Source organism: Pongo pygmaeus, chromosome 13 (genome assembly GCF_028885625.2).
Source record: "Pongo pygmaeus isolate AG05252 chromosome 13, NHGRI_mPonPyg2-v2.0_pri, whole genome shotgun sequence".
In the NCBI taxonomy this organism is placed as follows: Eukaryota; Metazoa; Chordata; class Mammalia; order Primates; family Hominidae; genus Pongo; species Pongo pygmaeus.
This window is the reverse complement of record NC_072386.2, coordinates 913,934-967,219: the sequence shown is the minus strand read 5'-3', so window position 1 is coordinate 967,219 and position 53,286 is coordinate 913,934. Positions and strand designations below refer to the sequence as shown.

The following is a 53,286-nucleotide window of genomic DNA, read 5'->3' as shown; positions in this document are numbered from 1 at the left end:
ATTATCTGAATTCAAATCCCAGCTCAGGCTCTTACCACCTGGGTGACCTAAAGATAAACCACCTATGCTGTGTGACTCTTTGCTTATCTTTAAGATGAGAATGGTGGCACCCAACCCAGCCTCAAAGGGCTCTTGTGAGGATTAAATATGTTAATTCATATCAAACGCTTAGAATGAACAGCACTCAATGTTTAAATACTATCTTTATTACTCATGCCCAAGTACTCCCTCATCCATTTCTGCATTTATTGAACAAATATCAGGGCATCTTCGAGCAGAATTTGCTAATGAATGAAGGAAATATCGTCTCCCTGGGAAGAAAGGATGATAAGTACTACTCAGGTGACACTCCGCTGCCAAGTGCCAAAGGGTCGTTCCCTCCTTCTCCCTGCAGCCTTTTTCAAGAAGTCAAGGCTAAAGAAGGAAAGGAAGATGGAAGAAATCAGAACTCCTGCATAAATTACAGTGGACTGCCCAGACAGCCAGGAGTGATCCTCTCCTAAAGAAAAATCACTCAGTGATCAGAAAAGGGCCAGGGATACTCTCCAGCTGGAGCTCTGACTCCATCCTGGGTTCACAGAAGCTTTCAGGGAACTCAGTCCTTCTCAGAAAATTAAAAAGTGCTAAAAACTAGAGGTCCATCTTCTACCACTTGTCAGGCTCTGTTCCAAGTCTTTTTATTTAACTCTCAAAAGAACTCCATTAGATAGATACTAGCACCATTTTAAAGAAAAAGAAACATAGGCAGAGAGATTAAGATATTCGCCTTTTATTATACTGCTAGGAAATCGCAGAGCTGGCTGATGGTCAGGGGAAAGGGTTGGGGGAGTACAGAACCCAGGAGATCCCCAGTCCCTGCGATGTAGGATCCTGGACCCCTGGCTCTAAGTGGGTATGCGCTAGCTGCCCCACGCTGGAGAAGGCTAATTCAAAGAAAACAAATCCCACCTTTCGCCGCAAGTGGATTCTCCTCCCCTAGAGCTACTTCCCAGTTGCTACTGGCCCCCAGTAAAATGAACATCAGTATGGACGGAAGGAGCAGGACGCAGAGCGGGGAGGGTCGTCTTTCTGGGAGGAAAGAAGGCCATGGCCTAGCGTATCTTGGGCGGAAGTGGCTCTGCCTACGGAGACCTCCTGGACTACGCTTCCCAGAATTCCCGACGGGATCAGGGAGACGGCCTCAGCCTCCTAGAGCAGAAGTTACCCGACTACACGGGGCTCCCAAACTACACTTCCCAGAATTCCTAGGAAAACTCTCCACTTCTCTGCCTGCCTAGGACGCAAGTTCCTGGTTCCAAGCTGAGAGTCTGGATGATATTTCACATGTGCTGGTCCCAAAGGAATTCCTTAACTCCCCCTTCCTGGAAACGAAATGCTTCCAAAGACAGAGAGCTCCTATATATACTTCTCTGTTTTCCCCAGAGGACCGTGCATGAAAGGCGCCTTTCCTGGCGCGTGTGTCTCTGACCCTCTGGATCTTCTGGACAGTTCCCAGAATTTCTTGCAGGGCAGCACTTCCCCTTAAGTCGTCTCTTTCTCGTTTGGATAGTCAGTATTTGTATAGTCACTATTCTCTTTTGGTTAGCCCTCTAATTTTATACTGCTAGTCCAGCTCTACTGCCTTCTCCTTAGAGTTTGAATTTATTTTTCTTCAAACGCTACACAAACCCAAATAAACTCAACCAAAGCGGACTTTACCTACCTTCCTACCTACCAAGAAAATATCCCATAAAGGAGAGAACGGAGAAGCTTGCAATACAGGAAGAAAAAAAAAAGAATTACAGAATGGAAGCGATGTGTGTGCTAAAAACGCAGGCACTTAAAGGAAATTGGGCTGATTTGTACTGGACACCGAATTTGAGGAATACAGGATCTCAACCTTTCTTTGACTGGATTGCTTTTTTATTCCATTTTGGTGTGGACGCGTCTGAAACTGATAGTGCTGCTGCTACCTACCATAATGTGTTTGTTGCAAGACCCACAAGAACGTGGATGCCAAGAATCCACAAAAAAACAGATGCAACCATTGATGAGGCCATAAGCAGAAACAGCAAGTGGTTCCCACGATTTCTGTGCTTTGATAAGGCAAATAGTAGGGATGTACTGATACAGACAAAATGTTATTATTATGGGAAGGGATAAGTCCCTTGTAAAACCTTGAAATTTTTTTCTTCTTTGAGAAAAATCTATCACCTATTTTCACCCTGCTCTTGATATAGCAAATATTGTACGTTGTCTTATGGAGGATGATTCAGGGAGGACGGTGAATGGGTTGACTCAATCCAGAAAAGGAAGAGGAAAATAAAAAGACATAACGACCAATCTGTGAAAATGCTCAGTGGCTTAAGACACTATTAAGAGATGAGACTATTTGATTCTTTATTTAACTCCTTTCCAAGGAAATGTTTTTGAAAATCCATACGGTTTACATATTAAAGAGGATCAATCTGATAATAGGTGATTTTTTTGATAAAATGGAAGGAAAATTTGAAAATAAAAGTGACAGAATAATACTTTGTATACTTCCACTTCCAGTAATAATAAAATGAGTGATTTGGAACAAACATCTAGCAGAGGAAAGGTGAGCAAACTTTTTAAATGTCAAAAGGCAACAAACGACAAGATAATGGAGAAATGGTGGGCCAAAATTCAGAAACGGTTGGGAGAGTCATGCATTTGGGGCTACTTTTCTCCTGGGGATTCTGGTCTAGTCTAGGATCTGAAAAGCCTAGAAGATCTGCAGCGCTTTTGACACCTATATGAAGCTGGGGGAACAAAAGATTCTAGCAAAAACTAAAATGCACATCTTTTCAAGCGCATATAAGATTTGTACAAATGAGTAAAATGATATGGGATTTCAAAATACTGAAATACTATGTTTTCGAATACAGTGAAATTTGGCTAGAAATCAATAAAAATACAACTAAATGATTCATGTGTGCATTTAATAAATATTGTCTCATCTCCAAACCCACCATTCTTCACTCTGCTTCATGGGGCTGGAATGGGGGAATCTGCAGGCAATCTTTCCCGACCTCCACACCCCCAATCTGGTTCTGTGTTTGGCAACTATTAGCTGAATAGTATAGGGGTGGTGGGGGCAGGGAGATATACTATATCCTGTGCCTGCCAGCCAGCAGTACTTTTTCTTGTAGCAACTGCCTAATTTTCAGTTTTTCTAACACTTAAATACCTATTTCATCATGGCCCTTTATAAACATTATTAAACAACTTCCCAAAGACTGATCCTTAGATGTCTAAGTCCTAAAACTGCAGGTCCCTGTTTTTGAGCTCAGAGACAGCAGAACTAGCTGAACACTGGCCTCTCCTTAGAGGTCTGAGTTTCAGGTGAGCATGACCTTCCTCCAACCTTCTAAGTTTTAGTAATTCCTGTCTCTTTACTTTGTTTCCTCAGACCTCAGTTGGTAGCTGCTTGCTGCAGTTGCTACTTCCTGCAGTTGTTACTTCCATCATATATTAGAGTTTTTTTTTTTTTTTTGACAGGGTGTCGCTCAGTTCCCCGGGCTGAAGTGCAGTGGTGCCATCTCAGCTCACTGTAAACCCCTGCATCTCGGCTCCAAGCAATTCTCCTGCCTCAGCCTCCCGAGTAGCTGGGATTACAGACATACACCACCACGCCCAACTATTTTTTGTATTATCAGTAGAGATGAGATTTCGCCATGTTGGCCAGGCTGGTCTTGAACTCCTGACCTCGTGATCCACCCACCTCAGCCTCCCAAAGTGCTGGGATTACAGGCATGAGACACTGCATCTGGCCTAGAGTTCTTTTTCTGCTCTTTCAGAAATCTGGCTACCAACTCTACAATATGCTAATTTTTCTTTTCAAATAATTGGTAAGGTTTCTATTTTCTCAGTGGACCCTAAATTATAAACTTGTTTGGAAATTAATCAAACTACTTTTAAGTAATCCATAGATAAAAAGTATGGCATTGAAATCTGGTGTCATCAGTGAATTCTACCAAATATTTAAAGAAGAAACCATGTTAGTCTCAAAATTATTCCTGAGAATAACAAAATAGGAAGCACTTTCCAAATAACTTTATGAGGCCACTATAATAACACTGACAAAACTTGTGAGAGGCTTCATTAGAATAGAAAATGACATGTCTGGCTGGGAACAGTGGCTCATGCCTGTAATCCCAGCACTTTGGGGGGCTAAGGCGAGCAGATCATAAGATCAGGAGATTCAGACCATTCTGGCTAACACAGTGAAACCCCGTTTCTACTAAAAATACAAAAAAAAAAAAAAGCCAGATGTGGAGGCATGCGCCTGTATTCCCAGCTACTTGGGAGGCTGAGGCAGTTGAACCTGGGAGTTGGAGATTGCAGTGAGCTGAGATCGTGCCACTGCACTCCAGCCTGGGTGACAGAGTGAGACTCCTTCTCAAGAAAAAAAAAAGAAAAGAAAATAGAAAGAAAAAGAAAATGACAGGTCCATCTCGTCATAAATATACTTTCAAAAATCCTAAACAAAATGTTGCCAACGATATATAAAAGGGTAACCCATCATGACCTAGGTATCAGAAACAGAAAAAGAAAGTTTACTTAATCACCCATTTGTCATAAGAAAATTTAGGCAACTAAGCAATAGTAAAGATCTACAAAAATGGCAACAAATATCAAAAGGAATAGTGAAATATTGAAAACATTTCCTCTACGATGGGGAACAAAATAATGATGTCCACTCCAACCATTTCTACTAAATACCACATTTGCTCCTTTATCCTGCAATCTTGCAAACTAATCTAATTAATTTTAATATTATATGTGTAGATCTTTTGAATTTTATATGCATGCTCATGTTGACTTCAGATCTGCAACAAATGTGGCACTGCAGCCCCATGGGAACAGGGCAAATATTCAATATATGTTCCTGTTAAATTGAGTATTGTGAAATAAAACTGAAATTGACCTATATCTCCCACTATATGCAACAATCTAAGGCTGGTGGATTGTAGAACCTAATTTGAAAAGCATTTCTTATGACACTTAAATCTACTCAGTGTATAAATCCATAATAAATGTGTACCAAAATACACATATAAGAATGTTCATAGCAGGATCATTCATCACAATGACATGCTGAGAATACTCCAGATGTCTATCGATGATAGTATGGATAAATATTTTTTGTTACTTACACAAGGTAAGAGCAAGGACATTGAACAAACTTTAGCTGTACATGCAATACCATGATGACTCAAATAAATATGTTGAGCAAAATAACTAGACAAACCCAGTAGATGCAGAGTGATTCCACTTGTACGAAGTTCATTAGACATGCAAAATTCATCAGTAGGATGATTTTGGACACTTAAATAGTAAAAATATAAAGAAAAGCAGGGGAACCTTAAATCTTAGGGTAGTGGTTTCTTTTCATGGGGAAGAAAGCATCATGATGCTGTGAGAGTGGGGTGTTTGCAATTCTACCATGCTCCATTTTTGGTTGTGGGTGGTGATTATACAGCTGTTCATTTTATGTTCATACTTTCACATGTGTATTTATGATTTGGACACTTTTCTGAATGTAAGTGATATTTCAATCCGTAAAAATCAATGATATATGACCAACAAACTGTGGTACATCAATACAATAGAGTATTATTCAGCCATAAAAAGAAATGAGATATGAAGTTATGAAAACACATAGAATAACCTTAAATTCATATTGTTAATGGAAAGAAGCCAGTCTGTCAAAGCTACATACTGTAATTCAACTATATGATAATCTGGAAAAGGCAAAACTAAAGGTCAGTAAAGTGATCAGTGGTTGTTAGAGGTTCAGGGAGATTAATTGGTAGAGCACAGGGTATTTTTAAGCAGTGACACTATTCTGTATGATATGGTATGGTGGATAAAGGACGTTATGCTTTGTCATAACCCATGGAATGTACAACACAAAGAGTAAGCCCTAATGTCAACCACAGACTTTAGTTAATAATAATGTATCGATATTGGTTCATTAGTTGTAACAAATATGGCACAAACATGCAAGATGCAAACAATAGGAGAAACTGGGCAGGGGAAAGGAGAGTATACAGGAAATATTAATACTTTCTTTGCAATTTTTTCTGTAACCCTAAAACAGCTCTTAAAATAAAGTCTATTTTAAAAAATCAATGATATATTTCAAAGGAAACTGAATATATGGCATAGAACTTTATTCAGAACTTAGAGGGAAGGGCTAAAAATAATAAGGAACTCTAAAATGAATATGAACATATTGATCAGGTGTATCTTATAAGCTAATGAGAAAAAATAAGGGGATTAGCGAAAGAAGCAGATTGTAATAAATAAATCATTAAGAGAGAATAAACAATTTATCCAAATGGGCAAAATCGCATATTGGAAGGAGGAGAAGAAGATGGAGGAGACGTGGGTGGAAGGCCAGGGTGTGTAGGAGGAGAAGTAGGAGGAGGAAGAGTAAGAGAAAAAGGAGGAAGAGACTCCTAGAGATGCACTTGTAGACACTGAGAAATTTTTTTAATGGTAAGGCCGAAGACTGAAGAATTGAGTCAATTTCAAAGGAATGAAAAAATAAGCTTTTCATTTTAATTATTGTCTGCAACATTAAAAGCAGTAATAAAATATAAAAATAATCTATAGGATTTTGAGATGAAAAGATTGATCCTTCTATGGTCAGAGAATGTTTTGTTCATGTCTACTATTACTGGCATACAAGATTCAGTTGCAAATCACTTCTAAATTCTTTCTAGAAAATATTCTTCAAGACATATTACAGGCCTTTGGCAACAACACACATAAAGCTTCCACAGACCATCTCCCTAGTTTATTTACATAGAAATAATGAATAAAATGTGAACATAAAAATATTTATTTGAATAGGGGAATATTTGAGGGCATACATATTAAAAAGAAAAAAACAAATTTATTATTTATTTGTTCCATTATATCCCCCACTACCCACTCTCATTTTCTCTCCTGTAGAATCAGTAGCCAGGTCGATCTGTTTTATGTGTGCCTGTTGTTGGTATGTCTTTTTAGCAAAATGTGTGGAATTTTGGATGCATATATATGTCTTGTGTTATAAAACTGTTAAAATTTGTCACTCAAAACAATGTTTTTCTCAATATTTTACGAAAAAATATTTTTTTGAAACAGGGTGTTACCTTGTCACCTAGGCTAGAGTGCAATGGCATGACCACAGTTCACTGCAGCCTTGACCACCTGGGCTCAAGCCATCTTCCCACCTCAGCCTCCAAAGTAGCTGGGAATATAGGTGTGCCCAACCACACCTGTCTATTTTTTTTTTTTTTTTTTTTTGCTAAGATAGGGTCCCACTATGTTGCCCACGCTAGTCTCAAACTCCTGGCCTCAAGTGATCCTCCCACCTTGGCCTCCAAATTTGCTGGCATTATAGGCAGGAGCCACTGTACTTAGCTCTGAAATTTTATGACATAAAGAAGAGTTGGAAGAATTATACAGTAGTCAACCATATACTCTCAGCTTAGATGCTAAAATTAGCAACATTTATGTCTTAGTCATCCATCTACCTATCTTACTTATTACTTATCCATCAGAACATTAGAATTACCAGACAGATTCCCTCATGACACTTACCAGTCAGTCTCTAACCCCTTCCCCCAGTGGCAACCACTGTTCCACTTTTTCACCATAAATTTTACTAATTTTAGAATATGAAATATATGGAACCATATGGTAAGAACTCTTCTGCATTACAATTCTTTGAATAGAGTGTTTTTCTGATCCATCCATGTTGATGCACATATCAGTCATTTGATCCTTTTTATTACTGAGCGATGTTCTATTGCATGAATATATGTCTTTGGAAAATTGCTTACATTTTAATTGTCTAAATATTTTTATGAATAAAGATCCTGCAGCATACTTATAAAAGTCTTTTTGTGGGCATATGCTTTCTTTTCTCTGGAATAAATATCTATGATTAGAATTGCTTCATGTGTTTAACTGCTTAAGAAAACACCAGATAATCTCCCAAAAGATTAATTTTACACTGTCTTCCAAAATATATGCAATTTCTGATTGTTTTGAATCCTAATAAGCATTTGCTGTTGTTAGTATTTCTTTTATGAGACGGAGTTTCACTCTTGTCATGCAGGCTATAGGGCAGTGGCGTGATCTTGACTCACTGCAACCTCTGCCTACTGGGTTCAAACGATCCTCCTGCCTCAGCCTCCTGAGTAGCTGGGATTACAGGCACCTGACACCATGCCTGGCTAATTTTTGTATTTTTAGTAGAGATAGGGTTTCTCCATGTTGGCCAGGCTGGTCTCGAACTCCTGATCTTGGATAATCCGCCCACCTTGGCCTCCCAAAATACTGGGATTATAATTGTCAGCCACCGCGCCTGGCCTATTATCAGTATTCTTAATATCTGCCATTCTGGTGGTTGTGTAGTTGTGTCTCTCTGCAGTTTTCATTTGCTTTTTCCTGATGAGCAATAATGTGACACTTCTTCACGGGCTATATTAACAATTTGTATGTCTTCCTTTGTAAAGTAACTGTTCAAATTTTGCCCATTATAATTGAGATGCTGGGCTCTTTAATATTGTATTGTACAAGTCTTTATATATTCTGGGTGTCAGTCAGTCTGAAATTTGGGCAGAGTTTAATGTAGAATAAGGGGCAATTCTTTGCTTGACATCCTTTTCCTAGGATTTCTTCCCTCTCTTTCCAGGTCCTGTGGTCACCTCAATCTCTGTCATCTAGATCTTCATGCCAGTGGATACTACAGAAGCATCCACAGATTCAATGAAACAGGGATCAAAAATATTCAGAAAAAAATACAAATTAGCAACACAACAATAAAAATAACACAAATAAAAATGCAATACATTATGACAACTATATGAAAAGGTTACATGAGAATATTAAGGCCATTTTACATAACAGACTTGAGCTTCCACAGATTTTGATTTCCATAAGGGTCCCTGAATCAATTCCCTGCCAATACCTAGGGACTACTGTATTCAGGATTTTTTCACCTAGTTCATGAAGGATATTAATCGGTAGTTTTCTTTCCTAATAATTTCTTTGTCTTGTTTGGTATTATCAGATTAATGCTGGCCTCATGAGACAAGCTGGGGGTGGGTGGGTGTTCCCTTCTCTTTTTGCTTCTGGGTTTATATAAAATTCACATCTTTACTGTTTAAATGTTGGAATTCAGCAATGAAGTAATCTCAATATTGGTTTTTTTATTGCTGTTGTTGGAAGGCTTTATCTATTAAATCAGTTTTGAAATATATATCAGGCCAGACAGGTGCAGTGTCTCTAGCCTGTAATCCCAGCACTTTGGGAGGCCAAGGTGGGCAGAGCACTTGAGCCCAGGAGTTCAAGACCAGCCCAGGCAACATGGTAAAAACCCATCTCTACAAAAGAGAAAAAATTAACTGCGCGTATATATATATGTGTGTGTGTAAAAATTGTATGTACACACACACATACATACATGCAACTATCTAGGTTATCCGTTCTTTCTGAGTGAACTTTGGTAATTTGTGCCTTTCGAGTAATATTCCATGTCATGTAAATTGATGAATTTATGGACAAAGAGTTGTTTGTAATGTTCCCTTATAATCCTTTTAATATCTGCGAAATCTGTAATAATGTTCCCTCCCTCCTGATTTTTGTTTTCTTTTTTTTCCCTGTGGGTGAGTCAGTTGAAAGGTTTATAACCTATATTGAACTTCTCAAAGAATAAGGTTATGATTGTGTTGATTTTTAAAGGTTTTTTTTCTGTTTCCAATTTCATTGACTTATGTAGCTGCCACAAAACTTCACTCTATCCTCTCCAGGACCCAGTACCTAGCTGGGCTCAAGAATTAAATTAACATAACACAGATTAACAGGAGAACAGGAGGCAAAATTATTTAATACAAGTTTTACATGTGACCAGAGCCTTCATTACAAAATGAAGCTCCAAAGAAACAGTCAGTTATGTATACACTGTAGTGAACAAAGAATAGTAAGTGGTTAAGAAGCAATTAGGCCGGGCCTGGTGACTCACACTTGTAATCCCAGCACTTTGGGAGACAGAGGCAGGAGGATAGCCTGTAGCCAGGAGTTTGAGACCATCCTGGGCAACACAGTAAGACTGCATCTCTACAAAATAAAAATAAATTAATTTTTTTTAAAGAAGCAACTAAATCATGTGGAAAGGCTTGAAAGAAGTTATTTTAAGGTTGTCTGTACAGAATTCTTTTGGGCTTGACTTCTCATTTTGAGGAAAAGTATATTGCTCCTTTTTTCCAGTATAAGGAGTGGATCTTCTTTCCTCCTTCCCACCCTCCCTCCTTCCTTCCTACCTTTTCCCACAGATGTGGTAGCAGAATGTGCTAATTAGTAAATATTTTCTGCCCTGAGAAGAGAGATGACACGGCAAGAAGAAGGATGCTAAGTCATACTCAGTTAAGGTTCTGCTTCTAGGAGCTGAAGAGTCATTCTTTCCTCATTCATGTGACCATCTGCAAGAAATCAGAACTGTGTCTCCCTCCTGCATGAATCACAGAGGACATCCCAATAAAATAGCCTGGAGTGATTCCCGCCCTACCCCCGCACCCCCATCCCCACCACCACTTTTTTAAAAGGGAATCCAGGAATCATCCTGCTTCCTATACGGATCAGAAAAAAGGGACAAAATAGCACTGCAGGTGGAACTCTGATCCCTTCCCAGGCTCACAGAAGCTTTCAGGTAACTGGGGCTTCTTGGGAAATTAAAAAAAATTAATAAAATGAACCACACTTACCACCTTTTACTTGTGACTATCTCATTTAATTCTCCACTGAACTGCATCAGTTTGATACTTCTATTCCCCTCATGTTACATAAAAGGAATGCCAGGCACATACAGTTTGAATTACTTCCCAATTTCACACCCCTAGAAGATGGCAGAACTTCCTGGTCAGTCCTGGAGTAGGAAGAGAGCGCACAAAATGCAAGAGATCCTCAACCCACCAAGACCAAATGCTGCAAACTCGAAAAAGGCTCACTCACCTGGGGCCCAACCCCATCTTCCACTGCTAGCTGCAGATGCTCTTCTTGAAGACAAGGAGGGCCACCTCCAGGCTAAACAAAACATTGCTGTCTCAGACCTCACTCAACTTCCTGAAAGAAATGATGACAACACTTTCATGAAGCAGAAGTGACTGTAGTTACCCACAATTCCTTGATTATAACCTCAGAATTCCCAATGAGATAATCGTCACAGCCACGCCCTCCAGTAGAGGAAGCCCGGCCGCCTACACAGAGCTCGAAGGTTACTGCTCCCAGAATCCTTGCAAAGAATTGGCAATGTTGTTGCCTTTCTCTGGCGGAAGGCTGGCTACTACCCTTTGAATTTGGAATGTATGTCATACAGTTCTAGAGCAGAATGCAAAGTCAGCACTGTCCTCTTTGAACCAAAATGTCTCCAAAAACAGGATTCTAATTTTTACTTAATATTTCCCCCAGAAGCCCAATCATTAAAGCTACCTTTCCTGGACAAAAGTGTTTTTGACGCCGTGAATCCTTTGGACCAGTTTCCAGAATCCTCTTCAGGTAGCGCTTCTCACCAGCGTTTCCCTTTTTATTTTGGATAACCGGGTTCAGTCCGAATCATTCTATCTCACTGGTCAAGCTCAGCATTCCTTTCCCTTATTCTCATTTTTATTCTTTCACATGTGACAAAACAAATGTATTTGAACGCCCCTCCCACCCTGTCCCCCACCCATTTCCTTTTAGTAGAGAATGTAGTTTGAAATGAAAAGGAGGCATAAATTATAAAAGGGAAGATATGTGTGAGCTAGAAATGCAGAAGTTAGAAACTGGGCAAGAATGTAAGGAACACAAGATCTCAAACCTACTTTGACTGGATTTTCTACTTTAATCCATGTGTGTTGGATGCATCTAGAACTCTTGGCGGTGTTATCTGATATCAGCTATTCATTCCATGATACAATAACCCACAAGAAGGTCATGCAAAGTTTATTAAAGTATAAAGCAGAAGCAGCAAAAGCTTTTGGGTGTTCCCTGAGTTTAATTGTTCATTGTAAAAAGTGGCTCATGAGGCGAATGAAAGGAGGTGTGTTCACGTGGAAGAATTATTATAATATGAAAAGAGATAAATATATAAAAATTTAAAATTTCTTTTTGTTCAAGTTCAAATATAACATCACCCACTTCCACCCTATTCTTATTATCATAAATACAATAATAACTGTATTTCATTCAAGTGAGTCGATTGAGAGTTGGACGCAAATCCAGAAAATCCAACAAATAAAAATACCCGAAGGTTCTGCTTACCACTTTTCTTCTGGACCAGAACTAAACATTTTCATACCTTTATGTTATGAAAAATTTCAAACATTGATAGAAGTAAAGAGTGAAGTATTCCATCACCTCGTCACCCAGATTCAGCAATTTTCAACATCTGCCACACTTCCTTTATCTATCAATATTGTCTTTCTCCCCTTTTTGCTATTGTAATTTTAAAACAAAGTCATGACATTGTATTATTTTCCCCCTAAACACTCCCATGCATACTTCAAAGAATTACATTTTGTAATATAACAAAAATACAACTATCACACTGAAGAAAGTTTATAATTCCTTAATATTATTTTATACCGTACAAAACAAAACTTCAAAATTTCCATTCATCTCAAAAATACCCATTCTTTTCATGTGATTGTTTTCTCTCTTGAGTCTCTTTCAATCTGGAAGAGTATCTCCCCTTTGATCCTCTTTAAATCCATGCTTTTGGCCTGTAGAAGACATCAGGTCAGTTGTCAAGTAAGATGTCCCACATTCTGGATTTTTAAAAATGTTTCATTATGCTGCCAGTTAACATTTTCTTGAATATCTCCTGTGGCTCTGGTAAACTACAATTTAGATTTAGAGAGCAGACGAGATTAAGGTTCATCGTTTTCGGCAAGAACACTTCCCCATAGGTAGGTTTATTCTGGCCTTGTTCAGTAGCATCACCTTCTCCTTAGTGCAGAATACAGCACATTCTTCAATATTACTGTTTCCTACAGCACCTAAGATACTACACCTCAATCATGCACACAAATGTCCGTTACAAGAAGAACAAGGTTCAAAGACTTTGAGGGAAAAGGTGAAGATTTTAAGAATCAAAATTTTTTCTCTTCCAATTGCTAATCTCATCCTATCAAGCATCCATAGTCTTGCAAACTGTGAAACAAAAATAAATCTCAGAACCCCCAAGTCACTAAGCCAGAGGGAAAAGTCAAGCTGGGAACTGTGTCAGGCAAACCTCCCATTTTATTACTTAATAAGAAAGCTATAAAGAAGAAAAAGCTACATATCTCCTTCACCAATTGTCAACAAGGAAATTCCTTGTGGGCCTGAACATCTTTATCCAAAAGTATTTCTGTTGAATTTCACCCTGGTAATGTAAATTGATAGCTTATATTCACAGGTGTGGGACAAAGGACAGACAGAACTCAAAGTCATTCCTCTGTTCACCTGAAACAAATGCATATCTGATTGCTTCTTCTTCCCTATTGTTTCTGTAATAATGCATATTCACTAAGCAAAATTAAGACCTAAGTCACTATTCGTCTACCCTCCTCTCACGTGTGAGTTTTGTATTCAGTAAAAGGCTAATCAGAGCCTCAAAATAATGCCACTGTTTGTCTCTTATGTACCTATGATGTAGAAGCTCCCACTCCCATTCCAGATTGTCCTGCCTTTCTAGACTTAAGCAATGTATAACTTGCACATACTGTTTGATGCCTGATTTCTCCTAAAATATATAAAATCAAGCTGTGCCCTGACCACTTTTGGCACATGTCGTCAGGACCTCCTAAGGCTGTGTCACAGGTGCGTACTTAAACTTGGCAAACTAAATGTTCTAAATTGATTGAGATCTGTCTCACATACTTTAGAGTTCACAAAAGTATGCTTTAGTGAACACTCATGTCCATTTGTTCTTGATCTTTAAATGAGTGTTACCATAATATAAATTCCATGAATGGGGACCCTTGAATCTAAGAGTATGCATAGTGCATAGAGTCATATTACCAACCTTATCCCCAAACAAGTGATCTGATTGACTGAGCCAATAGCATTTGGGAACCTCTTCCCCAAAAATAGATGCTATGAATTGAAATATTCCCTTGCATGGCATGTTAAAAATACTTCTACCATTGCACATACCGACTTATCAAAGTTATCCGATCTCTGTACCTATAAAGCAATGCTTCCCAGCCAAGGTCACATACACTGAGAAAGTGTCTCACAAATAACTTTTAAGTAATAAGTGATACCAAATCTGATGTTATTTAAAAACAAAAACAGAGGCAAGTCAATATTCCTCACATAATAACATCACCGGTGCCTGAACTGAAGTTTGCTGTCTAGAGTAGGAGACCAAAAGATGATTTTAAAGCTGCTGGGCCAGGTAATATATTTAATCTGTAGCCTTTGGGACATATGCTATTGACTGGCAAACAGAGCATCCATTCATAATCCCTTTGACCCTGCACGTCTCTTCTATAAAATCATGGGGGAAAATCAAAACACTTTCTTAATGTTCCTTAAGTCTACAGTTGTCATGGGACAATATTTTGAAAAATTAGATGTAAGTGTAAGTCTTCTGTTTATACTAGAAAGAAGAGAAAAGATTTGGTTGGTATTGAGGATATGAGATGAATAAGGGACATTGAAAATGCAATAGGATCAATGAATTGTAGAAATTGATAAAGTCAATATCACAGTAAACCATAGGAAGATCTGGCAAGAGAACATGTAGAGCAGAGTGTAGTGCCTTAAATGGAGACTATGGAGGGATTGCAGCTATTGCTAATTTAAGACCTATGGTATGACCATGGAAATGAGTACTCCAAGTAGGATAGACAAAAAAGATGACCAGAGGCATGGAAGTCAGCATATATCTCTTAAATTGTAAAACATTTCATATATACATAAAACTATGAGAATAATTTTTAAACACATCCCAGATGCCCAGGTTTAACAAGTGCACATTCACTCAATAGAATACAACACAGTCATTAAAGATGAACTTTATGAAGAATGTGGGAAACAGCAAAATTAACTTTGATATATTACTAACTGAAATACTAATTTAAAATTTACACATTATTTATTAAAAAGCAAATATCTACATAAGTATAAAATAAAGCAAAATGAAAATGTTTACATGAGGGTGGTGCTAGTAGGATTATAGTAAGTCTTAACTTAGTTCTGAAATTACTTGTAATGAGGTCCTGACACTTAAAAAAAAGTAAATAAAGTTCCAGACACTTTTAAAAAGTCACATTTATTGAAGTGCAGTGTACATACATTATAAAGTCTACTATTGTTAAGTATATAGTTCAATGAGTTTTAACAAATATGTACAGACAGGTAACTACCAACACAATCAAGTTACAGAATATTTCCAACGCCTCAAAAGCTTCCCTAGGAAGCGGCAATCCTGATTGGTGGGTCCAACACAAGGGCTACGGGAGTACAGGACCCAAGAAACCATCAAACCCAATGATGCAAGACCCTGCCTCATTCCCCAACCCGGGACTCAGGAACCTCCCCTAACACTAGAAAGCTCTGCTGAGTCAAGGGAAACGCAAACACTTGCAATCCTAATCCCCCACCGGCTGCCACTTTTCCTCCTCAAGACAGAGTGCCTTCACCATCTTTGGTCCCTCACCCAGGCTGAGGAGGCGCAGAAACCTCGCTGGGGCTCAAGTCTCGCATGCAGCATGATGGCCGCAACTTTTCCTGTGGCGGAAGTTCCTGCAACTCACTTCCCAGAGTCCGGAGTCACATGAGAGGTCCACACCCTGTACTCCCGAAGGGGAAGTGTTGTCGACTATATGAAACGTCTGACCCACACTTCCCAGAATGTTTAAGCGGAACGACGACAAGGACTCCACCAGCCTGGGCAAAAATACTTCCGACTACAGTTCCCAGAATACCCAGCACGCTAGTGCTTCTGACTTCCTACAGCTCATTCTGTTGGTTAAGTGCGTTCAAACTGAAGGTCACTTCTGTATCGCGATTAGCGCTTGGGCTTCTTATTTTTGTATTTTTTTTCCTCAAGAAAAAAAGAGTATGTGAAAATATAAAGAAAATATAACTATTTGGGGATAAAAGCGAAGGTTTTAGTATGAAAAGAAACACACTTTAGTGGAAAAGTGATAAGTATGAGAAAAAACAAGATTCTAAAAGGGAGTTGGGCTGTCCGCTAGACATAACCTTAAGGAATATGGAATCTCAGACGTGGTTTAACTCTATTACCTCTTTATATGTGCCTGTAGTCATCTAGACTTCTGCTTATGCTATCTGGCATGGATAATTTATTTCAAGATGCCAAGAATCCACAATGAATTCCGAGGACAAATCAGTCTTGAAATCAAGCACAGAAAGAGCAAGTTGTATCTGAAAAATGAAGGAAGCTGTACTGGCAGGAAATTTAGAAAATATGATATGGAAAATGGCTCCTGTCTTGAAATTTTTTGCGTTAAAATCAAGCTTGGAATTGGCTATTCCTCTGTTGCCTGTTGACCTCATATATTTAACATGAACATATCTTTTCTACAAATCTGTTTAAGCCGTGTGAATTTATTGTTATTCAGGAAGAGGTGGGTAGGTCGAGATGGGAGATGGACTCCAGATAACTATAACAACTCAACCTACAGGAAGTATGTACTTACCACTTTCCTTCTGGGCAGGAAAAAAATTTTTTTAATGAAACTTTCGATATAACACAAAAAGGCAGAGCTTGCAGTGAGCTGAGATCGCGCCACTGCACTTCAGCCTGGGCGACAGAGGAGACGCCATCTCAAAAACAAAAAAGAAAAAGAAAAAAAAGAAAATGATAACATGAAACACCAAATGCGCCTACCCTAAATTCAACATTTCCCAACATTTTTCCATACAGGCAATATCTATGACTATTGAATATTGTTACTGAAATATTTTAAAGCAGGTCCCTGGCCTTGTCCCTTCCCAATACTATCTGTATCACTTAAAAATAATGATGTTTTAACATAACCACAAAATTGTTACCTTATGAAATAAAATTAGCAATTCTTAATATTATCTAAAATGCATCCCCATTTAAATCCTGTTTTTTTGGGGAAAAAATACTTTTACAGCTGATTTATTCCAGTCATTATCCAAATATTTTGATCCATTTTATTTGATTTTTATCTCACCGGGAAGTCATTTACTCTGAAACTATGCCCCCACCCCGACCCTCCCACACACAGCACCACCACCACCATTTTTTATTTCCTTGAACTGTTGGTGAAATAAAAATGTCAAATTAGGTGTATAAATTCTGGATTTGTCTAAAGGTATCCCCATATTTTCTCCTTTGCTCTTTTAAATGTTCTGTAAAGTAGAAATTTGATGTAAGGCTAGATTAAATACAAGTTATTGGTTTTTGCAATACTTCATAGAATGGACTGGAAATATTGGAAACAGAAACCATATTCTCTTCAACTAAAGTCAACACAAATCCTCAGCAAGTTTCTCTCTGAAGAGAAAGACAAAAATAAATAACAGCAAATATGCAAAAAGAGACAGATTAAAATATGGAAACCATCATAACAAATCAGATTCTAGACTGAGTACAATGGCTCATACCCGTAATCTCCAGCACTTTGGGAGGCTGAGGTGGGAGGATTGCTTGAGCCAAGGAGTTTGAGACCAGCCTGGGCAATACTGTGAGACCATGTCTCTGCAAAAAATCCATTAAGGTAAGCTAGGTATTTGAGACCACTTTTATCTCAAAAAAAGTTTGAGGTGGAATTTGCCAATTCCTTAAGGTAAAAACCTGAGAAGCTGATAGTTGTATTCTAGGACCTGCCAAAGATGGGGTGGATAACCATGGTTTAAAAAATCACTGGGGTGCAGTGGCTCACGCCTGTAATCCCAGAACTTTGGGAGGCCAAGTTGGGCAGATCACGAGGTCAGAAGATTGAGACCATGCTGGCTAACAGGGTGAAACCCTGTCTGTACTAAAAATACAAAAATTAGCCGGTTGTGTTGGCACACACCTGTAGTCCCAGCTACTCAGGAGGCTGGGGCAGGAGAATCACTTGAACCTGGGAAGCAGAGGTTGCAGTGAGCTGAGATCGTACTACTGCACTCCAGACTGGGCTACAGAGGGAGACTCCATCTCAAAAAAAAAAAAAAAAAAAATCACTTGGGTTTTGTGTATGGAACACCAAAGGACTGCATCCTAGGAGCAAAGTTGAATGGGAAGTAGGCTCAACCTGGCAGGTATTCAAATCCAAATCCAAGTCAACTCAATCCCTGACCCAGTAATGCTTGTAAACCTGGCAGAAATAAATAAAATCCTCTATAGAGATCCTAAGCATCCAATTATTTTTTTAACTTTTTATTTTAAAATAATCACAGTTTAATATGAAATTGAAAAGACAGTAGAAAGAGGTCCCACATACCCTTCACCCAGTTTCACCCAATGATTATACTGTCCTTAATTAAAATACAACATCAAAACCAGGAAAATATATTGATACCATGAATATGTGTAGTTGGATGTTATCACTTGTAGACTGATATAGCTACTACCACAATCAAGATAAATAACTATTCCGTCACTGCAAAGCCCTCCTTCTTGCTACATCTTATAGTCACACCCAGTCCCCTCCCTTCCACCATTCCTGATATCTAGAAACAACTAATCTGTTTTCTATCTCTATAATTTGGTCATTTCAAGAGTGTTATACAACTAGAACCATAAAATAGATTCACATTTTTCACTTAGCATAATTATCTTAAGATCCCTCTAAGTTGTGTGTGTATCAATAGTCCATTCCTTTTTATTGCTGAGTAGTATTCCATGGTATGGATGTACCACGATTTGTTTAACATTTACCTATTAGGGAACATTTTGGTTGTTTCCAGTCTTTTGCCATTATGAATAAAGCTACTATGAACATTCATGTACAGTTTTGTGTACATTTGTTTGTGTATGTAAGTTTTCATTTCTCTGGAGTACATGTCCAGGATTGAAGTTATGGGGTTGTATGGTAAGGATATGTTTAATTTTTTAAGGAACTCTAAACTGTTTTCTGGAGTGGCTCTACTACTTTACATTCCCAACAGAAACTTATGAGACTTCCAGTCTCTTTACATCCTTGCCAGAGTTTGACATTGTTGCTATTTTTAATTTTAACTGTTATAATAGATGTGTATAGATATTTCATTGTGGTCTTGATTTATATTTCTCTAATGACTAATGATGTTGATTATCTTTGCATGTGCCCCTTTGTCATACGTATATCTTTTTCAATGAAGTGTTTGTTTAAATCTTTTAGCTTAGAAAATTGGATTGTTTTCTTATTGAGTTTTGAGAGTTCTTTATATGTTTTCTATACAAGACTTTTACAAATATATGATTTGCAAATAGTCTGTCACTCCCTAGCTGGTCTTTTCATACCTGCATAAGAGTTACGATTTTATTTTTTGAAAATTATTTTGTTGACAGTTTTGGGGGTCCCACAGAGATGCCAAATGGATTGATGTAACAAATCCAGGTGATGTTTGTCACCAGAAAAGTACACCTCATTGATGGTCTTAAGCCCAGTTGCATTGTCTCTTGGCTCCCAGAGGTAAATACAAAGTGGAAATAGAAACTTGTTGATCCTCTGTTTTCCTCATTTTAATTTTCTTCTAATTTTAACTTTCATTTTTGTTTTGTTTTGTGTTCACTTATGGCTGATAAATTTTCACCACCGGTAACAATAAGTGTGAATTTTTTATGATCTTCTTTTTAAAATGACTATCAGTGCTGCTCCCAATGTTCTCAACTTTTTCAGAAACTATCCTTGTCAAAAGGCTTACAGTCTTAGACAAATTTATATGATACATTTATTCAGCTGCTGCAAAATATGATTCAACTAACTCATCATCAGTAAATAACTTTTCTTGCTTAACAGATTAGCCACTCTAAAATTTACTTTGGTTATAGCCTCATTTTCATTTGTTATTTTATAAAAGTAATTCTGCTTTGATAAGATATTCCATTTTAAATTTTTTATTTTTGGCCATAATTATCTGTGATTTGGAAATATTGGGATAAGTTTTTAATCTGGCAGTATTAATGTTATAATTTTTCTTCTTGTGCAGCTGTCACTGCATAAGAAACACAATAGTAAGCTGTCTGATTGTATAACAAAATAATCTACACTTTAATATACCTTAAAAGCATAACATTCAAAATTTGATTTTCTCTTCTTGTTTTGACATGATGGATATGCAAAATAAATAAAATATCACAGTATGGCACTCAAAAATCTGTTAACTTGTAATAACTGTGTTACTCTGATTTATGATACACTGAGTAGCAGTATGAAGAGATGAGAGCATTATATATTGTCTCTATCATAAGTACACAACTGTACCAACATAACATGAAAACAGCTACAGACAATATGTAAACAAATAAGCATGACTGTGTTTCAACCAAAATTTATGAGTGCTAAAATTTGAATTTTATATACTTATCATATGTCATAAAATATTCTTCTTTTGATTTTTTTGACTATTTTAAAGTGTAGGCTGGGTGTGGTAGCTCACACCTGTAATCCCAGCACTTTGGCAGGCCGAGGAAGGCAGAATGCTTGAGCACAGGAGTTTGAGATCAGCCTGAGCAACATGGTAAAACCCCATCGCTACAAAAATTCAAAAAATTAGCTGGGCATGGTGGAGCATGCTTATAGTCCCAGCTACTCAGGAAGTTAAGATAAGAGGATTTTTTGATCCCAGGAGGTTCATGCTGCAGTGAGCCAAGATCATGCCACTGCATTCCAACCTGGTCGATGGAGTGAGACCCTGTCTCAATAAAAAATGCAAAAGCCATTATTACTTCATAGGGGTATACAAAAACAGTCAGTACACGATATTTAGCCATTAGGCCAGAATTTCCCAGCCACTGGTTTACTCCATCTTACCCAGAACCAGAATTCAAAATTGATCTATAAAGTCAACACAATGTCTATCAAATTCACAGCAGGTTTTTGCAGAAACTAATATTAAGATTTACATTGAAATGCACAAAACAGCCAGCTAAAAAAACTGGAATAGTCAAAATTGTTTTGAAAAGGAAGAACATCATTAGAGGAATAACAGTATCAGATTTCCAAACTTATTCTGAAGCTCCAGTAGTTAAAACATAGTAATAGCTTAATAATATTTATATAAATCAGTGGAACAGAAGTGATTGCAGAAAATAGAGCCAAGTACATATGATCAGTTTATTTTCGGTGCAGCCACAAAGATAATTCGATGGGGGAAAGTTGTTTCAAAAAATAGCACAGAACACCTGGATATCCATTCAAAAATTATGTACCTCAACACTTACCTCACATCATACACAAAAACAACTCAAAATAGGTAACAGACCTAAATGAAAAGCTAAAACTACAAATTTTACAAGAAAATATAAGAGAAAATTTTTAAAACCTTAGGATAAGCAAAAAAAGATTTCATAGGTAGGCAAAAAAGAGCACAAAATCTAATTTAAAAAGATAAACCAGAACTTCATCAAATTAACTTCCTCTCTTAAAGACATCATTAACAAAATGAAGAGGCAACCCTAGACTAGGAAAAATATTCATAATGTATTTATCTGAGAAATAATTGGTATCTAAGCTATATTAAGATATCTTACAACCCAACAATAAGGAAACAAACCAACAAAAAACAAGCAAAACTTTCAAAAGTTCTTTTCCAAAGAAGATATAAAATGACCAATCAGCACATGATAAAATGACTGATAACCACATCATTACTTATCAGGGAAATGCTAATTAAACCACAGTGAGATAACACTACCAATAATCCCAATGACTAAAAATCTCAAGTGTTGGTTAGCATGTAGAACAAGTGATCTTTCATTGATTGCTAATGGAAGTATAAAGTGGTATAGTCACTTTTAGAAATGGTAAAGTTAAACAGACACTTAGCATATTCACTGTTATTTGCCTTGTACCAAAAGTATAATTCTTAAAGATGTGAGATAGTGGTTTGAGAATAAACAAAAATGGGCTGGGTATGGTGGTTCATGCCTGTAATCCCAGCACTTTGGGATGCCAAGGTGGGTGGATCATGAGGTCAGGAGAACATCTTGGACAACATGATGAAACCTCCTCTCTACTAAAAATACAAAAATTAGCTGGGCATGGTGGTGGGCGCCTGTAATGCCAGCTACTCAGGAGGCTGAGGCAGGAGAATCACTTGAACCCAGGAAGCGGAAGTTGCAGTGAGCCAAGATCGTGCCACTGCATTCCAGCCTGGTGACAGAGCAAGATTCTATCTCAAAAAAAAAAAAAAAGGTCAGAGATTTCAGTAATAAACATGGAAGATAGGAGACTCTAGGAATGGATATACCTAGTGTAGTATAAATGTGACCTTTAAGATCAGTAAATAAAAAAGGGACTCATCAATAAATGTTGAAAGCCTTGACTATCCAATTGGAAAAAATTAAAATTAGACTTGTGCCTGACACCATTTAAGACATATTCTTCATGTTTTGAAAATAATTAATGCCTGGGAGTATGGGAAAGTTTTCTTTTACAAAATCATTATACAAAAATTTCATAAACATATTGAAATTTTAAGCACATAAATTTTTTTAGCTAAGTTTCCCAAGCTAGAGTCCAGTGGCTATTCACAGGCATGATTGTAGCACCCAGTAGCCTCAAACTCCTGCCCTCAAGTCATCCTTCTGCCTCCCCAGTAGTTGGGACTAAAGGTATGTTACAGGTATATGCCAGCCCACACAGGCCAACCACATAAAGAATTTAAGTGAACAGTAAAGTACCTCATTCTTTATGTTAATAGACAAGGACAGGCAATTCTTCATAAAGATAACATACACTTAGCCTATGACAGCAATTCAACTCTTAGGTATTTACCCAAGAGAAATCAAAGCATATGTCTGCAAAAACGCCAATACAAGTATATTCTTAGTAGCTTAATTCAAAATTTCAAAAACCTGGAAACAAATGTTCACCAAAGTGAGAATGGGCAAACTGTGGTAATTTCCTGATTACTCTGAACATTAAAAGAAGACTGACAAGCATAATAGTATAAATGAAGTTAAAAACATTATGTTAAATGGTGGCAGCTTCTATTGAAAACAGAATGGCAGATCCTGAAAAAATTGAAAATACAGTTACCATATGATCCAGTAATTCCACTTCGGGGTGTGTGTTCAAAAGAATTGAAAGCAAGGTCTTGAAGAGATATTTGTACTCCTATGTTCATAACAGCATTATTCACAGTAGCCAAAAAGTGGAAGAAACCCAAGTGTACAAAGGAAGAAAATTCTGACATATTCTACAACACAAATAAATCTTAAGGACACTATGGTAAGTTAAATAAGCCAGTCTCAAAAAGGCAAATACTGGGCCAGGTGTGGTGGCTCACGCCTGTAATCCCAGCACTTTGGGGGGCCGAGGTGGGTGGATCACAAGGTCAGGAGATCGAGACCATCCTGTCTAACATGGGGAAACCCCATCTCTATTAAAAATTCAAAAAATTAGCCGAGTGTGGTGGAATGTGCCTGTAGTCCCAGATACTCAGGAGGCTGAGGCAGGAAGATGGCGTGCGTGAATCCTGGAGGCGGAGCTTGCAGTGAGCCAAGATGGAACCACTGCACTCCAGCCTGGGCGACAGAGCGAGACTCCATTTCAAAAGAAAAAAAAAAAAGTCAAATACTGTATGATTCCATTTATGTGACTCAGAGAAGTCAAATGCATAGAGACACAAAGTATAGTGGTTGCCAGTGGCTGGGAGCAGGGGAAAATTGAGGGTTGCTGTTGAATGGGATAGAGTTTTAGTTTTGCAAGATAAAATGGGTTTTGGAGATTGGTTGTACAACAATGTAAATGTACTTAACACTACTAAGCTATACACTTAAAAATGGTGAAGATGGTAAATTTCATGTTATGTATATTTCACCAGTAAAAAATTGTAAAAAGCTGAAAGCATTCCAGGCAGCTCTAGTTTGCATCTAAGATTAAGAGACATTTATTTCCATCAAAAACCAAGGATCTGAAAGTAACCAATTTATGAGCTCACAAGTTAGCCTGACAGTCTCACAGATGCTGGCACAAGATGAGAGACTCCTGGCTCTGAGACAAAGGACTTTATTAGTCACAACCACAGCAGTAGCCAGAGTGTCATTCTTTGCAATGACTTTTGGCATTCTAATCCCACAGAGTGACATGGAAGGCCAGGTGCTGCAGGCCTAGAGGGCTGCGTTGTAGGAATAGAACCCTAAGCTTAGGAAACCTGAATCTTTTATGATAGCCCATGGGAACAAAACCACTGCCCTTCACCCTAGAGGGAGACACTGTCTTCACTAGAGTGGGCCATAAACAAATCTACTGCTCTAGAGGGAGACACTATATTTTTGTTCCCTAACATGCACCTTTGAAAAGGCAGTGGGGAACAAAGGTGACCAGTGTCTCCACTCAAAGACATGCAGAAAAAGAGAAGTAGACACTTAAGTAACCATAGTGTCTGCAGAAAAATAAAAGAAAAAAATAAGGGAAGTACATACAGAGAATGAGTGGGGAATGAGGAATAATAACTAATGCTACATTCTAATTCAAAGCCAGTTGACTTCAGAAGAAAAAGGCCAATTCTCGGGTTACATCTCCTCTGTTAGTGGTATGCTAATAAATGTTTAATAAATGGCTCTCCAGAAAGAAAAGTATGTACATTATAGAAGTTTACTATAAATTTTACTAACATAGAATGTTTTTAGAACACAATTTATAAACAATAATAAAATATGCAATACTCTTTATTATAAATTACTAATTTAGAAAACCATGTTGAATGAAAAAAAGCCAAATACAAGAGCATATTACAGTATGACTTAATTTATATAAAGTTCAAGAACAGACAAAACCAACATATGGTGATAGAAACCAAAACAGTGATTATATCCTTTTTTGGAAAGAAATGAAGGGAAAGGGGCACAAGGGAATATTTTGGGGTAAAGAAAATGTTTAACATGTTGAATGTGCATTATTCACAAGGATATGTACATTTTTAAAACAAATGTAGTTAAAATCTGCACTTTATGTAAATTATACCTGAACAAAATGAGTTAAAAAAATGACAAGACGGATCAGACACCTTTGGTAGCTTTTACTATGTGTTTCGATGGGCAGTCTAGTGGAGGCACAGCCACTGATCCCAGTCTTCCAGCTGCATGTTATTTGTATTTATTACATGCAATTTTATGAAGAACTAGTGTAAAGTAGCCAGTGAACCCAGCATCAGTTATTAAAATGACTATTATTTTTTCAACATATTTCAAGGCTGATAAACTGACTCACTGTATACATGTGGATCTGTTTTTGGACTCCCTATTCTTTTCCATTGATCTATTTTTTCTCTCCTGAGCTAATACTACAGTGTATTAATTACAGAAAATTTATAATAAATGTTGATCTGTGGTAGTGTAAGTCCACCAATGTTGCTCTTCATCAAATTTTATCATCACACATAAGGGACTTCTTTTTTTTTTTTGAGACAGAGTCTCTCCCTGTCGCCTGGGCTGGAGTGCAGTGGTGCGATCTTGGCTCATTGCAACCTCCACCTCCTGGGCTCAAGCCTCAGCCTCCTGAGTAGCTGGGATTACAGGTGCCTGCCACTATGCCCAGCTAATTTTTTGTATTTTTAGTAGAGACGGGGTTTCACTATGTTGGCCAGGCTGGTCTCAAACTCCTGATCTCGTGATTCACCCACCTCGGCCTCCCAAAGTGCTGGGATTAGGATGAAGTTTTATAGGGAAAACACATAAGCTAAGGGTCTGGAAGAGAATGCACAGGACCACAATTTCTCTCACCACTTGAAGAATCACCATGGCATGGGTGAAGCAGGAGATAGACCACACCTCACCCCTACGTTTTTATCCTTCTTAAAGAGCAATTGTGAAGGCATCCATGTTGGTGGGGGAACAAATTGACTATGAAGGTAATCTGGACTACTTAATTAAAGCAGAAAATCTGGCTTTAGTTGTCAGATCAAATGACTAATTGATCCGACAGATTGACTAAAACAGACAATCTGGCTTTAGTTGTCAGAGCTTCACAGAAGTTGCATGAGAAAGCCAGGTTCTAACACCTCCCATCAGAAAGAGAAAGCCGCTGGGAAGTTGAGCTCATGTAAAGCCCTTCGCACTGAAGAATGTGGGAGTCTGAGGCTCCAGATAGCTCCTCACCTACGCATCCCAAAGGGAACTCCCAGAATTACCTTTGGACATTTCTGGTCTTTGCTCACAATTGTTATTGTGAATGAAACATTTTGGCTACATTTTATAAAAGACACTTACATAGTGATGCTATGAATTTTCATGTGCCAATTTTGTGTGAAACCAATTTTTTGACCTGATAATTTTAAAACAGACTTCAACTGGTCACATTTTACAGGCGAATTTGAATTTTATAAGTAAATAACATTATTCTCTAACATAAAAATAGTACCTTCGTTTTCCTTCCAATGATTATGTCTCAACATTTTTTATCTCGTCTTAATCCCACCGCATGAATCTAGGCCAGTGTTGTGACTTGCTTTAATCATTAGAATGTGGTGGAATTATCATTGAGCCTGTTCTCTGATGAGGCCTTAAGAGATCACAGTTTTTGCTCTTGAAACCCTGGCACTATGGGACCAACCCTAGATTGCTCTTCTGGAGGATGAGAGACCATGATGACAGAGAGAACTTCATTGTCTCATCTATGACCCTCATAAAACAGCCAGGCCCAGATGAGCCATCAGCTGAATGCAGAGGCATGCACAAAGCCCAGTTAAGGTAATCTAGCATGTCCCACAACAGAACTGCTCAGCTAAGGCCAACTGAACTTGCCAGCTCACACATCATGAGCTAATTAAATTTGTATTTAGAGCTACTCAGTTCTTGTGTGTGTTATGAGGCAGAAGCTGATAAGCATATTTAGGATAAATTATACATGAGCAAAGTCTGTTATGCTTTTATCAAATCATTGGATTTGACATGCTCATATTTATTTAGGATCTCTGCGTCTACATTTGTAAATGAGATTGGCTCCCACTGATTGGGTGCTAGACTAATTTCTGCTTTTTCCATGCTACTTTGTTACAAGAGGAAAAGCAAACAATGTTATGAAGTAGGGAGACAATCCTGTTAGCATCATATATTTAAAAACCTTAATGTGATATGCAAGGGCTGCTCCTGACCAAACTGGAGGATTGCCTGGGACACCTCCACCAAGGCTGAGGGCTGAGTCTGTCATGAGGGAATGTAGCACCCATTGTAAACCCCAAAAGCTTCCTGGGATAATGTGTATCCCAGATTTTTTCTCTAACCTACTGTTTGCGTAGGAAGACTGGAGTATGTAGTGGACATGGACAATAAAATGTGGACACGTTTATAGATCTAGATCATTGTTGATGGAGCCATGTTATTCCATTATATGGGATGCCTTAATTTACTTAATCTCTTATACATGAAGCTTCAGGTTGTTTACGGTGTTCTCATTGCAAAATTCTTAGAATAAATTTCTTTCTGAAACCATATTTTTCCACTCATGTAATTACATCCTAAAAATACATTCTGAGAAGGAGGATCATTGGCTCAAAGACAATGCAAATTGTACATCTGATATATATAGACAAGATCCTCTCCAGCAACTTTGTACCTGTTTTTTTTTCCCCACCAACTTATGTAAGAACACTCATTTCCTCATTTCTACTGACATAGAATTTTTAAAATACTTCACTCTTATCCACCTGATCAGTAAGAAAATGACACTTCAGGGATGGTTTTATTTGCACTTGACTGGCTATTCCATTTACAAACTATAACTGGCAGGAAAATGTAATGAAGGAAAAACTAGGAATAAACCATGATCCAAATGAAGAAACCTATAAGTCAATTAAAACAAAAAAGGACATTGTTTTCGAAGAAAAAATAAAAGACATTGTGGGCTGAGTGCAGTGGTCCACACTTGTAATCCCTGCACTTTGGGAAGCTGAGGTAGGAAGATCACTTGAAACCAGAATGAGACTAACCTGGGAAATAGAGCAAGACCCCAACTCTACAAGTAAATTTTTTAAAGAAAACATTAGCTGAACATGGTGGTATATGCCTGTAGTCCCAGCTACTCAGGAGGATGAGGCAGGAGGATCACTTGAGCCCAGGAGTTCAAGGCTTCAGCAGCGAGCCATGATCAGGCCACTGCACTCCAGCCACCTGGGTGACAGAGCAATACCCTGTTTCCAAAAAAAAAAAAAAAAAAAAAAGCAAAGAGATGTCCTCTCGAATTCATCTGTTATCCCCAATTAAATGACAATTTTGGGAGGAAGCTGACAGAAAGAGCACCCTTTAAAAACCCATTATTATACAAGTCTGCTGAGAAGAAGACTGCAACAGTCTGCAATGAACACTGTTGGTTTTTTACATGTTATTGCTCACTTTAGTAAATGTTAGCTTTATTCAATTAATTTTATTACGACTAACCACAGAACACCTATTCTAGTTAATTTTTAATCGCATTTAATGTGTGAGCTGACAAATTTATTCAGCCCCCACACTACAGAGTTTCTCTATTGTATGAGATGTCTTACGTCTGTGGGTTGTACTTTTCAGTAAAGTTTTACCACAGCTATATCATCTTGAACATTTCTTTTTGGTGTACACACCAAAGAATGAAGGTTATCACTGGAGAAGTCCCATCCATACCATTTTAGATGGTTGCACTGCCACATCAAGCCTTAAAGACTTAAAAGCTTTGAACTCTGAATTACAATGTTGCTTCTGTATGTGGACTCCAATGACAATGAAACATATTGCTATAAAATCCCTCCATGCTAGTCAGGATGGCCTAGGCAATGCTGCAGTAACAAATAAACCACTAAAAATCTCAGTGGTGAGACACAACGAATTTTTATTTCTTACTCTAAAAAGAAAGCCAGCACAGATCAGATAGCGACCTTCTATCGACCCAGTCTGGAATAAGCAGCTTCCAAGGTCACCTTGGCAGGGATAGAGAAGCCTGAGGATGTTTATAAAGGTTAGACCTGAAAGTGGCTTGTATCACTTTTGCTCACACTCCATTGGCTAGAACTCAAACATGGGCACACTCTTAACTGCAGGAGTTACTGAGGAATAGAGTCTTCTTATTTGCAAGGAAATGGAACCAGTGTGATTAATACAGCACTGCCTTTGCCGCATCCTTCAAATGTCACTTCTGCAGAGCTTCTTGCCTGTGCAGAGAATCTCATAGAAAACCTGAGTACTAATATTCTTTCATAGTAAGAGCATTGGTTTCATTTCCGAGCACACTTTTGAATGTTCTTCATACAGAGAGTATTTTTCCGTTGGGGACTAAAAAAAATCTAGGGACTTTGGCTAAACTGAAGACCTTACCATAATCATCCCAATTAGAATTTTTTTCCTGGATACACCCTTTAATGGAAATTTTACCTCTAACTACAAACACTACCACAAACCACCCATTTGTCAAGAGTAACCTACTTTGCCATTGTAGCATACGGAAGTTCTTGAAATCCACAATACTTGCCTGGCACACCCCAGTGCTGCGGGCTGACATTGTCGATGGCAGTGTCCCTGTCTTTTGCTCCCCCAGCCCTCCCACAGGCTGAGTAAGCTTCTTATCTGGAATACAGTGTGGCTTCTGTTTTCCTAATTTAACCCTGACTTACTACGTTTATAATGTTTCTCTCTGCTCATGTAGTCTTTGATGAGTCAGAAGGTCTTTGCCATGCTCACAATGTGTGTGCTGTGTCTCATATATATGCACTCTCTGTTGGGCAAGGAGGTGTGAATTACGACTGAAGCCCTTACCACATGCCTTACACTTATAGGGTCTCTGTCCTGTGTGGACTCTGAGATGAACATGAAGATCTGAATTCCGGCTGAAGCCTTTACCACACTCATCACATTTATATAATTTCTCTCTGGTGTGATCACTCTGATGGAAGTGAAAATATGAACTGTAACTAAAGCACTTGCCACACACTTCACATTTATATGGTTTTTCTCCAGTGTGAACTCTCTGATGAGTGTGAAGAACAGAGCTATAAGCAAAATCCTTTCCACAAACATTGCATTTGTATGGTTTCTCCCCTGTGTGGACTCTCTGGTGAATGTGAAGCTGTGTACTTTGGCTGAAGCCCTTTCCACACTCATCACACCTATAAGGTTTCTACCCTGTGTGAAACCTCCAGTGGACTTGAAGAACGGAGCTTGAACTAAAACACTTGCCACACTCACTGGATATGTAGGGCTTCTCTCCAGTGTGGACTCTCTGATGGATAAGAAGGTTGGAGTACTGTTCAAAGCCCTTCCCACACTCTTCACCATTTGTTGGGCTTTTTCCCTGTGTGTACTCCCTGATGAATAAAAAGAAGTGACCTAAATCCAAACGCTTTCCCACATAAGTCACATTTGTAGGGCATCTCCCCTTTGTGGACTCGATGATGGTTGTGAAGGGAGGAGTTGCACCTGAAGCCCTTGCCACAGTATTTACATTTCTAGGGATTGTCTCCCGAGGGGACTTTCTGACATCTGGGAAAGTCTGAGCTCTGTTAGCAGCCTGTAGGCCATTCGTGGAATTCATAGGGAGTTTCTTCTGAGTGGGTTTTACAATGAATGATAAGATATTGGCTCTGACTTAAGTTCTTTCCATACTGGTCACATTTATAAGATTTTTCTCCCAGGTGAGTGCTGTGATGGACACGAGGATCTGTATCATCTGCAAAGGCCACCCCACAGTTATTACATGTGAAAGGCTGTGGTAAAGCATGGGCCGCATCATGTTGTTCAACTGTTGATTTCATAATCAAGTTTTTCCCACAGTTGGGGTGTCTACCAGGGTCCTCTCCTTTACATTCTTGGGACTCATGATGATCACGTGAGGTCCAATTGAGGCTGTCATCATGCCAAGCACGTCTGTACAATTTCTTTTCCACGTAAATTCCCTTATATCTTCCCTGAGATTTCTGGGGCTCGGTCATTATGTTGGCTTTCTTCCAAGATTCTGGGGTAAGAACCTGTGTCAGGCTTTGACATGCTGTGATATCTCGATTTTTGATAATGGTATTTACTACATAGTTTTTGTTTTCAGAAATCTGAAGAGACATGCCTGCCCACTCTTCACAGAGGTAAACATCTTCTAAATGAGGGGAACACTGTTCTTGAAGGTTCATGATATAATCCTGACTCACACTTAAATCCCGGATCCTTTGTTTCCAAATCTGCCAGCAATGAAGCACTTCTTGAGAAAGGTAACTTAACCCCTTTTCCTGAAGATTCAAAATGTTTTTTTAATCCCGTGTCCCATGAGAAGAAAGAGAATTTGTGAATCACCTGTCCAGAGGTTTTGAGAAAATGAAATATGATGGGGTGGGAAGTTGTCCCTGGCTTCCATTGACATGTGAAACAGTTAGAGCAACAATAATTCTAACCTGTGAACTGCCAATTAGAAATCAAGTATTGTAGGGAAATTAAGAGAAATCTTGGCCAGGTGCAGTGGCTTATGCTTGTCATAGCAACACTTTCAGAGGCTGAGGTGGGAGGGTCACTCAAGTTCAGGAGATTAAGACCAGGCTGGGCAGTACGGTGAGATCGCATCTCTACAAAAAAATTAAAAATTGTCTCGGTTTTGCCTATGATCCCAGCTACTTGGAAATCTGAGGTTGGAAGATTGCTTAATCCTGTGATGCAGAGGCTGCAGTGATCCAAGATTGTGCCACTGTATTCCAGCCTGGGTGACAGAGCAAGACCTTTCAACCCCCACACAGCAAAAAAGAATAAAAGGAAATCTTAGGAAAAATTTATGAAGGAAGAAATTCACCTCCCCGCTATAAGAGTAGTCAATAAAAAGACTTTAACAATCTTGCTACAAAAGGTATGCGAAAGGCTCCCATTTTATGTAGTATATGTGTGTATAGAAATAATACATATTGATGGAGTGTTTTTCATATGTTGGGCAGAGTAAGGGACACAAAGGGTCACAAGATGTTTCAGAAACAAACAGGTTCTATCTCTTGATGGCTTCCCTTCCTTCACATCACTGTCATATGGAGGACTATCATGTATGTTTGTGTACAAACTGCACAACTGTACATGGTGAGCCTTAAGGGGATGGGGATAAAAAGGCAATGGAGATTGAAATAGGGATAAACACTGTGAAACATGGTCCTGGCATTGTGCGGGGATGCATATGTAAACCTCTGAGACAAGCTTTAAGAGACAGCCTTTTTATGTTCCCCGAGGTTCTTTGTCTTCATGAAAAGATAGAGACCACTCAGATCCTATAATCCATTTCCTTAAGTTCTGACCTTTTAAGTTATTGTAGAATCTCAAACAGCCATGACTATGAGAATGGGGAACAGATAGTGTGGATTGTCAATGGCCTGGCACCCAGGGAAGCAAGATTGTGGTATATAACAAACCGGGGGCTGAGGCAGAAGAGGATGATCATATTTTTGGGACCCTATGATGGGTTTCAAAATGGCATGAATATCATGGTCAAGTCCCACTGGATACTGCTTCTGGTTTAAGGTCCTTTCTGGGTTGTTTTATTGAAAGTGACTTTAGTTTATAAGATAGTGTCAGGGAAAGGGAGACCATGAGCAGCCCCAAATGGGCTTTAAGCAGTGGTTTCCCAATTGTTCTGATTGTAACCCACAATAAAATCAGCACTGTGATTCAGTAGGAATAGGCACGAACATCAACACAGACTGCTCACTAAAACAGAAGTTTTATCAGCTGATACTTACATACGATGTGCAATGCACTTTGATAAATTCTTTTGTTTTCTGTTCTATTAATCTATTTTGCTTTTTAAAAATTGCTAGTTATGACACAGTAATTTGATTTCAGGACTCACCAAGAGGGTTTTCTCCTGCAGTTTGAGAAACAACTGCAGGGATATGCAGATTTATGTAGAAGGTTCTGTGTTTACAGATTACACTTTGGTTTCACGAGGTTATTTATTAAAAACACCGAACCTAGGGCAAGATTAGGAGGGCTCAAGTCCTAGTTATTCTTATAAGCTGTGTGATCATGGGCAAGTTATTAATTCCGTGACTCAGTTGTTTCATCCATTGATATGGTTTGGCTGTGTCCCCACCCAAATCTCGTCTTGAATTGTAACTCCCATAATTCCCAGGTGTCATGTCCCATAATTCCCACATGTCACAGCCCCCACACAGAGTCCCTACCAGGGCACTACCTAGTGGAGCTGTGAGAAGAGGACCACTGTCCTTCAGACAACAGAATGCTAGATCCGACAGCTTGCACCGTGTGCCTGGAAAAACCACAAACACTCAACACCAGCCCACAAAAGCAGCCGGAAGGGAGACTATACTCTGCAGAGCCACAGGGATGGAGCTGCCCAAAACCATGGAAACCTATCTCTTACATCAGCGTGACCAGGATGCAAGACATGGAGTCAAAGGAGATCACTATCGAGCTTTAAGATTTGACTGCCCCGTTGGATTTCAGACTTGCATGGGGCCTGTAGCCCCTTTGTTTTGGCCAAGTTCTCCCATTTGTAACAGCTGCATTTACACAATGCCTGTACCTGCACTGTATCTAGGAAGTAAATACATTGTTTTTTTATTTTACAGGCTCATATATGGAAGAGACTTGGCTTGTCTCAGATGAGACACTGGACTGTGGACTTTTGAGTTAATGTTGAAATGAGTTAAGACTTTGTGGGACTGTTGGGAGGCACGATTGGTTTGAAATGTAAGGACATAAGATTTGGGAGGGGCTGGGGTGGGATAATATGGTTTGGCTGTGTCCCCACTCAGATCTAATCTTGAATTGTAACTCCCACAATTCCCATCTGTCATGGGAAGAACCCGTTAGGAGGTGATTCAATTATGGGGGCGGGTCTTTCCTGTGTTATTCTCATGATAGTGAATGAGTCTCATGAGATCTGATGGTTTTTAAAAGGGAGATTCTGAATGGGCGCAGTGGCTCATACCTGTAATCCCAGCACTGTGGGAGGCAAAGTGGGTTGATCAGGAGGTCAAGAGATTGAGACAATCCTGGCCAACATGGTGAAACCCCTTCTCTACTAAAAAATACAAAAATTAGCTGGGCATGGTGCTGCATGCCTGTATTCCCAGATACTGGGTTGGCTAAGGCAGGAGAATTGCCTGAACTTGGTAGTTGGAGGTTGCAGTGAGCCAAGATAGCACCACTGTACTGCAGCCTGGCTACAGAGCCAGACTCAAAAAAAAAGGGGGGGGGGTGGTTTCTCTGCACAAACTCTCTTCTCTTGACTACCACCATGTGAGACGTGCCTTTCACCTTCCACCATGACTATGAAGCCTCCCCAGGGATGTGGAACTGTAAGTCCAATACATCTCTATCTTTTGTAAACTGCCCAGTCTCATGTATGTCTTTATCAGCAGTGTGAAAACAGAGTAATACGTCCATAAAAGGGGGATAATAACAGTAACTATCTGTATTAGTCCATTCTCATGTTGCTAATAAAGACATAGCCAAGACTGGGTAATTTATAAAGGAAAGAGGTTTAACTGACTCATAGTTCCATGTGGCTGTGGAGGCCTCACAATCATGGCAGAAGGTGAAGGAAGAGCAAAGGGACATCCTACATGGCGGCAGGCAAAGAGAAAGCCTGTGCAGGGGAACACCAATTTATAAAACCATCAAATCTCATGAGACGTAGTCACTCTCATAAGAACAGCACGAGAAAGACCCCTGCCCCATGATTCAGTTACCTCCTACCAGGCCCCTCCTACAACATGTGGGAATTATAGGAGCTACAATTCAAGATGAGACTTGGGTAGGGATATAGCCAAACCATATCTCTATCTCATAAACTAAACTTAGGTAACACATAACTGTATATGAACCTCTGAGAAATGAAAACGAGGTTAGATATTTATCAAAAAGTAATGAAATAAGCCATCACTTGGATTACACTTACTACGTACAAGTAAGTGTTGGCTATTGTAACTGCCAAAAAAACCGAAGTTCTCCCTTTGTTCCTTTAACATTGGTTTATCCAAAACATTGGATAAACATTGATTTTTCTGCAGAAGCAACCCATAGATCAAGGCTCTTGGTGATGTGTGAATTTTATAAGTCTCATTCTGAGAAATACGAGGAAAGAATGAGAGCCTAAATGTGTGATTAGGGGAGGGAGTGATTACTAACTGCATTAAATGCCCACAGGCCAGGGTATGAGATTTGGGGAGAGCTCCCTCACAAACCCTTCACAAGGGGCCAGATCCTCACACTGATCTGTAAAAACTCATTAACTGCAGGGTTCTAACCTGCACATGCATCTCTTAGGAGTTTTCTTTCCAGTGGTCAAAGTTTCTCTTTGTGATCTAACTGGAGTTTTCTATCTGGTATGAAATGATGATTTCAGGACACAGGTCCAGTGGTCTGATGCTCAGTTACTCACCCACTGAGATGAGATTCCTGAAGTTTTCCAGCATCACATCTTGGTACAGGTTTATCTGGGTTTTATCCAATAGAGCAAGCTCTTCCTTGGTGAAGTCAACAGCTACGTCCTTGAATGTCACCCTTTCCTAAAACATCAACCACATGCCACGTCAATCATCCACGCAAATGACTGGTCTTAGTCTGTTTGGGCTGCAGTAATAAAATACCACAGTCTGATTAGGTTAAACAAAATAAACTAACTTCTTACTGTTCTGGAGTTTGGAAAGTCTAAGATCAAGTACCACCAAGATAAGTTTCATTCAGGTTTCTTCTCTTGGCTTGTAGACAGCTGTCCTCTCACTGTGTCCTTACATGGCAGAGAAAGAATGAGAGCAAGTTCTATTGAGGCTCTCTCATAAGGACATTAATCCTATTGGATCAGGGATTCCCAAAGGACAATATTAATCAAATTATAAAATACGGCCCAGGAAATAGGCACAGATAAACCTATACTAAGGTGTTGTGCTGATACCCAAGTCTAGTACTGTTCCATGATTTCATTTCTCATCACACGCCAAGATTTGGTATTTTCACTTTTTCATGGCAGGTTAATCTATTTTTATCATGTTAAAAGGAACTAAGAAGACAGGGTAACTAAAAGCCTGGCTCCTAGATTCAAAAAACACAATAGAGAAAAGGGAGATTATTAGGATAATTAAGAACACTTGGATATCAACTCGGTATTAAAAAATGGTGGTATCAATGTGAAATTTCTTGAGTATGTTAGCAGTAAGGTGGAAATGTAGGAAAATGCTCTTACTCTTAGAAGACACAAGCTGAAATATTTAGGGATGAATTATAATAATGCCTGCAATTTATCCCCAACTGGGTCATCAAAATAAAATATAGATATGTGTGTATATACGTATATTATGCATATGTTTGTGGGTGATTGTCAACAATTGGTGAATCTAGGTGAATATTACACATTATGCTCTTCTTTCATTTTCCTGATAAATTGAAATTTCTCAAAATAAAAGGATGTGGGGAATAATCTGATGTTAATAACCATCTCCTAATCAAGAAACAAATTTTTACATAAAATATTTCTATCGCTGCATATATCACACTGCTCAGAGTTAAGTATTTACAGATATGTTCTCTCAATAGACTCTGCATCTCTAAATAATGCAGAGCTTTCAAACGAAAGTTGCAAGCGGTTACAAAGGACGTCACAAAGAATATGTTCCTAACAATTGTCCAATTACCCAAATCTGACAATGATTAAAAACAAAATCAGTGGGAGTCAGCACGGTTGTCCTAATAGCATCACTCTCTCAGTAACACTACTGTATACCTTCTTCTGTGGGAGGCAACAAAATCGAATTTGAGTTAATCATTCAGGAAATACAGATACCCTGAAGTCTACTTGGGGTGTTCAAATGTAGGGAGAAGGGGTTAGGGATAGAGGTTCACCCAGCCTATGCCCCATTCTCCCTTCTGTGCCTCAACTATAGAGCCTGGGAAAACAAAACACTCATTTCTCCACAACCCTTGTAGCTGGATGGATGCCTTGTACGAAGCCTAGGCAGCGATTGTCATAGCATGCAGATACAAGGAGAGCCCCAAAATATTAAGAAACCAAATTTATCAACGAATAAACACTTGCAAAAATCTATAAATCTTTTCCTGTCTTAAGTATTCTTGTATAACCATCTATGAAGTATTCTTGTAAAACCTTGAACCTGAATCTATTCAAGCATCTGGTGCTTCCACTTACAGGAAATACTGTGGATAGATAACACATTGAAAGATAAGAAAAGGAAGCAAACAAATGCATTCCAAATATAGGAAAGAACACAGGACACCAAACTTGGTTTCTACAACAAGGCAATAGCAGCAGAGAATAAAGTAGAGGGGCAAATTTCTCTAGATTAAAAGAGATTATGAGACACAACAGCCAACTATATGATAGTATAGACCTTGGTAAGATCCCATTTGAACAAACCAACAGTTAAAAAAGTTTTTGAGATAATCAGGGAAATTTGGTTATTGTCTGGGTATTAGATAATACCAAATAATTATTGATTATCTCATTAGTCAATATTTTAGGAAATATATACTAAAATACATAGAGAATGTGGTAAATTAGATTGCTGTTTAGAAATATCCTCTTCCATACTCACTAATCCCACTAAAGGACCAGAGTGTGTTTTCTTACCCCTTTAGTTTTGACTTGGCAATGTAACTTACTCTGGCTATCAAAATGAAGCAGAAGTGAGAATGTGCCAGTTCTAACCTGGGCCTTGACAGATCTCACGCGTTCACTTGCTCTCTTGTCCCTCTGTCTTCACTATGAGGGCACACCCAAGCTAACCAAAACCAGCAGAGTGCTACCAAATATTCATGGCATCGGCTTTAGGTCCTGGCCGTAACCATTGACGACACTGTTATAGGAGGCTGGAAAAATGGTGACCTGGATGTAGTGGTGAAAATTTGGTAAACTGTTGCTGTAATTTAGAAGATAGAAAATTTACCTAATGAATCTTGGACTTGGGCAAGATGGTTTCCAGGCAGAAGGATAAAAGTGTGAGCTCATTCATTTTAGTTGCATATATAATAAAGTACTATACAAAAGTGATGTGCTCAGAGAAAAACCAATACAGTGTAAAATAACATGCCTCTTTAAAATACTCTGGGAAAGAAAAAAATGAAAAAGAGATTAAGCAATGATTAAGCAATGATTAACTTTGGCAAAAAGTTAATCATTGAAACTGCATGATGGGTACTGCAAATGGAGGCTCATAATACCATTTGTTTTTTTGTGTACTTTCATAATTAATTTTTTCATGATTAAAAGAAAATCCTTCCTCCACACTGTGATGGTCTTTTTAATGTGACAACTTGGCTAAGCTACAGTCCTCAGTTATTGAATCAAACACTAATCTAGGTATTGCTATGAAGATAATTTGTAGATGTGATTAAAGTCCATAATCAGTTTACTTTAAGGGAGATTATTCTAACTAATCTGAGTATGTCTGATTCAAAAAACTAAAAGGTCTTATGAGCAGAGCTGAGGCTTCCTTGAGAGGTGGAGAAATTCCACCCATAGACAGCGGCTTCAGTCTGTGTCTAAGAGTTCTGGCCATCCTTCCTGAGGGACTGCCATGTGGATTTTGGACTTGCCTAGTTAGCCTCCATAATCATATAAGTCAATTACTTAAGATAAATCTCTTAATATATGTCTCTTACTGGTTCTGCCTTGCTGGTTGAACTCTGACCAATAGATACCCATTCAAATCTTGTTACCTATCGAACGAGACCAGTGACATTTAGAGTAGAGTCATGTATATGCTGCCCATGCACTCAGATGCTGCGGCAACACCAAATTCCTATAAAAGTTTCTGAACTTACTCTTGATTCTTTTTCCCTCATGGGGCAGTGATAAGCAGTTCATGGACTGGTACTGGTACAAGAACCACACTTAGAGTAGCACTAAAGTAGACATCTTGAAATCTGTGAGTTTGTTTCTTCTCTTCTATAAAGGGATTCAAACCATCTGCCTCACAAAGTCATTATGAGCAAGATGAAGTACCTAACACATAGTAGTCATTCAAAAAATGGTGACCTCCTTTCAGAAAGCAGAAGTGTCTGGTTCCTCAGAATGAACAGTATATTTAAAGAGAAAGAAACCCTTAACTTACCTGGAACTTAATAATACCATCTTCCTTTTGGAAAGGGCAGGATTCTGGAAAAGCAGAACTGCAAAGAAGAAAGAATCCATGAGATCATGGATTCAACAAGTTATAAATGAACATTGGTTCCTTCCTTATTTGTACAAATTTCTCACAATTCCTTCTCTCCCTAGATATCGTCTCTTCTCGTTCTGAACAGACTGAACTCCCACCTCCTCAAGACTTCCCTAGATTTGTCCCCAGTCCCTCAGTCTCAGACCACTGTGTAACTCCTATCTCTCTCCTCAAGCTTTTGGGTCAAAACCTGCACATTCTTTTCCTTTTCTCAGATTTGTGAATGAACTGACATAATCTACATCTGTATTGTGCTGGAAAAAAGGCTCCAGAATTGCTGAATAAGGGAGCAATCTCAGGGCTGGGCACAGTGGCTCACGCCTGTAATCCCCAGCAATTTGGGAACCCGAGACAGGTAGATCACTTGAGGCCAGGAGTTCGAGACCAGCCTGGCCAACATGGTGAAATCCTGTCTCTACTAAAAATACAAAATTAGCTGGGATTGGTGGCGGGCACCTGTAATCCCAGCTACTCAGGAGGCTGAGGCAGGACAATCACTTGAACCTGGGAGGCAGAGGCTGCAGTGAGCTGTGCTTGCACCACTGCACTCCAGCCTGTGCAACAGAGACACACTTTGTCTCAAAAAAAAAAAAAAAAAAAAAAGAGAGCAATCTCAGGATGACAGGGGCCTTCTGCTATTTCCACTTTTACATGCAAGACTTGATCTTGTATGGCCAGGCCTGTGGTCTAAAGAACTTGCAATTAACCAAGATACACAAATTAAATCCCAATTTTTATTATTATGTTAATCAATAATGCAAATTTTTAAACATCTACACCTTGACTCTTGGCTTCCTAAACTATCTCTCCAGCAGCCATTCTATCCACTGCTTTTGCAAGTATTGATGACACACCTATGACATATAAGACACATCCTCTGCTCTGGAAATGCTCATGTTATACTGAACTATACATGCTCTCAGACAGCAAGTAGCAAAGTAGATAGACAGACCTTCTAAGCTTGCCACTTCATATACACTAAAGCCCCTTCCTGTTCTGCTTATATCAGTGGATTCCCTTGCCAATTAGATTCCAGTTGGGTTCAGCCAATGGAGAAAGTCAGCAAGAGATCCAGGGAAGGGACAAGAGTGAAGTCAGAATATTTATTCCCCCAGGTTTTTCCCTAAAGGTTGCTGTGGAATGGCTATGTTCCATATCCATTGACCAAAGTTCATGGCCACCATCAGGCAGCTGTCATCCAATGAATCTTTCTTCAGGTTTTAGCGACTGCCTCCTCCCTTAGCCCTTCAGTCCTAAAGGCAGTAAGTTACCCTGCTATCACTAGCTCTTAAATATTGCCATACCCTTTGTTGATTACCACAGCCTGCCTACAACTTTATAGATTGTCCCTTTATTAAGCTCTTCTCAAATTACCCCATTTGAGTGTTCTGTCTATTTTTTATTGGGATTCCATAAGATAAACCCTGTAAACACAATTGCCTCTCGCCTTTGTGGAGAAACTTACTGTATAAAATTGCCACCTTAAGCACTGTGGAAACTCCAAAGATTAAAAAATAAAAGCCAGAAACCAGGTTTCTGCCTTCTAAGATAGTGCTTCTCACACTATCTGTGATAAAAGACTAGTTTTTTTATTATTATTACTGTTACTTTCAGTCTGTCACAGACATATTTTGGTAAGATACAGTAAAAAGAAATTACTGGAAAAAGGAAATTAAGAAGGTATGCAAATTAAAGCCCAATTGTTATTATTATGTTAATCAATAAGACAAAATTTTAGACATCTACACTCAAGTTCTCAAATTATCTGGTCATAGACCAATATCATTTATTGGCACTGGTCTATTGGCTACCCTTTGAATTGCAGCTCACAGGGTTATAGAATCAGGTTAATAGGATATGAAATGTCTTTATGGTAAATCCTGGGACTCTTTTTCTCTCTTTTACTACCTTTAAGAGACATCATTAATCACTTCTTATTTTGGGCTCCAACAAAGGCCAAAATAAGGAATGTTCAAGTCATTAATACAGCATGAATTACATCATTTGAAAATAGTTAAAACCTACCAAGGAAACACTCCTCCTTTCCCCTGTCAAAAAAACTACAAATCCTTAAAAAAAAAAAACAAAAAAAACCAAGCCGTAGTCTTTTATCCACTGTACTTGCTAAGGGTCTTATCATTTAACAAGCACTCAATCAGTGTTTCTTAATATTAACAAATGCACAAATAGAATTGGCTTGGATATTATACATTAGATGCATCGTGCAAAGACATAAACTCACCCTCTACTTCCAGTACCTGTTCTCACTTAAGAGCCAATAATGGGACAGGTTTATTTTCAAGCACACATCTCCACACATGCAGTCACACATATATGGTTGAGGGTTTGGTTTCCTGAATTACTGGCTTCAGACACTCCCTGCCTGTGTGAACTATGGGCCGTGGCAGGAACCAGATGGCACATTCAAATTTGAGGGGAGTTTAATAAACAGACGGCTTACAATGGTGTTGGCTGGGGGTAAGGAAATCAGAGTGGATAAGGCTCTATCCTGGGAAGTGACAGGGAGATGCCATTATACTACCTGGGCCTTAAGAGGTAAGGGGAGGGAGCAGTCCCTGGAGCCTGGAACTGAGAGGACTGTGTGGCCAGGACCACCAAAACCATGACCTGTTGTTTAGAAGGGCAGCTAATCTGTGACAATCCTGCAGAGAGAGAACTCGGGGACAAGATCCTCCAACTCACACTTCTTCCTCTCTCCAAACTTTCCTGTTGAGACTTCCCATTGGCCAAAGACAAGCAAGGCCAGAAGGCAATGGCGGCCTTTCAGGGCAGACAGCAGGGTGGAAAAGGTGGGGAGCCAAAGGCATGGGACACATGGCACCTCAGGACTCTTGTTTTTTCCCTATCTGCCAAAGTCCACACAGCTCTCTCACACAAATGCCTTTCTCATCCCCCAACCTGACAACTACTCTGATCTGAGGAATACATCACGAATGAGACCAGATGCCCATATCAACCTCTTCAGCGAATGAAGACCTAGAGGAAAAGTGCAGCTGAATCTGGAACTGCAATTGTTCAGAAACACGATCAGAAATGTAATAAAAGCTGCTATTACACCTAAAATAATTAACACTAAATCTCTAACTTTATCAAATATACAGAGAGCATTCAAATTTCAAATTTGTTGAGTGTAATTTAACACTTACATTTGCTCATGTGCTTTATAATACTTAAATTCCGTACTCCCTGGCTCACAGCATGTGAGGTGAGAATGGAGTTAATAATATGGGGAAGTTCTTTTCTTTTCTTTTCTTTTTTTTTTTTTTTGAGACAGAGTCTCGCTCTGTTGCCCAGGCTGGAGTGCAGTGGCGCGATCTCAGCTCACTGCAAGCTCCGCCTCCCGGGTTCACACCATTCTCCAACCTCAGCCTCCGGAGTAGCTGGGACTACAGGCGCCCGCCACCATGCCCGGCAAATTTTTTGTAATTTTTTTTTTTTTTTTTTTTTTTAGTAGAGACGGGGTTTCACCGTGTTAGCCAGGATGGTCTCGATCTCCTGACCTCGTGATCCACCCAAAGTGCTGGGATTACAGGAGGGAGGCACCGCGCCAGGCCTGGGACCGTTCTTTTCAAAATGTATGTGGTGATATTAAACTCCTGAGTTATTACAGTCTGAGTTGTTTTCTTATTGCCAGAAGCCGGAACCTCTGCCCTGAAGTCAGAAATGCCCCAATGGAGTCAGAGCTGCTAAAATCCAGAGTTCAGACCCAAGACAACTCCCCATCCAAGAACCTAGGGGTGCTGAGCCAGAATCGCCCGCGCCAAACTGAGCGAGAATAGCCCAAGCCATCCTCTATCTCCAGAGAAAAGCTGCTTAAGCAAATCCCTCATCCCATTCAGGGAGGCACAGCCCCAGCCATTACTCCCAAACTCTGAGCCAGCGCCCCTCTGCCCTCATCCAGAGATGCACATTCCAAGACTGGACCCTAAGCCTCGACCCAAGGTGGCACAGCGCAAGTCGCTGTCACGAAACGTGAAGATGCACGTTTTGTCAAACCCAGGGCTGCTCCCCAAACCGAGCCCACGCGCTTCCCATCCCACCCCGGGTAGGTAGGGGCCTCTGAACTTCCCCAGCCTACCCCACCCACGAGGCCTTATCATTGGTCACCAGTCCCCTCTTCCACTCCTCCTACTTCAGTCCACAGGGACGGGTCACAGCTGCACATCCTGCACCCTTACTCCTGGCTACGCTTCCGAGAGGGGCGCGGTCCAGGTGGGACTTACCACAGCATCCCAAACAATGTCGCCCTCAGCTAGCGTCTGGTACCACGGCGCATGCGGAAGGAGGCCTATGGACTACAATCCCCAGAAAGCCCCACGCGCAGCAGTGGCCATTCGCAAGGCTACCAGGGTGAAGGTAGCCTTTGACTTCCGAGCATTTGGAAGTCCTTTGACTTCCGTGCATTCGTCTAAAATAATGACAATCGTAATAAAGATAAAGTACTGAAATGTTAAATAAATCACTATCAACGACGAAAAGAAAAAGTTTCAATATTTTACTACTTGGAAATGAGCACTTTATCATTTTAGTGAAGACTTTTATAGGTTCTTATTTTATACGCATGTCTTTTAATGTTAAAACCACGAAATTTTTCAATTAAAATTCACTTAAATATTTCCATCCCCGCCCCCCCATCATGTTTTGCTTCTGTTGATGAAGACTCCGCATAATCTACACTTGCGATATAACATAGCCCTGTAATTTGTTTCCTAGTCTCAGAAGCAGCAGAATGAATTAACAACCATTGTCTGAATCTTTAATAGGGGAATTACAGGAGAACTCCTTACAACATAACAAGAAAACGCGTGAAGTTTTCAGACTCTTTTTGAAAATTTCCCCTTGTTGGGACTTAGACTTTATTTTACTTTATGTTATTGCATTTAAGATTTAGGATAATTAAAAAGTCAGGAAACAACAGGTGCTGGAGAGGATGTGGAGAAATACGAACAATTTTACACTGCTGGTGGGACTGGAAACTAGTTCAACCATTGTGGAAGTCGGTGTGGCGATTCCTCAGGGATCTAGAAATAGAAATACCATTTGACCCAGCAATCCCATTACTAGGTATATACCCAAAGGATTATAAATCATGCTGCTATAAAGACACATGCACACTTATGTTTATTGCAGCACTATTCACAATAGCAAAGACTTGGAACCAACCCAAATGTCCAACAATGATAGACTGGATTAAGAAAATGTGGCACATATGCACCATGGAATACTATGCAGCCATAATAAATGATGAGTTCATGTCTTTTTTAGGGACATGGGTGAAGCTGGAAACCATCATTCTCAGCAAACTATAGCAAGGACAAAAAACCAAACACCACATGTTCTTACTCATAGGTAGGAATTGAACAATGAGAACACATGGACACAGGAAGGGGAACATCACGCACCGGGGTCTGTTGTGGGGTGGGGGGAGGGGGGAGGGATAGCATTAGGAGATATACTTCATGCTAAATGCGTGCAGCACACCAACATGGCACATGTATACATATGTAACAAACCTGCACGTTTTTCACGTGTACCCTACAACTTAAAGTATAATAATAATAAAATTAAAAAAAAATAAGATTTCTATTAAAGAAAATTTTGGGCACCCTAATGTGGTAAGAAAATTGAATAAGAATTCCATTAGAGACCCACAGTTTTAGCCTGGAGGAAAGCCCTGATAATGGGTGAGAACAATCTCTCTCCTAAGAATGGTCGCCTGGTCCTGCTGGCAGAGGCTCTGCTTGGAATATCTGGCTGACATTCCGTTTTCCATGCACCCTCAAGCTGTAGGGGTCATGAGGCATTCCAGTCCTAGAATAGACAGGGAAGTGAAGACCCCCACCTCTAGGCAAAGAGCAGGAAATGGTTGAATAATATCCAACTATAGCTTGACATTGCAACTTAGGGCACATAAAGGGACAGTGCAATTCTTTTGGCTTATCTCTGTCTTTTGATGTTTACATGTTTGATGTTCTTATATGTTGCTCTAAGTTGAAGGATTACTTGATTTAATTTGACATACTTGAATTTTAAAACAAGAGTTCAGGAACATTTTTACTTTTGACCTAATACAAGGTTAATTTTTGTGACATCTGTGTCTATTGGAAAACAATGTGTGTTCTCCATCAGAGGGATATGCATACATTTATATTTTCAACAGACTTGTTAATTGTTTCTATTTAAATTTCCTACGTACTTATTTGTGTTTACTTAGATTTTTTCGTTGTGCATCTGTCAATCATTGAGAAGTTCATTTCAAAAAGGCTCCGAGGCTGGGCGTGGTGGATTAAGCATGTAATCCCAGTACTTTGGAAGGACGAAGTGGGCAGACCACGCGGTGAGGAGTTCAAGACTAGCCTGGCCAGGATGGTGAAACCCCGTCTCTACTCAAAGTACAAAAATTAGCCAGGCATGGTGGCAAGCACATGTAGTCTCAGCTACTTAGGAGGCTGAGAAAAGAGAATCGCTTGAACCCGGGAAGCGGAGGTTGCAGTGAGCCGAGATTGTGCCACCGCACTCCAGCCTTGGCGACAGAGCGAGACTCTGTCTCAAAAAAAAAAAAAAAAGAAGAAAGAAAAAGAAAAAAAAATCTATAATGGTAAATTTGTCAATTTCCTCTCTATAGCATATTTTTATTTTTATTTTTTTGGTTTTACTTACTAACACCGGGTGTTTTCTCCTTCCCTCTGGCTGTCCTTCCTTCCTTCCTTCCTTCCATCCTTCCTTCCTTCCTTCCTTCCATTTCTCTCTTACTCCTTCTGCCCTCTCTCTTTCATAGGCCTTAGGTGCATCCTACATTCTGTGTTTGTTTTGGGAAATCCTCGACTGTTGCAGGAAAATTGGGTTATTGTTATTATTTACCGCTATCTCTCTTTCATGGTTCTCCATCCGTTGTAAACATCTATTGGTTTCTCCCAAGTCACTAAGTATATTTTAATTAGGTGCACCTGTTTTTCTTCATATAGCTATTTCTGGAGTACGGGGTCACATACTCAAAACACAGTGTGACTCAAAAAACGCATCTAATATCCCAATAAACCCATCATAAAGTTGAAAAATCAAAAATGAAACCATCATGAGTCACGGTTTGTCCGTGGATATGGGCTTCATCCATTCCCTTCTATTTAATAATGCTGAACACCATTAACAAATGCAGACTGATAGGGAGTGGATATTGACAGCATTTTAAAAATCAGTTATTCGAGGGATACTTTAACCTGACTGAAAAACTGATCTAACTGTACTACTACAGTGAAAGACTATTTGAAATATTTTGAGACAGAGTAGTACATTTGTGAGTGAAATTTTATGGCTTTTTTCTCTTAGTAGGAACCTCTGTGTGTGGAAAACTGAGAAAATTGCTTTCTGCTGTAGAGTCTGGCATTCATTGTAGATTAAAGCTTATGTTTCTGTGAATGAATCTTATTCAATAAAATACTATTCTTTAAAATAAAAGAAAAAACACACTGGTGATGTGAAGTCATTATCCTCAGCAAACTAATCCGGGAAAAGAAAACCAAACACCACATTCTCACTTATAAAGGGAGCTGGAAAACGAGATCACATGGACACAGGAAGGGGAACAACACGCACTGGGGTCCTTCGGGAGGCAGAGCATTAAGAAAAACAGCTAGTGCATGCTGGGCTTAATACCTAGGTGATGGGTTGACAGGTGCAACAAACCACCATGGCACACGTCTACCTTTGTAACAAATCTGCACACCCTGCACATATACCCCAGAACTTAGAAACAAAACGAAACAAAACAAAACGAAAAAACGACAACAAAACGCTAGCGGCAAAATAAAGTTTCAAACAGAGAAATTGACGGACCAATTTTTGGTTCAAATCATGGTTCTCAACCCAGGTGCCATAAGGTCAGGATAAAGAATTTGATTACATATTGTAAATAAGACATACAGCAAATGACTAGAAAATTTATTCTCAACATATGTGTGTCTTCTAATTCAATGATGACGATATCTACCGGGACGTAGCATTAGACTGCAATGGGCTCAGTCCCGCAAGACTGGCCTCCCACACCAATAACAATGGGAAGCCCTACGTTGTTTTCCCTGTGCTTCTTAGCAACTGGCTATAAATCAGGTTTCCATGACTATCAGTTTTAGTTGCATTGATTTACTGGAAGAGCTCACAGCACGCAGGGAAACACTTACATTTACCATTTTATTATAGCGGATATTGCCAAAAATTCAGAAAAAAGATTTTGGGCCCGGCATGTGGGGAGGGGCGCACTACGTTCCTGGAAGTGTTATCCAGAAGCCCTCCAAACCCAGTCCTTTTGGGTTTTTATGGAGACCTCATTCTGTAGGCATGATGGGTTAAACCATAGGCTATTGGTGATCAACTCAACCTGAGGCTCTCAACCCTCCCTGGAGATTGGCGTTGAGGCTTTGCCATTCTCAGTCTGTGTAAAAAAGAATTTACACAAACGGAATTTTAAAACAGATTAGCATAACTGGAAACTTAATCAGATGACTGAATTATCTGGAGCCACACCTTGATGTTCCTAACCCGAGCACCCTCATCCAACGAATGCTCCACCCAACTGGCTCCCAAGTCTCTACGTGGTTCCAGAGCAAAAGAATGTTTATACAACGCCTATCTCCACTTTTTCCTCAAAGTCTTTTCACTTCCACGGGTAATTCTTAAACTGCCATGCATCAGGGTCGGGGGAGGGCTTGCTACAACACAGATCTCTGGATCTCCGGGGTTTGAGGGTTGCAAGGATGCTGCTGCTGTCAAAACCACGATGTGAGAACCACAGAACCACTAGGTGGTTTTCAGTGTTTCAGTGCATTTAATTCATAAGGTATTTGGCCAAGAAACCTGGTAAGATCTTAGGTTGTCCCAAATGTGGCGCATGAAATCAAATCAGGAGAACAGTTTCCTGCGAGGTGTAGCCTGGGAAAGTTGGGGGTGACTGACGGAAAGGAGGGGTGAAGCTCCGCCCTTTCCGCCGCTAGGCTGCGCCCGAGGCTATTTAAACCCACCCTGGTGGGCCTGTACTCAGATCTTCGCAGAGCGGAGCAGCGGCCGGAGCGTTTTGCGGGCTCTGCGTGGACTTGGAGCTTACAGCGTCTTGCGACTTGGAAGTGGATTCAGAGGACAGGACAGAACACTTGGGTAAGTGAATCTCTGTCTGTCTGTCTGTCTGTCTCATTGCTTGGTTTATTTCCATTTTCTTAAGGAGCACATACCTCACAACACACACACACACACACACACACACACACACCCCCACACACAAACGCACGCACACACACACACTCCTTCATTCTGCGGGTTAGAAAATTGGTAGGGGTCCCTGGGAGCTGCAGGTTTCCTAATCATGTCTGCACCTAAGAACAGTAGGGTCTTGTCTGGCTCTTCTTATGAACGGTCCCCCAGCCCGGGCTCCCCAAGATCCATGCTAGCCTCACCCAGCTTCTCCCTCTCCCCTCTCAGAAACTCCGACTTAAGAGGAAGCTCCCCACCAGGGATCCGGAGCTACCATTCACCATCCCCTAGGGCTTCACCACACTCACCTCTGTCATCACCAGAATCCCACAAGCTCCCATTTCCCTTTCCTCACGGTGATGGGCAATCAATGAAGCCATTGGGCTCTCCCGTGTCCTCCTCTGGGGATTCTTTAGAGTCACCACGTTCATCAATAATATGCCACGCGTTCTTACTGACATCACCCAGCAGCTCACCCCCAGCTCCCGGGGAGTCTCCTGTGTCTCCCAGCTACTCTCCAAACAACCCCAGATTTCAGCTGGAGTCAGCCCCCCACACCCAGGAATCACCTACAAACTCACGAGCCTCACGGTGCTCCTCCCCTGTGTCTTTCATCTCTTCACCCCCAGGCCTCAGGGACTCTCCCGTGCCTCCCAGTTACTCTGCAGCCATCCCCAGGTTTCTGCGGGAGTCAGCCCCATGCACTCAGGAGTCCCCCAGAGACTCACAGGTCTCAGGAGATTATGAGCGGTCCCCCGGGCCTGACTCCTCAAGATTCATGCCTGCCTCACCCAGCTTCCCCCTCTCCCCTCCCAGAAACTCAGACCCAAGGGGCAGCTCTTCACCAGGGATGTGGAAGTACTCTACATCCTCCCGCAGGGCTTCACCACTCTCACATCCGTCATCAACAGAATTTCACAACTTTACATTTGCCTTTCCTAACCAAGCAGGGCAATCACTCATGTCACTGTGCTCTCCCGTGTCCTCCTCTGGAGATTCTTCACAGTCACCACATTCATCAATAATATACCATATGTTCTTACCGCCATCATCCAGCAGCTCACCCCGAGCCGTCAATGACTCTCCTGTCTGTCCCAGCTACTCTCCGACTACACCCAGATTTCAGCGGGCGTCGGTCTCCCACACCCCAGAAACACCTACAAACTCACAGACCTCAGTGAGATCCTCGCCAGTCTCTGTCACGTCTTCACCCCCAGTCATTGCGGACCCTCCTGTCTGCCCCAGCTACTCTCCAACCATGCCCACATTTCAGCGGGAGTCAGTTCCAGGAAGCCAGGGATCACCACCAAGCTCACCACTTTCACTGAGTTACTCCCCAGTCTCTAGCACGTCTTTATCCCCAACCCTCAGGGACTCTCCTCTCTGTCCCAGCTGCTCCTCAGCCACGCCCACATTTCAGCGGGAGTCAGTTGCAGGCACCCAGAAGTCACCACCAAACTCACCAACTTCACTGCTTGACTCCCAGTCTCTCTCATGTCTTCACCATCCCTCAGGGACTCTCCTGCCTGTCCCAGCTACTCTCCAGCCACGCCCACATTTCAGCGGGAGTCAGTTGCAGGCACCCAGAAGTCACCACCAAACTCACCAACTTCACTGCGTTACTCCCCAGTCTCTCTCATGTCTTCACCATCCCTCAGGGACTCTTTTGTCTGTCCCAGCTACTCTCCAACCACGCCCAGATTTCAGCTGCAGCCAGTTCCAGCCACGCCGGAATCACCAGGAAACTCACCAATTTCACTCAATTACTCCCCAGTCTCTCTCATGTCTTCACCATCCCTCAGGGACTCTTTTGTCTGTCCCAGCTACTCTCCAACCACGCCCAGATTTCAGCTGCAGCCAGTTCCAGCCACGCCGGAATCACCAGGAAACTCACCAATTTCACTCAATTACTCCCCAGTCTCTCTCATGTCTTCAGCAGCCCCCAGGGACTCTCCTGTGTGTCCCAACTACTCTCAAACCACGCCCACATTTCAGTGGGAGTCACTTCCCGGCACCCAGAAATCACCACCAAACTCACCAATTTCACTCACTTACTCTCCAGTCTCTCTCATGTCTTCACCAGCAATCAGGGACTCTCCTGTGTGTCCCAGCTACTCTCCAACCACGCCCAGATTTCAGCTGCAGTCCGTTCCTGACACCCCGGAGTCACCACCAAACTCAGCAGGTTCACTGAGTTACTCCCCGGTCTCTCTCAGGTCTTCACCCCTGGCCCTCATGGACTCCCTTGTGTGTCCCAGCTACTCTCCAACCACGCCCAGATTTCAGCTGGAGTCAGTTCCAGACGCCCCGGAGTCACCACCAAACTCACCAATTTCACTCAGTTACTCCCCAGTCTCTCTCATGTCTTCACCATCCCTCTGGGACTCTCTTGTCTGTCCCAGCTACTCTCCAACCACGCCCAGATTTCAGCTGGAGTCAGTTCCAGCCACGCCGGAATCACCAGCAAACTCACCAATTTCACTCAATTACTCCCCAGTCTCTCTCATGTCTTCACCAGCCCTCAGGGACTCTCCTGTGTGTCCCAGCTACTCTCCAACCAGGCCCACATTTCAGCGGGGGTCAGTTCCACCCACCACGGAATCACCACCAAACTCACCAATTTCGCTCACTTGCTCTCCAGTCTCTCCCATGCCTTCACCCCTAGCCCTCAGGGACTCTCCTGTGTGTCCCAGCTACTCTCCATCCACGCCCAGATTTCTGCTACAGTCAGTTCCTGACACCCCGGAGTCACCACCAAACTCACCATGTTCACTCAGTTACTCCCCGGTCTCTCTCAGGTCTTCACCCCTGGCCCTCATGGACTCTCTTGTGTGTCCCAGCTACTCTCCAACCACGCCCAGATTTCAGCTGGAGTCAGTTCCAGCCACGCTGGAATCACCAGCAAACTCACCAATTTCACTCAATTACCCTCCAGTCTCTCTCGTGTCTTCACCAGCCCTCAGGGACTCTCCTGTCTGTCCCAGCTACTCTCCAAACTTCTCTAGATTCCAGCTGGAGTCAGTTCCTGGCACCCAGGGCACACCACCACACTCACCAATTTCACCGACTTACTCCCCATTCTCGCTCACGTTGTCACCCCCAGCCCTCAGGGACTCTTCTGTCCCTCTCTGCTACTCTTCAACCATCTCCAGATTTCACCTGGAGTCAGCTTCCCACACCCAGGAATCACCTACAAACTCACGGACCTTACTGCAACCCTCCCCCATTTCTTTCACCTCTTCACCCCCAGCCTTCAGGGACTCTCCTGTGTCTCCCAGCTTCTCTCCAGCCTTCCCCAGATTTCTGCCGCAGTCAGCCCCAGGCACCCAGGAGAACCCTAGACACTCGCAGGCCTCAGGAGGCTATCTCCCTATGACCTGTATCTCTACAGGGATGGCTCCCACGCATCCCTCTGTGATCCCAAACCCATCTCCACTTACACTCAGACACTCCCAGGGCCTGACAGCTACTCCCCGTTATTGTCCTTCAGTTCGAAGCCCTGGCCAATCTACTAGCCAACGTGACGCAGTTACCTGGCCATTTCTCCACATTTCCCGTGGGGGCCCCACACCCAGCCGCAGAAGAGCCCCTCCTGCATTCCGTCCTCACACACAGGCCTGTCCATCTACTTGCTACTGTCACACGCTTGCCAGCAGAAGAGGCCCCTGGAATGGCCGATATCACCACCCACGCTAGCCTCACCCCCCCACAGCTGTGCAGCGGGACCCTCCTGCTGGCCCACGTGGCTGCCAGAGCCCATGCTGACTCGTACCTCCAGCACGTCGGCGTCCCTGCGGGCGACACTGCGGGTGACATGTCACTGCGGGTGACATGGCTAGCATGACCCTCCTCCCTGGCAGTGACACTGCTGATGTGAGCCCCAGTTTCAGATCTGTCATTGGTAAATATGACTGCTTTCCCTCTTCTCTCTCTCTTCCATTCACAGGGCTTTTCATTCTCTCTGTTTCTGCCTCCGTTTCAGATATTTACTCACCTTTTTCTCTTTCACAATGTCTGTCGCGGTCTCGATGAGAGTGTGCCACATAAGATTCCCCCTTTAAAGGTCATGAATTCAGTGGCCTTTACTCTATTCGTGGTTGTGCACATTCAATTTTAATTCGCAATCCATTTTAGAACATCTTATCACCCCGGCCACAGAAAAACCCTGTAAACATGAGTCACCCCTCATTCTCTCTCAAACCCTCTCCCTGACACTCAGCCCTAGGTAACAACTACATAGAGCGATCAACCCCATATCCATAGATTTCCATATTGTGGGCATTTCATATAAACACAATTGCACAATATGGGAGCTTTTGTGACTGACTTTACACTTAGCACAATATTTTCAAGATTCATCCACATTGTAGCCTTACCCACAGTGGGGAACCATTTTTTTTTTTTTTTTTTTTGGTTTTACTTACTAACACCGGGTGTTTTCTCCTTCCTTCCAGCTGTCCTTCCTTCCTTCCTTCCTTCCATCCTTCCTTCCTTCCTTCCTTCCTTCCATTTCTCTCTTACTCCTTCTGCCCTCTCTCTTTCATAGGCCTTAGGTGCATCCTACATTCTGTGTTTGTTTTGGGAAATCCTCGACTGTTGCAGGAAAATTGTGTTATTGTTATTATTTACCGCTATCTCTCTTTCATGGTTCTCCATCCATTGTAAACATCTATTGGTTTCTCTCAAGTCACTAAGTATATTTTAATTAGGTGCACCTGTTTTTCTTCATATAGCTATTTCTGG

At 40.6% G+C, this 53,286-nt stretch overlaps 1 pseudogene; it reads right to left on the bottom strand.

Moving 5' to 3' along the window:
• Positions 1–29,159: 29,159 nt before the first annotated feature.
• Positions 29,160–43,566, bottom strand: LOC129025911 (zinc finger protein 285-like; annotated as a pseudogene).
• Between the last annotated feature and the right edge of the window lie 9,720 nt (positions 43,567–53,286).